The following is a 72,089-nucleotide window of genomic DNA, read 5'->3' on the forward strand; positions in this document are numbered from 1 at the left end:
AAATCAAAGATCACACACGATAAGACATCCTCTATTATGTTTAATTTCCGTTCAAAATTTTCAACAGATTTCATTTGTTTTCGTGTTAAAAAGATAATTCAAACCGCTTTTTAATATGTTTCGTTTGAAATCTTTCGTTCTTAAAGTAGAAATAGATTTTATGTTCGTTAAAATTTAATTAACAAAGAGAATAGATGTCTAAAGAAATGTAAGAATTTGTTTTAAAATAGTGCATCTACATAAGGATTTTTTTATTACTTACCGTGCGTCACTTCCGTATTGTCTGTATTTTTTTTAATGTAGTTTTAACGCAATACGTAAAACTGGTTCTTCAGTTAATTTAGAGCACAATTATTTTTCTACAATAACATATTCTTGCAACTGGCTAACATGCTACAAAGCTACAAATGAGAACACAGAACGTAATTATTTGATAAACATATAGATACAAAAATAAACAATTCCACATTCGAAGAGATCTGGCACAGACTAAACAGAGGTTTTAGATTTAGAGAATTTATCTGAATTTCGCCGCGCATCTTATAAAATGTCCGAAACGTTTCTTTGAACAATTCAAACAGACTTCTCTATAGTGAAATATTTCACAGCTGTTGATAGATAGGATGGGCGCGAAGTAATCCTGGCATACCTCAATTCGTTATTGTGCCACCGGGAACTGTTGTTCTGAAAAATTGCTTCGTTAGATTAAAAGATAATAAATTCTCTCTCACTTATAAATTATACAGTGACTTTCTTTTCTATTTTAAACGCAGACGATTTTAAACGTTTTTTTTCTTATTTTAGCAGATATTGCATTATTTAACAGAAATACTGGATGTTGATATAAATTGTTAGTTTCCAACAACAGCAAACGGACTAAAATAATGGTTAAAACATACTTGACATAGCAAAATCCAAGCGTTCAATTTTTGAGTGACGTGGCCCTTTGTTATTTCTAGATTTGTGGTGCCTAAACTGCACAATTTACAATAAAAGATATGTAAAAAGATCAATTAATTAGTTAATTAATTAATTAGTTAACAATGCGAGGCGCGACGCGACCCCGAACAAAAGTTAAATAATACTCGCCCTGAAGAAGGATCCCCGAAGGATCCGAAACTAGTCGGTGCCGTCACCGGAGGAACAAAGCGTGAGTTGAGCCGTTTTTAATTAATTTTCGCTTGAAGTAATGTCTCACGATAGTTTAAACAATTTAATTAGTTAATAATTAAATAGTTATGAGTGTGGACGTACACTGGTGGAGGTAGACCTAGAAAGAGATGCATGTAGTGCGTGAAAGGTGGCATGATAACGAAGAGAGTGATGACTGAGATGACGGATGACAGAATTATTTGGAGAATGAAAACCTGGTGCCCCGACCGGGAGTAGAATTAGGTAGATGAAACAGAACAACAAATTAAAACAAATAACAGTTGCATATAAAATGCAGTATCTGAAGTTCTTGCAGTTATTGTATACACATATGATATGAACAGTCGTCGATCTCGGAGCAAGTTCTCATAAAGGAGACCTTTTCACTTTGCTGTTGACATACTGTTACTCATCAGCAGCAAAGCGGAAAAAGACAGTTTTATGAAGAACTTTCGCTTCATTTTCATTCTTCTTTTCTTGAAGCTGCACTGGCGAATTCATAGTGCTAAAAAGGCGCTGAGGCATTCTTTTCTGTAGAGTAAGTCATAATCTCACTCTAAATGCAGCTAAATTTTTATAAAACCATAGACTAAAATTTTCGCTAAATGCGATAATTCGAAGCAAAATTGAAGCTTTTAAATAATTTTATAGTTTATATTAACAGTTAAATTCATAATATCAAAACATGCCCTCGTTTTCAATTATATTGTTACAAGTTTGATATTTTGTGTAGTGCAGAAGTAGCGGAATTTCATGCGCCCCGGTATGTTATACAGAAATAACGTAAACAACATTTTCTGTTTATGTAAATATTCTCGCGATCTGCTGAACGTGAAGGACGTTATGTTAGTTTTACACGAGGGCTGAACATTCAGGACAGTACTACTATTTGAATACCAATAAACCTTTACACACGTCTTTAGTTGTACGTGGTAGTAGTATTAGACAACTTATTTAATTGATACTGTCGCTTTTAACTCAGAGCAATACTTCTCGTCAAGACTTAGGATGCGCGCCAAATCTATCCATACTTCTAGTGACATTGACAGCTGTCAGCTAGGGACGTGACGTTTATGCCGATAATCTAGAGTTGCGCCAATTCTATAGCACGGTACTAATTTTATTCCTAACAGTAGATATCATGCATGTAACCGTTACTCGCAGGTCCGGTTACGGTAGGCTTCGAGTATCTCGGTGCGAATGTATAATGAGTTTTTAGACACGTGCCTCATTATTCCTCCCTCGTGTGAAACTAGATTACGAATACTAACGAGTTAGCATATATGCGATCCACATGTCTGGGTTCGATACCCGAACGCTCTTTGTAAGTATTTTTAAACAAGTCTTGCGTGTGTGGTGTAAGATATTTTTCTAAGACTTTTTTAACGGAGGGGAATTTTATGTGTAGAAGAACAGCTTCCCGAACATTTTTAGAATTGAAAATGCTAATCCAGTTACTATGTACCAGTTTAATTTAGATGTAAAGAGTAAATAAATAACGTTTACGATTCACTTTCAGAATGGTTTTAATTTATGTAAATATACAAAGTTTTATACGACTTATTAAGAATGCTTCTTAATTACTTTATTTTAACCACATCTTTGATACGTTTACCAGAATCTATTTTTTGCTATCAAATATGCAACCTCTTTACGTAGTTGTCCATGGGCAATATTCACTTGGCTTGAAGGTTCGGTAACCAGGCAATAAAATCTTCATAATTTGGCTATTTATGCAGAATCAGATGGTCGCTTGCTTCTTGCCATCTACTACAAAATAAATATAATAAACAAAAGACGAAACTTCAAGAGTTTTAACTATTCGGAATTCAGGTCCAATGCGTTTGCGTCACTAACTAAAAGTAAATTTCCACTGACCGCGAAATTCGCGTAAACTTGAGACATTATCAGGAAATCTTTGGCATACATTTTTATGCGTTCTTTTAATTATATTTTAACAACCACTTTAATTTTTACAGCTTCATTTTCTTTTGTTTTGAATGAAAATAGAACACGTACAAATGTGGTAGAAAATGTTTGAAAAAAAGAACAAAAATGAGTAGCTAATATAACACAATCGAAAAGTCGTAAAAACATTTTTTAAAAATGCAACAGAAAATATATGAACCAACTGTGTGACTTTAATATTTTTAGTTATGTTTTCACCAAATTTTCCTTATAAAATGTCATTTTAACGATTATTACGCCAGATGTTTACTTTCATGTGGTTTTATTACACGAATCATGACAATTTTGCACACAAATAAACTGTAGTAAAATATTAGATAAAACAAAGCATTTTTATCACCTGCATCTATCGACACGGAGACACTTTTATAGCCCGCCAAAATTATAACCATAGACACGCCGACCGCAGAACGGAAAGAACATAACAAAAGACTTACGTGACATTTACGATAGATTTAAAATAATTTATAAGTTGTGTCGTGATCTGTAACAAAACAAAACACTGTTAATTATTTTAAATTCATATAATTAAACAAACATTAAAAATTCCATTTCTTGTGTCTACGTTTGACATCTATATAAAAGCAATGCCGCTATTCAAATATTTTTTTATTCAGTTTAGGTAGAATTCTCAAGTTATCTCAAGTTTAGTTTATTTTTTACGTTTAAAATTGAATTTACGTAGAATTGAAATGAAATTAACCTTGTTTTATATTTTAGTAGTTATTGGTAGTTACCGCGATGACGTAGATTGCGTGCGGTGGGCGGTAAGCGGCTGATTCACTCGGGTACCGCAACACCGCAGACGCGATGGATTCTGCCAACACTCCGCCAAAAAGATATTTTCGATGGCATAATTCAATGAAACAGATGAAACAAAGTTGCATGATATTTAAAGATTTCTGTATCCATGATTCTATTTTAATTCAAATGAATATTAATGGATACAATTTACGCGGTTACATTTTGACCATTAATATTGTGTTGCCATTCGATTCGTTTTCCCTAGAGTATTTCATTAGTGTTAGTTAACTATTTATTAAGACATTTTTATAAATAATTACATAGTTATGCTCATTTAATTAGATATTTAATAAGACTATTCATAAGCCTACATTTGAAGGTTAGGTTTGAACTCGGGCCTAGAATTATCGGGTCCTGTCTAAATTTACCGAATGTTATCAAACTGGACTCGGTCCAAAAGCACCTCGATTACACAGGTGCTGGAATGCTCCTACACGATTCTTTTATTCGTTTTCGAATCGATTTAGTATTGCATTTATGTTCCCGATGGCAGGGGTAACGCAAGGTCAGTCTTCAAATAGCTGTGGGATTCGTTTGTAAGTGTAGGTTTTGTACTGACACATTTATATCCAAGATTCTTATGAAATAACAATTTCTAAACAAAAGACAACAGAAACGATTGACCTATACAATGGATATGGTCAGAAAATTTAATATATAAGGTAACAACATGTAGATTTTTCAACATACAACAAGAATCAAAGAAACAGAAATTCATAACAATAATTATTACAAAAATTAGAAATGCCGCCATTTTGAGTAATCTAACAGTTCAATGACCTTTATCCAGGAGACAAATATTCCAACAATAATATCAACAAGGAATGCAGTTTCCACTCTGCCTGACGTCAATGTCCATCATAATAAAATGCCCACCGACAACGAGACATGTTAAATATAACAAGTCTATTCTTTCCCTGTTACTCATTTTACGTTTATTTTGTCGGTCTCGTAAAATAATCTGGTTTAACGGATTATTACAGGAGACGTGATTTATTACGTTAATAATGTAACTTACGCACTGCACTGTCAAACTTTATTGTTTGGATATACAATAATTTTAGCTTCTGTTGGCGCTTTATAATATTGAATTATTCAGGCTAAAAACACAAAATTAACCTAACTAAAACTTATCCTATATCCTTATCCTTATCTTATAAAAGGGGCTAAAACTAGGACTCAGATCCACTCATCAGACGAAACGCGGAATTGCTCCCACTTCACGCCTGTCTTCTGTGTGTGGTATTACACAGGGCGAACCGGCCTATTCATTCTAAGATGTTAAAGCGGGCTCTACTACTGTTAAGTTGCGTCTTTACCTATGCATTGACAACTTAGCCTATAAAAACTATCATATTACTCGACAGTTGTATTCAGAAAACAAAGTTCGTCGTACTGAATAACGTTAACAATAACATATTTATGTGTTAGACTATTTTGGTAAAGACGTCGAGAGTAAATATAAAATACTAGTTAGAACCGCCTTTTGTTCGTCATTCTGAGATATACGCACGTCAATTTGCGTCAGTAATCTCTACCCACGGTACTTACAAAACAAAGTGATTGGCGACTAAAGTATCAACTAATTAGCTAGGGTGATATTCATAAAACATTCCGCGCGAATCTTTTCGTCTACCATAAAGTTCTCTATCAGATGTCATATCTGAATTCGTTTCCTTCTTACGATTAACCACATTCACATCATCCACTCATAGTTTCTCCGGCTCCTTTGTTGCTTTCCACGTTTAATCTCATTTTTATGTAATACTAGCTTTCGCCCGCAACTCTGTCCGCGTGCAATTAAAAAACAAAAGTGAATAGTCTATGTGTTCTTCCAGACTAACCTCTACATCTGTACCGAATTTCAACGAAATCCGTTCAGCCGTTTAGGCTACAAATTCTAACAAACATCTATCAATGCATCCATCTTAACTTTCCCATTTATAATATTAGTTAGATCTATTCTCTAGAAATATACTGGCATGGCTTGTTAATTTTTTATAGACTTCAGTGTAAGATACGATTTACGTACTCGTAGTGAAGAAGCGTAAAGCGCGGAAATAGTGTCATTTTGAACTTTTTCATTGTTTTCTATAAGTTCATAAATAATGTTCATAAGTAATCGTTTCAGAACTTTTAGGTTTTTAAAAATATTTATCACTAGTTGTTGCCTGCGACTTTGCCCGCGTGAAATTAAAAACATGGTCTGTTACTCATTGATAATGTAGTAAATGATTTTAATCGTGATTTTTCTAAATCGGCCAACTAGTTTTTGAGTTATTTCGATACGTACAAAAATACAAATATTTCCCCTTTTTAATATTAGTAATATTTATCGTGATATGAAATGCTTAAAGGTAAGTAAAATAAACTCATTGCTTTGCTCGAATAAAGACATGTGCTTTTTGTTTCAGAACTTCATCTACCAGTGATAACCTGGCAGAGTATCCAATTTAAACATTTCTTACGACACGTATCTGGGAAAACTATGTCAGTAACTGTAGTTGGGTAATCGTACCTCGTAATTAGATGTAAAAAGAATGAGGTTTTTGTCCGATGTGTCATAGTTAGATGAATGTGGCGCACGCGTAGGCCTAACGACTTTCAATAGTCTATCCGTCAAGAGTCGATCAGTCAAGAGTCCACGAAAATAGCTTGTATATTTTAACGTAAAGAAAAAAGTAAACTATTATTAATGTAGTCATTTTTTCGAAATTACAGTTTTAATGGAGAGTTTTAAAAGCTAGTCAGTTCAATCTAGAAATCGTTGAAATAAGAATATGAACACAATTTTCACATACGTATCGTCATCTATATCTATATTATCTATATCTATACTATTATATAAATAATAAAGCGTAAACACACACTTTTTTGTTGCCTAAGATGTCAGCAAGTACAGCATATTTTTGAATAATTCTTTTTGTAATAAAAAGCCCTACACTTACATCACGCTTTAGACTATATATTTTCACACCATTAAACTTAGTGGGTAAATATTTTGGATAAAATCCCTAATGTGGGAAAGAGACCATAAGTTGCTGCCAACATCAAGGAAACAAGATTGTCAAGGTTTGTCATGTCATATCAATTTGACATTTGCTATTGATAATTTGACAAATGTAAACAATAAAATAAAATTTTCACAATTATATGCGGATGAAGTCGCACGGGAACAGCTAGTTTGATATAAAGTTGAATCCAAAAACGTATTATTAATAAGTAATTAATTAAAATGTAAGCTAAAAGATTAGTTTACTGTAAAATACAGTCTTCTCGTATCAAAGAAATCAGTGGTATACTTGTCAATCTTTGCACAACACTCCGTTTGAAGTAAATTGTCTGTTCACTCAGACGACTATTTCCTGTAGTGGCTCATTAAACTTCTCACTTCTCTTTGTTACCTGTGGAACGATACTAGCGCCACAAACACCTAAATATGCAAATAGAATCCACATATAATTGGCAGTGGTTGCACAAACGTGCGTCATTAATACTTCCGTTGCAGTTTAAACAGTGCCAAGGCGGAAGCTACGATAATTTACACCATAAACTACGTATTAATAAATTTACTTTTTTCAATGTATCACCACTAGTAAAATCTTTTGTCTTGTATGTTATTTAGTTATGTGGTGTGATGGATTCGAAAACAGTTTTATAGTTGAATGGAAATTTTTTAATTAAATTTAGACATCTCACTGGCTGATAATGACATTTATTGTCTATGGGTTTTTTATTATTTTTAGGTTAGATTCTAAAAAGCCTGTAATTACAGCCTTATAAAAGTAAAATCGAACTTCGGTGGCTCAGGTTAAAGCACTTGACTTGTAATTTACAAGTCTTGGGTTCGAATTCCGCCATCCCAATGCGATTTTCGGTTTTCGAATTTTATATGTACATAATTTACTCGACGTTCTTACAGTGATGGAAAACATCATGATGCCTGCACATATCGGCAACGAAATTTAAAGATAAGTGTGAAGTCAACCAACCCGCATTTAGCCGGCGTGGTTGACTACGGCCTAATCACCGCTTAGGGTAGGCAAACCCTCAGTGGGGATATAAAATGAGCTGGTGATGATGGAAGGTTTGTGATAATTTCTCCTTTCTGATAAATTAGTGTATACAATAAAATTATTAAGCCTACCAGATCAGACATTTTTGTCGGTCTATAAGCTATATGTACCAATCGTGATTCCATAGAGAAATTAAAATTAGTGGTAGCTAATCCATTAAATTAGATCACGCTATACTCTATCTGTTAATGATATCCATAAACTAAATGTTGTAGGAATGAGACGTTATCATGGGCAATAAATCACAGAGTACCTATTGCTCGAGTGTTCAGTTAATCAAGTATTGGCAATCGGCCTTCGAACCTATTTGTCTGGCGTTAGTCTGGACCAGGCGTTAGTCTTTTGTTGCATGGTTTACAAAGATGTTTTAGTAATACAATTTAATACATCAGTCTTATGAATAAAGTAGAACAAACATTTGCATATAAACATATTTGAAGGTAATGCGCTGATTTTGAAAATAATTTTTTTGCAGATAATTCTTGCCTTTAAAATGTTCGAAACAATAAAATAACAGTTTTTATCTTGATAAAATTTATAACGCTTGCGTTATAAAATAATTTTGCTTGCGAATAGCACAGTGCAAGCAAAATCAACTAGTGTTATATAAATACGAAAGAATAGTTTGATAGTAGTTAATTTTTATCAACAGTTAAAAAAAAGTCTAATATAGGGCCATTGATTTTAGAAAAAAAATATATCCGACAAGTGTGAAGTCTTTTCATAATCACCTGTCCACATTAAAACGAATGGAGACACCGTTCCGGCGATATTGTCTATTAACGTCACATTTAAGACAAAATAAAAAAAAAACTAACTCTGTGGTATGCTGGATTTATTGCTTTCGTAACCGCGTGTTGACATGTATACTACTTTTAAATGTAACATTTTTATATCAGATATTAAATAATAGTAAAAGGAAAGTTATTGTAATATAATATGTTAAAATTGATTCGTGTTTGTGTGTTTGTTGTATTGTTCAACTTACACCCGGGACTTCTTCCACATGGCGTTGAAAAAAAAAACAAAAGCAAGTAGTCTGTGTTCTTCCAGACTACATTCTACATCTATGCCAAATTTCGTCGAGAATCGTTCATCATTTAAGTTGAAAACTCTAAAAAATATCCATTTAACTAACTAGTAGTTATAACCTAGTTTTTTTTAATTGTTTATTAAACGTATGAGATTATACCACCAACGAATATAACACATTGACGGATAAAAACCGGCTTAGGACGAGTTGTATAGAGATTTACAAGCACAGAAGTAGATTCATCGGATAGAAATGTTTATATCCACGGTCGGTGTTCCACTTTACTAAAATATACCTAAAGTATACATACATCTTGAGATCCGTCTGAAAAATGGGCTGCTGAAATTCGGTCTGCAACATGCCTGATGTTTCGATATAAATATGTACAATATTACATTTTAGGCTCGACGTTATGACCTAGTTTTTATCACTAACTGAATCAAATAGAAACATCGATATTCTATTTTAGATTGGACTTTGTACTAAAGTGATAAATTGCGTTTAAGTTGGATTGATTATTATCAATTATTTAGAACATTTTACATGTCTTTAGCCGTATATCTCAAACGCAGAATTACAGTTTTTTATTCAAGATTAGTGTCGGCGTAATTTCTACGTAAATTCTTTTATGAAACCCAGCGTATACATTGCCTTACAAGTAGACAAGATTTTCGTAGAAAAATGCTACAAAAAGCATCTACACTGTATTCATTACTACGCGTGGAGGTCGCTACGCGTCTACGAGAGTTGTGTTGTAGCACATACTAGTTATCTATAGACTTATAAGATTAACATTATTGTTAACTAGCTGTTGCTCGTGACTTTGCACGCGTGAAATTAAAAAATATAGCCTATGTTACTCACTGATAACGTAGCTATTTAAAGGTGAACTTTTTTTTTAACCGGTCCAGTAGTTTTTAAGTTATTTGAATACATACAACAATACAAACCTTATCTCTTTATAACATTAGTGTAGATATTACCAAAATTATTACAAATAAAATGTAGGTAATACCTTCTATTAGTAGTTCTTTTTAATTTTCTTGACTGGTCGTAAAATTAATCTGTAACTAAACAAGAAAAAGAACATAACAGAATCGTTAAAGTGTCCACCACACGAAGCTTTGACGCGATTCCTTTTGGTGTTCATGCGCTCTAACTAACTAGGTTTACTGTCGCTCTGTCTGTTTATTGGGTATTTATTACGCGATTTAGAAATGTTCCTTTGTTAGATGCAAATTACCGGAACTCAACAAAATGGCAGTCTGTACATAACAGTGGTAAAACTCACTCTAACATCTTCGGTACCATGTGCGTCTCGTTCTCTGATCAAGGGTAGGCAACACATCTCCAATTGCGAATGTCTGTGGGCAGCAGTCGCTTTGTCGTTTTGGCAAATTTTTGCGACAGCTTGCTTGATTACCACCTTTTGATATAAAAAAACAAATTGTTGGTATGTTCTAATATTTGTTGTAATGAACAAAATCAAAGTAACACCTTTAAACGTTATCTATCGATTATAGGATTTTACTTAAAGCATACTCTTTGGTTTTGTCAAAGAATATGGAATAAGTAAATTAACCATAAACAATTTTTCACTCTTTTAACAAAGCTCATTATAATGTTCATTTTTTTATTTCGTCTTTGAAAGTGTAACACAGATATAACTGGCACGTTTAATTTTACGTCAGTAAACGTAAAGGAATAATAAACATTGCATTTACGGCACATAAAAGGGTTGACTTTAAAGATAATTTTATCGTATGCACTATTTTACGTTCTTTAACGACGGAATCGTGTCTCATAATTATTACCTTAGAAATGTAAAGAATGTTTATCAAATGAAGTATTACTACAACTGTTATAATATACTTGTGTGAAAGGAATTTTTATGATCTAAATATATACGTTTATAAATGTGCTGTGTTCGCTAATCTTTAGATGTTATTTAAAAACTAAGAGCGGGAATATCTTTGACTGAACTATCGCACAACTGTTGTCGATTGTTTCGCAGCCAATTAAACTGTTGAACAAATTAAAATCGAGTTAGCATGCGCACCTTCATATAACCTTAAAGGAATTAAAGCGTGACTAAACAGTTGTGCGATAGTTATTAGACAGAGTTATTCGTGTGACTTAAAAAACAAATGGATAACGCCTTAAGTATATTAATAGTTTGAAATTCATATGTGTGTGTACATATTTATAAAATAGTCAAAATAAGACCCTAAAACTTTATATTGCTTCCCTAGTGCACATCTAAGTTAATTGCCTATATCTTTAGTTGGCATCACCATTTACTAGTAATACAGTATAATTATATTGGTATTTTACGATAGCACTTTGTGAAATTACTTCCCGGCAATAATCAAGCTATTTTCGCACTGTTGCTTAACATCAAAGTGCGTTTGGCGTCTGATATACGAACGTTTAAAACTAAGTAAAGACAAATTTAGGTTAGAAAGTAAATGCGTCGGGATAAAATAAATTCACTCGTACTCCGTCCGCGTGGAATTAAAAAAAAAACAAAAGTGAGTAATACCAGACTATCACCCAGATCTATACTTATCATCGAGATCCGTTTATTCGTTTAGGCAATAAACTCTAGGAAACATCCATCCATCCATCTAAACTTTCGTATCATATTAGTAAGATAATTTATGTTTACTTGTAAAGCAAAAATGATTAGCCTTCATAGTCAGATGTTTGTCGCACTAAGATATAAATTAGACACACGATTTTGCTTTTATTATACCTGACAAAGGTTATTGGCCGACGTATGAATGAACTCATTCTAATTCCAGAGACAAATATAGTCCTATAGTCCTTACATTTTGATTTGCAAACAAAACCAACATAGACCATGATTAAATGAAGACGCAAATTTTAAATGCTTCAATTCAAATTATAACCTAAAAAAATAAAATTAAAACTTTAATTCGCATACTTTTTTCTTATATCTTAAAAACGAAATGTTTTAACGCAAAATTTGAATATTTCTTTATTTACTAATAGTTTTAACTCCATTCATTATATTCAAGAAAAATAGTAAAAAAAGTTGTCTTCGTAAATAATTATCGTTTCGTTACAATTTAATTTTCTCTAACAAAACCGTTGTATTGGTATGTAATTCAGTATAGAAACAAGCTTAATCTAAATATCCGAGTGGTATTTAGTGAGATCATATCATCGTAAAAAGTTTATGGTTTGGCGTGCCCGGTGCGTCGGTATACAAAAATATCCACCCAACTTTATTCGCGTAAAGTGCTCTACAACCAATAAATCTTCTGAACTGAAACTTATTCTTAAATCTTACTAATATTATAAATGCAAAAGTTTAGATCGATGGATGTTTGTTTGTAAGCCTAAACTACTGAAAGGATTTCAATGAAAGACAGATGTAGATGATAGTCTGGAAGAACACATAGGCTACTTTGTATTTGTACAATACTGGATAATTGTTCAACGTGCACAAAGATAAATCAAAGAATTTGAGCCAATAGAAATCTATGCTAGATACAATTATCATATTTAAGATTTTCCAATAGTGATTTCCAAATGGTCAAGGAACCCCAGAGGTCTACAAAATAACAGATGGAGAAGAAACAGAAAACAAAGTTGAAGGTCATAAAAAAATATTAGCAATATTAGGCAAACCAGTAAAATCCTAAAAGTAAACAATAGGAATTGTGTGAATCTATGATTTACGTGATTTGATTCCAAAATTAAATCTCCCTAATATTATAAGAGCGAAAGTTTAAAGGCATGGATGTTTTTTAGAGTTTCTAGCCTAAACTGCTAAACGGATCTCCATTAAATTTAGCATAGCTGTAGAGTATAGTCTTGAAGAACATATAGGCTACTCACTTTTGTTTAAATACCACGCGGGGTCGCGGTCGAAAGCTAGTAAGTTATAATTTTTACATTCAGGTTTAGATTGAAAATGTTTATTCTTTACACGACAATAAAAATACATTACACGTTATGTTAAATCACGATTCTTGTAATAAATTGTATGTTTGATGACATGAAACTCGAACAAATGTTTCGCGTACGATAAATGCATGTTTAGACGTATCTCGTTGAAAACCAGATATGTTGTAACAAAAGATATGTGATGACAACTTTCGTAAACATTGTTTATTTGTATACGCGAATGTATTCCTTGAAAGTTTTCTTTTCCTACTAACATGTCATCGGTTTATCTTTGAACGTTGGAACTGTTTAGACAGCCCTTTATAGCTTTACTAAAATAAGAGTTAATATTGGTTTTAATTGTTATTAATGAATTTAAAAAAAATACAACACTCGTACTCGTATTTGTATTAAAACTAAATCATGTCAACTTCTATGTTCCCACTGCCTAAAAACATTTTCAAAAACATGCAGCGTGGTTTTTTTTAAATCTCTTAAAACATTTGCGCATAAAAGCTTTTATGAAATTGTATTCAATTTTACAATAGATTTACAAGTTTCAAAAGAGCGTATTTTAAAGGAAATTTTAAAACTGTAATTATTGTTGATGTTGATTTTATGCATCAAAATAAATTACAACAGATTCTTACTTTTTATCCCAAGAGAGATTATTATTATTTTATATTACTTTGATGTCCATATTAAAAAAAAGGTACATTTATAATTGAGTAAAAGGTACTTTAGCTTTTAATTGACATCAATTTGTGAAAAAATTGTCTCATGATTGATTACTATGTACAAATATCTAAAAACATACATGTAAAATTATAAAAAAACAATACTTACATTAAATTCAGGCTGAAATTCTCCGTGAAACGGGAGCGACGGCGGGCGGAACTCGTGCGCACGCAACACAAGCCGGCCATTATAATTTTATATAAAAATATCTAGTCCCGTATCGAATCATAAAAATATAAATATTTTAGGATCGACCGCTCGCGATCTAAGCACGCCCCGTCTACCCATTGACGTATTCGTTTCAAACTAATTTCGGTGCAGCGACTATTCCGCGATTCTGTAAACACCGGCAGCGGCGAAGACGATGTCCGGCCAAACCTGAGCCGCAACGCGCCTCCAACTTCTTCCTTCTCGTCTTCGAAACGTCAGGAAGGGGGCAGCGGGGCGGCTCAGCTTATACTAGAACATTAGCGCTGTTGCAAACTTAACTCTGCTGCCATTATATCACTTACTACTTTGTTTTAAAGACTATTTTTGCGTGTATAAATGCGAAATAAAAAAGTTTGTACGCAATAAGTTCTGTTTTGGGCACGCCGTGAGTCAGCCGCGATGAGGAAATGCGTGCAAGTTATAATTTCGGAGCAGCCGACATTGTTTTATGCTTTTATAAATCTAATCCGCCACAGCTTCCTTTTAAACGCCGATGCAGGAAATGTTTCCCATTTAATTGACGCTAAGGGAAATTACAAATATTACAATTTTAAGGAAACTTGTGTTTTCAGTATGTTTTCGGTTTATCCCTATTTAAAAAATATCTTTATAGATGTTATCAGAGATACTTTAAATGAACGCTATTACTGTGATTAACTTAAGATTTTAGTTAGTTTTTTATTTAGGTCGATTTTAAGAAGTTAGTCTACACATTTGAAATCATATTCTGAACGAGCTGTTCTCGTGTAGCTTCATCCGCATGGAATTTAAAAAAAAAGCCTTATTTTAATGTTTGTATTTTCCAAATTTTCTACACAAAATTTCTAAATTAAAATGCACAAAGGACTATGATGGCTTTTGCCATTGGATAACAATTACCGTTACCATAGCAACCTTGCTTCTTTGTTGCTAAGGTAATCTTATAGTTTTTGTCCCTTTTCCGGATGACCCTTTTTTCTAAATTATTTAGTCCCTAAGTTTAATAGCATGGAAATGTATAGCCTAAAGCGTGTCGTAAGTGTAGGGCATTTTATTAAAGAAAGAATTATTCAAAAATATACTGCGATTGCTGACATCTTACGCTACAAAGTGCGTTTACGCTTTATTATATTAAGTAAAAATAGATAGGGTTTAGGATAACGTAAAAAAACACGTAATATACTTAAAAGTTAATTATATTTATAAATTTAATAACTAGAGAAGTTCATCTACCAACGCTGTGCAAGTCTAGACTTGTGCAGTCTGCAGCGCCTAGGTAAATGTCATTTAGCGTTCTTCAGAGCTTCGCACGCTTCAACCAACTTCAACCCTTCCATGATGTAGAGGAGATTCTCCACCGACGCGTCTTCATCGTCATCGAACCACAATTGCAACATATTCTTCGCCCTGGCTTCGTCCGTCGCGTTTTCCGTCTCAAAGTACTGTATTTCATCAGATTTGTAGCCTAGTTTTGCGGCTAGTTTCTTCCAATCGGATAATTTAGCGGAAACAGCGTTTAATTCTATTGGTGATATCATTGTTACACGAGAACGTGTGGTTTTCTCGTCATCGCCGCCTTCAGTTGAATCGGGAACCTATAAGATTTATGCTTTAAAGTATACAATATTGGATTTATATAGGCAACGCTATACTGACATCGCTATTCTGTCGAATAATGGTAAAATAGAACAGTAGAAATTTGCTTCAAACTGTAAGTGGGTTTTTTTCTTTTTTAAGTACATTTAATTTAAAAAAAAAACAATCTGAGCTGTCTATGGTTCAAGTTAAAGGAAAGAAATATAAATCAAACTAAAGTGAACATAAAAAATGTACAATTTGTTTAATTATGGTTGATTTAAGAAATCACGTAAATAAGTATCTAATAAAATTTGTATGAAGATAAATGCTGTACTTAATAGACGAGTATCAATGAGACGGAACATACGCGAACCGAACTATGAACTATCGACATTCGGTTTAATCAGAGATTAAACTATTATTATTATTTACTTAATAAATAGCTGTTCTCGTGCGGCTTCATCCGCATGAAATTAGAAAAACTTTATTTCATTGTTTACATTTGTCAATTGCAAAATGTCAAAATGACATTACATGATGACAACCTTGCTTCCTTGATGTTGGCAGCAACTTATGGTCTCTTTCTCACATTAGGCTTTTTATCCAAAATATTTACCCCCTAAGTTTAATGGCGTTAAAATATATAGCCTAAAACGTGAAAACGTAGGGCTTTTTCTTAAAAAAAGAATTATTTAAAAATATGCTGTAATTGCTGACATCTTAGGCAACAAAGAAGTGTGTGTTTACGCTTTATTATAATAGTAGATTACATTAAGGGTTAGTTGTAGTAGATAATATAGTGATAGTGATGACAATAATATTAATGAATTAAATTATTGCCCTGACTACTGGTTGCTTGAGTCATCGGATTCCGCAGCCGGTGGTGCTCTATTTTTTATATAACATATTTTATTTTATTTTCATATCAAATCTTGTAAAATGTATTATATAGGAAATAAGGAATAAAGATATATGGAGATATATTAATAAATTAAATTATAAAACCGTATTAGTAATAAATATCAATTAAGTATATTTTTTTTATTTGTTCTGTTACTCTCATTATTGATTTGATTTTGAGTAAAGCAGTTTTTAATTTCCACCAATTAATCTCTATTAATCTATTGATTCCAATTTCTATGACAGCAAATATCGACTATCGATATAATGATACCACCCATCCCTAATAAATTGTCAAACTAATAGTCTAGTTCAGGTAATAGTATCATAATATTTACCTGTTCAATGTCGTTAGAATCTGCTCCCTTGATGAGGTCCGCTTCCATTTGCTCCTCGGTTATATCTTCTTCTACAGCCTCCTAAAGCCACAATTAAATTCAGTTTAACACTAAATAATTTAGGACTTGTTTTTATAAATAACTAGTAAGCATGAAATTATAAAAAAAAAAACATTTTATTGTTTATATTTGTCAAATTCTGAATTGCAAATATGAAACTTAAAATGCACAAATTACAACCGAGGCCCTTGATATTAGATAATGACAGTTACCATGGAAAAGTTGCTGTTTTAATTGATAGCTTGTAGTTTATTGTCCCTTTCCCACATGAAGGTTTTTTTTTTAATTTACTTACCCACTAAATTTAATAGCGTGAACATATTTAGCCTAAAGCGTGTCATAAGTGTAGGGCTTCTTATTAAAAAAAGTATTATTCAAAAATATGATGTGATTGCTGACATCCTAAGCCACTTATGCTTTATAATATTAGTATAGATATAAATAAGATACCTGTTTGACAGCTTTGTCGCTGTGAGCGGTGTGCGTGTCCCCGTTGGCGCTGGCGGCGGCGGCGGCGGCGCAGTCCCGCGCCACGCGCTTCACCTGCAATAAACCATTACTAAATCACCAAATACTTAAAAATACTAACATATGTCGCTTCTATCACCTTTTTATTACATCACTCTGTGATGTACGCAAAAGAATTACTTCCACATTTTCCGGCAATATGGTCAGTTTTTATAATTCTTATCAAAGTGTAATTATCTCATGAATTATTCACTTTACATTTCATCAATTATGTGTTACACAGAACTAAAATGTTATAATTTAGAATTAACATATAACATAATGTCATCATTCTAATACTATAAATGCGAAAGTTTGGACGGTTTTTTTTAATATACAATAAGTCAGAAAGGTGTTAAGCGAGCAAGTGACCACCTGAATTCGGCGTTGCATTTTCGTTGCCTACCCTTATTCGACGGAAGAGGAGACGCACATAAACATATTTCCTGTTTAATTTTGATATTTCTACGTTTCGTTTCCCGATTATATTTACGCTTTATTTTATTATATTAATAGAACATCTCACCATATCCTCGAGGTAATCAGGCAGTCTTCCGATGGGGTTGTTAGTGTGCACAAAGAAGTGCGGGGAGCGGCGCGCCAGCAGCCGCAGCGCGCGCCACCCCCAGCCCCCGCTGGCCGTGCGCCGCGCACCCCCAGCACCCCCCACACCACCCTCAGACAACATGTACGACTCTACACAGTAAATACAAGGATTATTCCCAACCGTCACCCCTGTCTGTCCCCACATGTGACTAAAAAATTTTATCCGTCCTACTTTTTGACGAGGGGACGGTTTTAATTTCTTTAGCTTGCAAGTTACATAATTTTTTCTTCACAGTAAGTTGGGTTAATATACATTTGTAAATCAAAAGTTTGGTGAATTGGGATTCGAACTTGGTCCGTCCATTTCAATTAAGCACTGATCTAGATCCCCAATTAACAGAAATGGGAGTGATGTTTTCTTGAATTTTTGTTAATTATCTGCTTATTTATACTTTATATCAGTTTTGAATGATTTAAAATAAAAAGTCATGTTATTTATATTAAATCCACTTACCTAATGATGGCATAAAATCTCTTTCCTTAGTCCTACATGCAACTAAATTATCCGGACACAGATTCCACAATTTTGTGAGTTCATTACTGAAAAAGTATAATTTATTTTTAAAGTGCAAAGTAAAAATTAAAAAAACAATGCAAAAATAATAAAAAATAGCATAACTACATACTTGCCCATGTAGAATTTATCTTGATTTCTATATTCATTAATTATATCACCCACTGGTCTTCTTCTCTTTCTAGTTTTTTTTACTTCATCTGTGTCAACCGACACTGGAGCCTTAGGCTTTTGGAATTCTAGAAAAACAAACAATTACACAAATATCAAAATTTAAGATTAATCTGAACAATAAATAGCAGAAATCTGACAGCCAAATACTGAAACAATGTTTGAATTTCGCATCAAACTCAAAATTCCATTAAAATATTGTTATCTCAGAATGTAAGTGGCACTTTCAAGCCAAATAATCATGTTTCTAATCAGTTTTGACAATGTAAATAAATTATTACACTATTTTATGTTAAACAGAATTTTACTGGTATTTATATTTAACTGGTATATTATATAAAATCTAAGTATTTTTACCTGGACATCCATCATTTTTCCAACTATTCCAATATTCTTCTCTATGTAATATACATTTGACACATTCAGCAAACTTTTTCCCATCCGGTGGAGTCTCTCCGAGCAAACGATAGATCAATGCCGAAGTCTCTTTAATCCAATCTACTTGTACCGATTTTAATTCTTGAGTCTCCCTGTAAATTAATACAGAGACATGATAAGGAAAGTATTAACACCAAGGAGTAAGCTAGCTAGATATTTATATCCTGTATAATTTAGTACAGCACTTGTAAAAAATAAACTTCATAGAAATAGAATCTGCTCTAACTTAAGAAAATAAGCACTAAGAATTAAAGTAAACCAAGAATTATAAAATAATAAAAAATATAATTAATTAACTATTATAAAGAGGAAAGATTTGTATTTTAGTTTGCAATGAAATAAATCAAAAACTACTGGTTCGATTTTAGACTCTTTCACCATTAGGAAGGTAATTAATTTAACTAAATAGTTAGTCATTAATATATTCCACAATCAATACAACAGAAAGAAAATCTAAAATTGTATAACAAAGATCAAAAAAACCACTCACATTTTAAATTTCACAGCAGATGTTAGATATTGAAACAAAATCAAAAATTGTATAAGTACACATCTTCTGAAATTAGAATCGGACAATTGTAACTCAAGGAGTTTCTGATTGGTTAAGAACTTTGCAAAATAGTGTTGTTCTTTATTTGATTCTTGCATATCAACATCCGTGTTCACAGCCTTAAGTCTGTTTAATTTGGATTTTTGTAATTCCACTGCCTCTAGTTTGTATGATGAGAATGCTGCCAACACACTCCCGGAATGCTGAAAATAATAGTAATACAAGATTTTAGATAGTTTGTAGTAATTTGTTGGTAAAACACCTTGCAGATGAAGACTAAAACTAATCCAAGAATTAGGTACAGATATTTGCCTACTAATCTGCGGCTTACTTCATTTCTAAAAGAAATGAAGGTTGGATAGTTCAGAAACCATAATTTGTAACATAGTTATCTAGGGTAGATGTTAATTAGAGTTAAATGTAGAGAAAAATCAAATATAGAACTTACAGCAACAAAAGTCTTCCATTGAATCTTATTGTAACATGTATTAGGGTTTCTGAAGAAATCTTGTAGACTCCAGAAGCGACAATACAAGCTATAATCTATGGTTAGTTTGGAATTATCTTCATCAATTATCATTTCTTCATCCAAAGTATCTTTCAATGTACTTGAATTGTCACCTCCAAACTCTGTGACATTCTCCAAGTTAAATTCCGATACTATATTTAGACCTGACCTCTCGGAAAATGGAAAGAATTTTGCTAAAAACAATAATATTCTTCCACAAAACACGGTGTTTTGAGAACGGGATAAACGTCGCAATAAGTCGTTGCACATTCTGAGTAGATTGTTTTTACAAGCAACGAAAAACAATTCTTCTTTCCATATGTTAACTCCTTTCTCCACGTACTCAAACAACTTCTCACATTTATTTAAAGTGAGAGCATCGAAAATATCGCCTAAAAGGACTACTGGCATGGTGGGAGTTACCATATGCCTTCTGCAGGATTCTATGCAAAAGGAAACGTAGTTTTCCAAGGTGTCTGGATTCTCAATTAGAAGTTCTAAAAGTTTATCCCGAAATGCTTGATCCATAGCCGCTTTTCTATCCACTTCATTTGTATTTCTAGAGAAGGAATCTAAAAGATCGATGTTGTTTGTTGAAAATGCTTTGGACAATATATCCTGAAAAATAAAAGCAAATAATCAAACTACAAGAATGCAAATGGTAACAATATATTTGCGGAGGTTAGAAATTTACCTTGTATTTTAACCGAAGTTCCTCAAAGCCTAACTTATCAGACATGATTAAATATTGCTGCGTTTTATGTATTTCATTAATAAGACACTTTTTTGTGATCTATTTGATTTCTAATTATTGTTTGTTTTTTATTTTCAAACCGATTTTTGAGGTCTTGCTCTTGTCTATTACAGAAAGATTATAAAAGGAAAGGTACTGACAGTATATACATGTATTATCTATGGGTATTGGGTATAGATTACAATACATTTTCAATGTTTCATTCAGTTGAGGAAACATTCAGAAATTTATATGTACATGATTCTTTTGGCACCCGGCAATAAGAGGTGACATTTAATTTAATGTCAGGGTAATAGTGACATAGCTTGTCAGTTCACTTCGCGTCATTACTCTAAGCATTTTGTGTGGCTTTTTAATGTTATTCCATGAAATTAAGTATTGAAAGTAGTGCAAGACAGTTTTTTTTAAGTGGGAGATATTTTTATCGCTGAGAAGAAGAAGGGGGTCCAGTAATTACATTTGAAAACGTGAATCATCTTGTGTCCGTTGCAATCAGAATTTGTTACCATTTGTTAATCAAGAAATTCCCTAACTTTCAAGGCGACGCATATTTTTAGATTTGTAATTAAAAAAAAAAGTTATACACTAATTGACTTAATATTTTGCTGACAGTTGTTTTATTTCCTATTTCTTAGTACTTCCTTTACAATTTTTCGTTTTCGTTTTCAAAAGGAAAGAATTTCCTTTTAATGCGGACATAATAACCTTACTGGTAACCCTAAATGCTCAGAGGCGCCATCCTGTCAATGTCAAAAAGGTGCCACAATATTCAAATAGGCGATTGTTTGGAAATAATAGATTTTGATTCATTGATGTTAATGACAGTTGAGTCTATCACTATTTTTTGTTTAAAAACTCATCAACCAACCGCAATCATTAGCTCCAAAATAGGGTGATTGAAAAGACATATTGAAAAGTATCACAGTTTACAGCCTGTCCATTTGTAGAGATCAGTGTTCAGATCACATTTGTTGATTATGATGTTTCAATTTTATTTAAACAGCGTTTTGGTGATGCTTGTATTAAACGATTTACCTATATGAGATTAATTAAAAAAATTCATGCCTTTGAGTTATGCTGGTAAGAATATTCAAAAAGATGCACTTGTACGTTTTGATTCGTTTTTTTTTTACTTGCAACCTAATGATGTTTCTTCGTCTACATTTACATTATATATTTCTAAAGGTACCATTGGCTACTTTCAATGACGAGATGGCAAGAAACTCTAACAAACACCAGCCATTGGTTTATTTTCGAAACGCATTTTCTAACAACCAACAGAAAAAGCGCGCGGAAAGGCAGCTGTGCCATTGTTGACATATACATATAACAAAATAATTATATGATGTTGTCGTGTCTACTGTGTAGCGTCCCGTCTATTTATCTTTCTTTATAAAAACTAGTTTTAGGACAAATCCTTTTAGATATAAGTGTAGATTGCGTGCTATTTGTAGTTAATATAAAATAATTAAAGTACAAGGTTAAAAGGTAGCAGAAGTGTTTTTAAATTCTAACATGGATAGAAATATGAGGTAAGGTTTATTGTCCTTTCGCTTACCATGTCACACTTTCACATCTAATACTGATTGTGAAAATAAACAGAAAGCAATTGCTTTGTTTTATATTATGTTACGTGTCAGCAATTACTGCCCCAAAAATCCTTGATAGTTTTTTATTAAATTTACGGACACGTTATCAAGCATCATTGTAATCAGTTTTGTCCACTTTGCAAATATTGTGCGTGCATTTATTATTATTATTCCGTACTGTGTAACTTCCTTGTTCGATATGAATAGTTTATAATAACTGATTTTTCGCTTTTGAGGTTTGTTTTATCTGTACTTTTATCATCCGCGCACATTTATGCCAAAACAAAATAGTGCACAGCTTCCGCATTGCGTGTTACGATTCGATGTGCATAGGAATTACGCGGGATAAATCTAAGTATTATTTTAAATGCATACATAAACAAATATTTAATCTTAATTGTATATTGATGCATGTACATAAAGTAGTCTTTGTTTTACATATTTTTTTTACTTAGTAATTGTTTACTTAGCTTTCATTTTTCATGTTTTACACTAATTTTATCTCTTAATAGTTTTTCTTGACACATTGTTTTCATTTTCTTAATTTAGATTCTGCAATTTAATTAATGAGGTTAATATCTATGTGATATCTTTTAATGTATTGTAATTTTCTAATACTTCAACTGTAAATTTCCAGATCAAGTTATGTGAACAGCGGGCCAAGATCTTTGCCGCACATGGGCGGGGGAAAGCGACACAATGCCAATGGTCACAACGGAGCACGCCTCAGTCCCCCAGCACAGATGCCTCCCGGACTACACAATAACAATAACCATAACAATAACAACAACAACAACCATCATGATGATCTCATTAATTATATCTATGATTCTTGGAATAAGGTATGGTACACATTGTTTAACTTGTTACCGACAGCGCGGCAGCCAAAACTACAAAACACTTTTTATTCTAACACATCTTTATTGAAAACTTATTTACACAAAAAATATACAAAAACTTAAAACTCCAAACTATGTCGATCACATTCTTGACTTCTTATTTTATATATTTTCTTTTACAAACGATTATTGCCTTGGTGGCCAGTATGCAACCTCTTTGGCTGTATACATACTGCTTGTCAGCCAAAAAAAGAGGTTGTATTTTGCACTCAACACACATCATTCATTGTTTAATGTGATGGGACCAAAAAAAGATATTTACTGATTGAACATTCCTGTGTTATATTGTATCTACAATAGAATTAGTGTTTTTTTGCACTTTTTCACCCATTGTTGTATCTCCCATCAACCCATTGTGAACATCACCCATTTGTATTTCACCTAGGCAAATTTTACACTTGCAATGACATGTTATGTTTTATATATTCGGACTTGGTTTCTCTATCTTTAATATTACATGATTACTCGCTATGCCCGCGACTTCGGCCACACAACATTAAGATAAAAAAGTAGCCTATAATATGCCTGTCTACGTCAGCTACCCTTCAGTGAAAGTCCAGTTGGAATCGGCCCAGCCGTTTTGGAGGTTACCTGGAACAAATATGGCTTTTGGGCAGACAGACAAACATTTTTTACATGTGATTTTCTTTATCAGGAATGCAAATACATCATCTTACCCAAATCAGCAATTTTTCTTTTGATATTACAAAAAAACACTCCAATTTTATTTCATGTATAAATTAGAAAAAGGTTACTGTGGTAGGAATATATTATTTTATTTTATTTGTGGGTTACTTAGGTAATAATAAAGGTAGTATGGATGAAATGTGTGAAAGAAGATAAGTGTATGAAGGGAGATTTGTATGATGGCATATGGAGATGTATGGTAGAGTACAGTCAGCTGCACAAATATGTACATAGTTATAAAGCTTCAGAAACTAATATACCTTTGCTTTCAAAAATATCTTTGTATTTCTTCGTATGCTTCCAACTATAAATGTATGCTGATGATGAACTTATGTGTGTGTGTGTGTTTTTTTTTATAACCAATATGCAGTTGACTGTACTAGTAGAGAAAAGATTAAGCATGTTTTGTAACATGTTTCACAACGATTTCAGGTGACACGTGAACTAGAGAGAGGCAATGAGGATGCTAAATACTACCAGGAGGTGATAACTCCTCGACAGCTGGCTAACTTCAGACCGTTCAATTTGGAGGAGTGGTGGGGCCGGCGAGTGGTTCAGACAATAAACCGCAATAAACACCGCTCTTAGTTACAGCAATCTTATGAGATATTATCTCATTGCAACATTATCTAACTTATGAGAAATGTAAGAACTCAAGATTAACAGCGTAAGTAAGAATTAACGATATGCATTTTTAATTATAAACAAATTTAACAGAATAGTAAAAAAAAAATTTTTTTTCATAGCAGCAAATTCTTTTTGAGCAGTATTTTTGATTTAAATAATAAGACTATGCATTACAAAGAAATTGGCGGTGATTTTTGTAATTGGTAAGCCATTTTGGAGGAGATTTTACGAAAAACTAGACATGTAACTTGATAAAAAAAGTGCCTAGAATCTGTTCCCGATGGCTTTTAATGCTGTAAATCTTGAGAAAAAACTGTTACATGTACAACATTAATTTACTAATGTTAAAATGTGTACTCATTAAAATTTAAGTAGACTTAAAGAATATTTATCAAGATTTTGTCTAAAATTAGAATGATAGTTCACAGTAAGATGTTGACAAGAAATGTGTCAATTAATATCACATCTTAAAAATTTAAAAATATGTACCAAAACTTTAATACATAGATAAGATAAATATAGATGTTGCAATGAGATACTGCCATACTCAAGTTGTTTAATGGTCATTTAGCTTTCTTTTAGTGTAGACTTAAAACACTAAACACTCAATCGCACGGGTCTTTTATAACGTAGCGTTGACGGTTTTTTAACGCTCTGTCATATAAACATTTTTAAAATCTATTATTACGCAAAATGCAATGCTCCTTGATACAAAATGTCATGTTTTAAAAGTGTTGCTATATAAAATACAACAAACCCCTCTATAACGCGGTTGAAGGTGGCGCATTAAAGGAATTTGCGTTATTAGAATATTCCCGTTTTACACGTTTTTAACTGGGCAGAGACAAATCTCGTTGTAGAGGGGTTCTTTTAGTAAATTGTTGGGAATATTCGCGTTATATGTATGAATTAAGCGTTTTATGGGAGCGCATTAAGCAGACTTTACTGTACATGAATATGCACTACTATTTTAACGCTTTTTTAACGCGCGTTATAAAAACACCCGTGCGGAAGGGGCTAAGGGACTTATTTAATGACAATTAGAGTACTTTAAGTGTGGCAGATAGTGTGATAATTTTATGACAACTTTGAACAATGCTCCCATTTTTATCTATAGAGTGGTACAAACAAGAAAGACATTACAAATTTATTGATAGATTGATGTCGTAATAAGTGGCATTTAAAAATAATGTTGAAAGAAATAAAAGCAATAAGAATAAATTTTAACTTTTAATATTTTTGAATATGTAAGGAAATGTAGTTTTTCATTGTAACTCGATAGTTTATAATTCTGTAAAAAAACGCAAAAAAGTGATCTTTTTTTAGTAGAAAATAGTTTCAGACATAGATTTTACTAAGTAGGTGTATAAAGTTAGTCTGGATTTCTATTATATTAAGAAGTTAACGAGTAGTATCAGCTAGTTTTGCGTATAATCATGACTCGATGTTATATTTATCGTAAGTAGAGATGTTCATGTTACAGTTATCGATAGATTTATTTTCATACATAAATCAATGATTCAATTATAATAACGTTTAATCCATTTTTATTAGAGAAAATACATTCAGTATAGAATAATGCGTTAAGATGGCATTTAACATGTTTGAAGATAAATAATCGATATTTTATTTTTGACGTAACAATAGTATTGATATATGTAGATGTAAAATATTAATTAATCACAGTGAATTCTTAATGTAAGTTTTAATAGATTTTCGGATAAAAAATGTAAAATTCAGTTTCTAATATCGATGTTTTTTCGATCATTGAACATCTCTAAAATGTTTAGATCGCATTTTAAACGTGTGGTCTCCGTTCAATCTGTAAAAAATATAACCATTTTTATTCACTGCCGTAAAAGTATAGTAACATATTTTCGTCCCTTTCATTTACATTAAGCGGAAAAGAGATAGCAATATGTTTTTGTTTTGTGTTTCGGCAGTGAAAACTGATGGTAAGACATTCCATATCCGAACAGCTCGTACTTAGCATTTGGAACGAATGTACATTGAAAGACGCAGCTCGTGTTGGCGTAGTCTACGATTTTAATAATATATTTTACAACAATAATTATTTCTTTAAAGTAAATACATATTTAAGATTTCTTCTTTTGTTTTTTTCCAAACCCCTAACAAGCATAAGGAAATGTTTGGTCATTTCATACAAATCTATACAAATAGGCTCCATCCTATAGAAATTGGGCCTCATACATCTTTAAATATCTCAGAAGGGATAATCACGATATTCGTGAAAACACTTGCAGAACCCCTACCAGGTGATAAGTGCACAAAGAAATGTCACTTTGTTAATCACGTTCCGAATACGTCTTCGTAACTGATATGTAAATATTCGTGATAGACCCTCAGATATGCCCAGGTTATTAATACAAAAAAAGATGCCACACATATTAAGTGAACTTTTTTACTCTTCACTGACGAAAATAACAGACTACAAAAGTCTAAGGAAGAAGGGAAATAATTTTTAGCGTCTGGCAGAATCTTAATTCAGTTAATAAAAAAAAAAGACTACAATTAGCATATTCATAGAATTAAAGTAGTCTCGTGTGTTTCAAGTAGACGTTTTATTTAGGAACACTTGGTATACAAAACGTGCATCTCAAAGCGTGTTTGTGTCCGCCCCAAGCGACGGGCAAGTCGCCTCTAATGAGTTTGAGAACTTCTCATTTCAACAGATTTAGACACTTTGTTTTCACATGCTGTTGGCTATATATACAGATTTACACATATAGATTACATATATAGATACATATTTTGTTTAATCTTATGTTGAAAAAAAGGACATTTACTAAGTAAAATCTTTATTTCGGAACAGGTTTCAGAATTTAGTTATGTTTGCGATACTTCCAGGTCACCAAAAAGAAGCTAGTAAATACCGCTAGTAATGAAATAATAATAAATTATATTGTCGCCGCGTATATTCATTTTATATTAATTACATTAAGGATAAATGTTTAATTTATATTGTCACTGTGTACATAATTCAAGAAAAAATAGTTCCGTTTTACGTACATTCAACGAACAGTGGCAACTTTGCTTATTTCGATCTAAGCTTAGTCCCTTGTAATATTTTTATCCCTATGTTTTGCGCCTAAAGACCAACTGCATCCAATCCTGTTTACAAACATTTTTTTTTTGTTGTCCTAGTTGTAATATGAGTATATACAACTGTTACTCGCCTGACCCGTATTCAGTGGAACATAGATTATAAAAAAGTAATTTCCCTTCCCACTATAAAATTGTGTTCAATTGTTTTTGCAGCGCGTAATGAGAAACGCGTAGTCCCGAGCGCAATATGTGGCCAGGGTAGAGAAATGAGGGGGAAAGTTCGCGAGAGAGGAAATTGAACGGAAGCCTCTTTGTTTAATTCTTCCCTGTAGGGACATTTAGGGCTGTGGCAATGCCTTGGCGTTTATATTAACAGTATTAAAACTCCAGGCAAATTTATTGTACAAAAAACTGTATTAAATTATCTTACCACGCAAGGATTCTTTAATAGTCTAGATTTTAAAGTAATACTAAATTACCTAATCATTTTGTTCTTCATCTTATTAATATTATAAACGTGAATGTTTGTTTGTATGTTTAGTAGAGATTGTAGACTAAAAGGTTTTACGAATCTATTTCAAATTTGTCAGATATGTAAAGTATAGTCTGGACAAACATATAGGAGACTTATTTTTTTAATTCCACGCCGATGGAGTCACGGGCGAAAGCTAGTAAATAATAAACAACAAACAACTACAACTATATTAATATGAATAAAGTAATACATTGTCAAGTGCTAACATATTTACGTACGTGGTTTAATTTCACAGCTTCCAGTTTGATACTTTGTTGACGGCTCGAGGCTTGAGGCGAACGAGACCGAGCGACTCTAATGAGCCGACATCTTGTTTGTCTTACTTCAACATAAGCGCTAAAATCTATTTCTAAATAACTTCTCAACTCTGGTAACTATTGCAAAGTTCGTAGATACAGATTCAGATACAGATTCAGACAGAACATCAATCTTCATTAAATGATATTGTAAATTATGATATACTACCTTTTGCCCGCGACTCGTATGCCTGGAATAAAGAAATACAAAATTAAGTATGCGTATGTGTTCTTCCAGATTCCAGATACTCTTTGTCTATTCCATATTTCATCGAGATCCGTTCAGATGTTTAAGCGACAAACTAACTAACATACATCTCTTTCTATCCATCTAAACATTCTCGTTTATTATATTAGTAAGATTTGATGAAACGCCTGTATTATGTAAGCTGATCAATAATATTCCATCTAGTCATTACGTTATTTCATTATTCTCATAAAATAATTATTTTCTACAAACTATAAAATAAAATTAAGTGATATTGAATCTAGTATTTGATAGTTACGTGAGAAAAATAATTTTATCGTGATACTTTTGTACTTACGAGTATTAGTGTAAATAATGTGATAAAAATAAGGCTTTGGATTATTACAAGATGTTGGAAACTGTTAATAAAACAAGTAAAAAATCTTTGAAATACCAAATAAAGCATTGATTCGAATATTGTCGCTTTATCTAACTGTCAGAAAATGTACATAACGTAGGTTGGTTTCCGAACGTCGGGCTTGTCACCCGGCATACATTAATGGACTTTCGCGCCATTTCCTGTTACGTCCATTTTGCATTCTTCCTTTCACAATATTTGACGTACGCTTTCACAAACGTAAAGTTACTTCATAAAGCTGTGTTTCCCATTTAAGTCCTTAACCTATATGAGTAGTTAAACGTTTGTTAATTTGATGTGTGAAAAAGTCATGTATTTTAGACAAACAATTGCTATTTGAATTCTAAAGGCATCTTATATTAGTTAGTACAAAATATTAATTAGTACAAAATTGTCTGTCTTTGTATGCTTAATTTTTTTTCTGGAGCATTTGATATTGACGAATTTCTAACACAGAGTAATTGTAACCACCAAATAAACATAAAAATGCCACAGACGTGAAAGACGAGATAAAACAAAAAGATAATCTTCATAAACTCGATGTTGGAACTTTATGAAGATTAAGTTTTTGTTTTACAATTTGCTATATTCTGAGCTTACTGCGTCAAATGACAAATAATAATGGGCGCAAATCCCTTGTTAGAAAGCAATTTAAATGCTTTATTCATGATAACTTTAATTAAAAAAAAGGGTTAAAAACCACGCACTAAGCCATGTCAAAAAAAAACCTGATGACATCTACCCATTCGTTAAATGTTTTTATATCCAATTTGTCTGAAATGTCGAAATATGAAATCGAATTTCAAGTTGAAATCTTAGAATTGCAGTAGAAAATTTAGAAGAAATCCTTGGATATTCTTACAGTCATTAGAAAGGCTCTCAGTTGGCGCGGTGGTGTGGGGCGCAAGTCAGGCTGCAAATAAAACAAAAAGCGCCTGCAATTTTCTTTCTCAAGACGATACAAAGTGGATTTAAAGTGCAATGGGATTTTAATTTAGTTGGAACTGCTTTAACACATATCAGTGTACATGCAGGGAACATTCCCTCCCATTGCTATATGTACTCTGCAATCTAGGGAATGTACTGTAAATTTATTTTTTGTACATTCGTTTTGGGTTTTTATTTTAACTCTAGCTGTTGCTCGCAGCCACGTTCTCGTAGAATTAAAAAAATACAAAAACACATAGCCTATGTTACTCACTGATAACGTAGCTTTTGAATGGTGAAAGATTTTTTTAAATCGGCCCCGTACTTTATGATTTATTTTAATACAGACAAAAATACAAATCTTTCCTCTTTATAATATTATTATAAATAAAGGTTGTATCAATTTGGAGATCAACACATTTACTTGGGTTTTTTTTTATCGATTTTTGATTGAACCGACTACGAGAAGATTTGTAATTCGTTGCAGTTCCAAAATCTTGTAGTTCAAACCTCAGCTGAAAAAAGCAAAATTTGAAACGTAATAGCATTGTCAAATTGCGAGGAGACTTTAAAAATCAATAGGCGGAGGATTGGTGCTGACGTCGAAGCAATATTTCCTGTCATTTCTGCAAAATAAAATATTGTGGTTGCGAACTCGCGGTTTCCGTTTAACTCGGCGCGGTCGGAGCGTCAGCGGGGGAAATTAAAAATTATCGGACCTATCAACGCATGTAAACCTATTTTTTTCAAATTCTTGCTGGAAACTTATTATTCTCTGACAAATGTAACTTGTTAATTATCTTACGATTACATTTTCAAGATTTCTTCCTTGTTGAAGTTGATAATATTTTTTCGCGGCAATGAGCCGTATATATAGAAGATAAAATTTCATAAAAATTAATTTGATTGTGGATATCACTTTAAAAAACATTTGTATCGACAAACTACTAAACATAAATCTATCTTTTATCTCTATCTCTGATCTCCTAAAATAACACGTTCACTGCGGTAAGTACAATCAAAATTCTTCATATAATGCGGCTCCAATGATTTTTCCGCCAGTGCATGGCAGGTCTTTCCAGACCCACCAGCACTAGGACAGATTAAATTGCTATAAATTTGTGTAAACATGATGTATACATTTTATGTAATGTAATGTATACACCTCAGATAATCGTTTCGCTCTAGCGAGAAGGACATAGTTTTCTTCGTACGCACCAGCTTAAATACCACGTCAGGCCGATATCGACCTGTTACGCAGTGAGCGTTTTAATAAACTTAATATTGATTAATATGTAAGGTATGTACATTATTATTGCAACCGAATCTTCAATGATCAAATGCCATGCTGACTATACCCAAAATATTTCCATTAGTTAGCAACATTCTATGAGCAAATAACTGACTCGTTGCTAAAGTTAATATAGGTCTTAGGTAACGAGTTCCGGTCAAAGTAAATCGGACGGAAAGGAATCCTCTGACGTCGGTAAACATTACGCTCGGTCCTTTGATGGAAATGAGGCATAATGAAAAAGGTTACAAACGAGCGCGGCTTTCGCAAGCGTCTTAATATTATAACGTGGCTAATTAAAAATGTTGCTGATTTCTTTGTGAGATGAAAAAGTAAGTATCTTTATTTTGTAAGGATTTTTATCACAAAATCTTACTAACATTATAAATCCGAATTAGATTGATGGATGTTTGTGAACGTTTAGAGCCTAAACGTTAGAACGGATCTCGATGAAACTTGCAATAAATGTAGAGCATAATCTGGATAAACACAAAGGTTACTTGCTTTTGTTTTGTTTAATACCACGCGTACCATTTGATGAAAGCTAATATTTTATAATTATACTAGCTGTTGCTCGTGACTTTGCCCGCGTGAAATTAAAAATGTAGCCTATTTTACTATTTTACCTTTTTACCTATTTTACCTTTCGCCCAGTGAAAGAATTTTAAAATTGGCCTTGTAGTTTTTGAGTTATGTCAATACATGCAAAAATACAAATCTTTCCTCTTTATAATATTAGTAAAAATTAAGATTTTTAGTATAACTACACACTTGAAATTAAGTAATGTTAATTCAATTTTGTTTTATTTCTCTCCCTTTTTTAAATACGTACCTTGTTCTCTGGAGCTCGTTTTGTAACTAAAATGTCCAATATTTCAGTCAAAATATAAAATAACGAAGACGCTGGAGTGTCGTATGAAATTAGGTCGTAAAGCTGGCGACGGTATCTTGCTACGTTTTATGGATATTTCAACTTTAATTATTACTCAAAAGATTTTTATTTCAAAATTCTTATTTCCTTTTCGTATAAAGCTCGTAGAAATATTAACTCAAAAACAAATGAATTTCAGTTGTTTTGTAATTCAATGCAAAATTTTACATTGAATTCGGACACTTTTAATTTCTCATCTCATAAAGTAACATTAAGATAGAAATATTAAGCATTGACGTGAATTAAATCCGATCTAGATAAGATTGGTTTTATGTAGTGACATAATCAAAATAGGGGACCTAGGTGTTGCTCAGCAGCAGCAGACTACAAGAGCAGTTTGAAGCTTTAATGTCAAGAAATTATTATGAGACCTATTTTTCTCTTTTTGGTCTGTAGCAAAATTAAATTAATGAAATTGTATTGAAAAGCTTTGGGCATTTTAAAGGTATTTATGCATACAATATTTTGCGACCTTATTAACTTGCTTTGGGATTGATAGTACCTACTTGTTGTTTTGGAAAAAGTTTATCGTTGTTTTAATAATAATCGTTCATAATTTAGTGTAATGTGTGTGTTGGTAAAAGATATGATTGATGTAAATTAATTTAAATAAAATAAATTAAACAAAATGTAAAAGTGAAACACTTTATTTGATCAAAAATTATTCAATTTGCCGTAGTCGTTGGGATCAGTCCGTTAATTATTTTTTGGATTTTTTTTCGTACTTCATGTAATCTTGTACATTTTAACATCAACATTAACGCATTTGACATTGTATAGCAATTAATTTTAATATTAATTATTGGTACATCGGAATCCATCAAACATGCTTTGGTCGTTTATTTGCCAGATGCAATCTAGATGAGAGAAAAATATTAAACAACTTATCAACTATCAGTGCTATAAGTATTAATATTCCTCTCGAAATAGAATAATTTACAGTACAAAATTATTGCATACAAGAAATTAGTAGATTGAAATTATAAATAGAGATAAGCATAGATATTTGTAGGTTATGTACAAGCAGCGGTTCGATTGCATCGTGCGATGTGTTCAGGCCTCGGCGTGCGGCGTGCTGGACTGCGTGGTCGTGACGCTGTTGCTGTTGGAAACGGAATCCGGATCCTGTTCGCGGACTCCGAGCCAGGGCAGGCGCTTCTGCAGCTCAGCCCTGGAGATACACATTGTATTAGAGAGCGCGCACTCGCTTTGATATATGGCGATGCGCACACTAGATTTTTAGTTACGCAAATAAACAGTTGAAGGCTGCGACAATCGACAATCGCACAACAGTTGTGCGATAGTTTAGCCGAAGGTGTACGCACGCTTTCAGACTTCAGTCTAGTCATACTTTAATATAACATTTCCTACAGATGACGTAAAATCTAAAAAAAAACGTCAGCTTACCAAGACTATTTAATTATCTTAATTTACAATATGGAAGTTTTCTTTAGAAAAAGATATGGTTACAACTGCACTTTAAATATTTTGAAGCTCTTAAAATTGATACCAACAGACAAAATACTGTTCACGTACTGACCTGTATCTTGGGTGGTTGATGGCGTATACCCATGGATCTATGCAGGATACAATCTTGCAGCAGACGGCCGGAATCATCGTAGCAACAGGCGTCAACAGGTTCCTAACATAAATATCATACTTAACATGCAGTATGAAATTAGAAAATCGAAAATCACATTGGTACAGCAGGATTCGAACCCAAGACCTGTAGTTTACAACTCAAGTGCTTAAACGCCTGAGCCATCGTAATGTAAATCGATATGATGTTTACTAATTAATCTACAGTTAAAAAACGAACAGTTTGTTCTGGATAACATTTATCAAGAGAAATTCTTTCAGTTATATTACTCCAAGTACTTTAAAATTTAGATGTCGTGCTGTTTGAGTATGGTCTATTAATATTGATTTTAATAAAACAATTGTACCTGTCTCCATAAGCTCCGGTCATGGTGACGAAGGCGTAGGGAGTCCAGCCGCAGACGAACATGAAGAAGATGGTGAAGGCTACCTTCGCGATCCTGATCTCAACGCTCTTGCTCGCGTCTTCCTTGTTGCTGGCCAAAGATTTTACGTTCATCTTCTTAGCCTGCTCTTGTAGCATCCTCTCGTGAAGTCGGACCTGGTGGAAATAATCAGTTTCGTCTGGTTAAAGGAGATGCTGATGAATGAGGAGTGTATTACATTTCAGAAAACTAAGAGGGGCAATAGAAAATGCTCCACTAGCAAGAAACAGTGCTAATATGATATTGTTCTAATAGATTTAATATCTCCTTTCCTGAAACATATTAAATTAAATCAAGCGTAACGGGTACAGGCAGCAGAATAAATCCTTCAACCCATATGGTCACCCAAATGTAAGTGAAAACATGTGAAGGTAAACATTTATTTATATATTAAAAGTACGGTCGATCAATGAGGTTCCTGAATATGTAATAAGGAAATTATTCAATAGAAAAATCCAACGGGACCAAGAAATCGAGCTGAATATTTATTGGGTGCGTCGCGTCCGATTCGTTTTAATATACGATTTAAGAAAAGGTTTGGGCACAGAATGAATAAAACGGATTTTATAGAATTGATTTTCTAGTGAAAGTAAAAATACGGTAAGTAGCTGAATTTCACGTAAACTAGATAATATGTTAATATCTAAAAAGTACTTGGAAAACAAAGCAAAATGTTGAAGTTTATTTACGCGAAAATATATTAACTTATCATTCTTTCATACTAATATTATAAATACGAAAGCTTAGATGGTCTAATGGATGTTTGTTAGAGTTTGTAGACTAAATGGTTGAACGGATTTCAATGAAATTTGGCATAGAAGTTGAGGATAGTCCGGAAGAACACACAGGCTAATCACTTTGTTTTTTTAATTCCGCGCGAAAGGTGTCGCGGGCTTAAGCTAGTATTTGAATAGATTTAAGTAACAGTTAAATACTTACAGCACCAAAGAGTTGAGAGTAGAAATAGCAGATAAGGGTCATGGGGATAGCGTAACTCCAAACAAAGATACAGGCGACAAACACTTTGGTATCATTGTCGTCGGTGAAGTAGTCGAATGAACAAGTCGTCAGGAAGCCCTCTGTAAACACAAGACCATATCAGTTGAAAACCTTAATAAAAATAACTACTAAAGTAAAGAATTTCTTATTGAATCTTTCATAACTACATCCTAGTATTGTAATGTAATGTAATACTTACCAGGAACAAATCGTCCCCAAACCTTCATGGCTGGTAGGATGGTGAAAGGCATTGACCAGAACCATGTGAATGCGATAAGTAGAGAAGCTTGTACTTTGTTGATTCTTCCGTCCAGCGGGCATGAGATGGTCCTGTTGAATTTTAAATGGAGTTAGATTATTATCATACTCTTAAGAAGTTCTATTACAGATCTTAAGAATGTTGACCCTAAGATTGAATACCATGACCACGTCTGCGTGGAATTAAAAAACAAAAGTGGGTAGCCTCTTTATTCTTCCAGACTATCCCCTAAGTCTAAGGCAATTTTCATCGAAATCCGTTTAGCTGTTTAGGCTACAAATTCTAACAAACATCCATCCATCTAAACTTTCGCATTTATAATATTAGTAAGATTAAAACCTAGAAAACACTGTGTTCATTACTCACTTGTATCTATCGAAAGCAATAACAGCGTTGGTGATGGCTCCCCCAATGCCGGATATGGAGCCGAGGATAGCGTACACGTCACAACCGAGCTGGTACCCGACTGGATATTGATAGAATGAGTTGACGATCAACAGTGGCATCTCTATCATCATCATCAAGTCGAACACCGCGAGGTTGATTACGAACATGTTGCTTGCACTGCGCAACGACTTCGATCTGAAATACAATAAGGTTAAATTGAATTCTCGGATTATTCCTAACCGTCAACCCGCTCTGTCCCCACGTGAGATTTTTTCATCCGTCCCACCTTATAGTCCCACTATCACCAATAAAGTGACAGATGGAACCGTTATGAAATAAAATGAGTTCCAACCGTACGTGGGACAGATGAAACTTTATATTCTCATCTGCCACCACGTGGGACAGAACGGGGTGACGGTTGGGAATAAACCGAATTCTCAATAAAAAGTATCCTTTTTGTCCAAGCATGTACATATTTTATGGGTTTCTATTCCTTAAGTAGTTGGAGATATTTATCTTAGAAATGCATTGCGTTGTGTTTCATGCGTTGCGTTTATTTTCACGAAGTACAAAATACCACAGTGGTAGTGCCCGCTTTAACATCTTAGCACGAATGGGCCGGCACGCCCGGTGTAATACCACGACCACACAGAAGACAGGCGTGAAATGGAAGCAATTCCGTGTTTCGTCTGATGAGTGTGGTGCCGGAGGCCTAATTTAAGTCCCTTTCTCTTTACCACCCTTTTCTTATAAGAAGAGGTTGGGAAGAGGAAGTGGATTTGACGGCGGAGGAGATGCATAGGAAGGGGAAATATCCTCTTTATGTGCATCTCCTCCTCCGTCGCATAAGGGTAGGCAACGCATCTGCAATTGCGGATGTCTATGGGCAGCGGTCGCTTCGCCATTTTGGCGGCTTCAGGTGGCCGCTTGCTCGTTTGCCACCTTATGTTATAAAAAAAAAATAAACATTATTTGATTTAATAACTGCTTATTTAATGTTTGCTTATAATCTTATTATCAAAACATATCAAAGAAAAAGAGATGATATTTAATTATGAAAATACTCTTGAGTTCGCAAGCCCAATTTGTTTCACATGTGAGATGTGAGTAACATGTGCGATAAACAATTTATTATGTCAAATGACGTGTGACAACATGGCGTATATTTTTGCTTTTAATTAAGTGCAAAATTGTTTTATTACGTTTATTTATTACTGTACTGACATTTGTATTTTTAGTATATAAAAAAACAAGTTTAATACTTATGTCGGCATTTGTTATATTAGTCAAGTACGGTTTGTCTTTTGTTTAGGTTAAATTTTTTTTAATGTTATGTTATACGATAGTAAGCCCTTATAATAAGATTTACTTCGTAGATCCGATCCTATCTTGAAGTTTTTTATCTTAGAAGTAATGAAATTTCACGTGTCAAGATAACAGTTTCCAGGAATTTCAATAGTTGCAACTTTGCCAATTACTACAAGCTTACTGTTCAAAGACGTTCGAAGCTAGTCTCGGAGTAAAAAAGAAAGAATAAGAGATTTTAACTAATTCTTAGATAGACTAAACAATATACACCAAAATAGTAATTTATTTTCCTTTTCGTTCTGTTATAAATAAATCCATAACACATTCAATTTAAGCATGGTTTAACAAAGTACGATATGCGTGAAAATAAAAAAAAATCTTAAACGGTTATTGGATATGGCATCAAGTGTATCAAATGACGTCACAGTATCGAGTCCCCATGACACAGATACTGGAAAGAGCGAGATAAATGGGAATTGAAACTATGACTTTTAAGAGACAGGACCCAAACGCCAGCATTCTCCTTTATAGAATTAAAACGAACAACGGCATCTAAACATGCTTGCTCATTTACTTGTCTTTAATGTGTATATTTTATGCCAATAAAATGCTTCTATTCCACTTAAATATTAGCATACTACGCACATGTAATATTTTATGAAGTACAATTGCAAACATTGCCTAGTCCGTACCTTTATAGTCGAGGATAACGAATAAAATTGTACCGAAGGGAAGAGTCGGAATCGTTCCGAATGCGAACCGCTTGAAACTTTGTTGGTGACACTCGTTGGAAAACTCTCGGATGTTGAAAAATTCTTTTTAATACGGTATTTAATTGTTAATCTACACATAGTTAAAAACAAATGTTCTTACGTTTTGTATAATGTTCATTATGTTAAAGTTGTAATCACTTTGATATTAATAAAACCAATTTACATTAGTAAAATTATTAGTATTGACAAAAGATACCGCAGGATATGTAGTAATATAAATGTTACGATTAAAAATGTATATTAAAGTTATATTTTTTGAAGAAAATATTTGGAAATAAAAGTGTAAAAGTAAAGCTAGTGCTACGAGACATCGTAGTAGGTTCGTAGCGTCAATCAAGTTAGCTCGAGTCGAAAGTTAATGAAATCCCCACTGAGCTACGCGGTTGAATCAGTGACGCGGTCAACAACACTCGGTGCCCACAAATTGTTTCGATTTTATTAAATTTGACGCCATTTTTTGCCCAATATCGAACTTCGAATTCACATAGATTTATAGATGTATGGATTTTAATGCAATACGCAATTATTAACCATTTATTTCTTAACTACTGAAAATCGGATTTATATTTGAAAATAGTTTTTAAGAAATATAAACGATATCGAAGAACGGTGCAAATGGAATTCCGGGATCTTTTTTTCAAGTCAACAGATTTCTGCGAGTGCTTTTATTTCTGCTGAATAAACATTTAGGTATAAGGTTCGAGAAGGAATGCTTCAAATACAATAAACATTATTAGTTTAAGGGACGAATGATTACACAAAACTCAAATATTATGTAAAAAAATTGCCTTACGCATTGTTGGATTTATTTAAGGTGTTACAAAGTATTTTATTTATACAAGTTTTTATTATAATATAACAAAGGAGTATGTATAGTTAGCAGAACATGTACGAGATATAACGTGATATAATAAATGTAGACTAAGCTATGAGTTTCGGAAATGCTAACAATAGCCGGGGGCGGTTTCTATGAGAGAGATTGTCCCGGACGCGGCCACCTTTGTCAAGATTACATTTGTTTGTTTGGATTACAACTCTAATATCGCTGGATTATAAGTTATTAGTTTAGCAAAAGGTCCTAATTAAGTGCATTTTATGAAAGTTACTTAAAAATGTCTAAACTAAAATATTTGGTTAAAAACATATTGGCAATACTGCGTTTACTATCGTGGTGGCTTTGTTTGGCTCTTTTGTCTATATTTGACATTTTTGATGCATTGTTTGATAGAATATTAAACACTTAAGAGTATATGGACACATGAAACTAAATTATCGCCCTACTGTTTAGTCTTGCTTTGTGATATACTCGATTTTTATTTATGCAACTAAACATTAGAATGGGCTGCGAAACAATCGACAATCGATAGTTTAGCGCCCACTCTAAGTTACCGTAAACTTGTATTTAGAGTAATGATTAATAAAAACTTACGTGCTGAATATCCAAATGACGATGCCGTTCCCGATAAGCGACGTGACCATAAGCATTGTGTAGATGAGGGCAAGTATGAAATGGTAGTACTTGCTGACGGAGGGGAAGCTGCGCCAGTGCGCGTGAACCATCGCCTGGTGCTCCTCCGGGATGTTCCAGCCCATCATGTGCTCAACCATTTCCGATGACACCCTGACATCATAAAGGATTAAACAAACACATTTCTGACTGTTGGTTGCAACTAAAAGCGTTATTGTGAAACGTTGGGTCCGCTCTCAAAAGATGGTAAGTCGTCACCCTTAGAGTAGATTCCGTGTACGGAATCTACTCTAGGACTACACTAAGAGGCCCCCTCATGTCTAAGGGAATCTGATATAAAAAATATTTGCACACATTATATCATGAGCCATCATGTAGGGTCATAATAAAATGAATGACGAAAATATTAAACAAAGTATGTTACGGTAAAAATAACAAAAATAATAAAATAAAAACAGTACTTACAGTTTCATGGGGTAGGCCATAGGGCCGATATCGTCTGAATAATTTGCAGCCATTTTGTGCAGCGTCTGTTTTAATGTAAAATAATAATATTCTACTCGACGAGCACTCAGCAGTAAGAGGTTTGTAACATTGGTTGGTTAATTCTAGAGTTGACTACGGTTTTGACGAAGTGAGTAGTCCGACAACGGCTGTCGCTTCTCACTTGTGCTCTGCCTCAAGCGGTGCTACCTTTTATATCGGCCGAACTGTGCGTGCCTGTTAATTCCTTAATTCAATAAAACAACTAAAGCCTCTTGCTTATTTCGTCAAGCGTGAATCGGACGAATGACGGGTGTTCTCAATCTGTGGTGAATATTTTAATTTCTATGTTTGATACCCCGTTAATTAATTTCTTAGATTCTTGTAAGTACGCGAGAACATCTTTGAGTAAACTATCCCTCAACTCTTTAGTCACGCTTTGATTCCTATGAAGTTATATGCGCACACTACTCGATTCTTAATCGACAATCCCAAGACAATTTTGCGATAGTTTAGTCAAAAGTGTGCGCTCGCTTATAACGTAACAGTAGATGTAGGTACCTGGTGCTACTAAGTTTGCTGATGATCCCTTCTCTTCCCTCATCCTGCCACGTACTGCGCTCATCTATCGACAACCAAAAGTACAGAAGACTAAGAAACCATTCATTAATAAAACCCTCTTAAAACCACAAAGAAAAGCTTAAAGAAAATGTCCAAACAAAATGTCGGAACGTCCTAAAATGAAGCGGACATAACTCAAAGGACTTCATTACGAAGACAACAAGATTGCGGACAATCCCTAGTTTTTGAGGCGTCGCTGGGATCTTCACATCATAGGCCCGCAACGTGCTCGGAATTTAGCCCCTAACATTTGCTTTTCAAACGAATGTTTGTTCGAATATCACATCTTGGAATAAATATTGGTGAAATTACTAACTATATCTTACTATCATTATGCCTTACTAATAATGTAAATGTGACAATTGAGATATTGGGACAGAGGACGGATATCGATGAATTTTGGTGATGTAGAAAATAGCCTGTAAGGACACTTTTTTTTTCTACTACGCAGACGACGTCGCGGGTGAAATCAAGTTTTAAATTGATTATCTTAACAACGTGGAGAAAAAGTATTTATCAGTTATATTAGATATCTTTAAAATCTCACAAATTTATTTTATAAAATCTCAATAAACACGGAATCTAATCAAGCTGTTTGATTGCTCAATTAACTTAATGTATTTTCAACTTAGTAAACGTAATGTATGAAACACTATCGAGTGAGTACTCCTGTTAGGGGCTGGTACTGAGAAAGGCGACCTGCAGACGCCTTGCTGTGGTCATAAATTCAGCCTGAAGTGATGACCGCGTAAATAGGTCGCTGATAATATTTGTTATTGGGTGTATTCAATTCTGGAATATTTATGACTCTTCCACTTTATGTCGTGGTAAAATATGTTGAAATACTTCTTTTACAAGAACTAGTAGATATAATAGGTTGAGATTGCGGGAGTATACTGGATGCGGACTGATCATCGTGGATATCTTTGCGTCTTAATATTAGTATTAAATGAAAGTCAACTTTAAACAATCTGGGGGAGGCCTATGCCCAGCAGTGGGCGTCATATGGCTGAGCAGTAGTAGTAGGTATTCCCTTTATGTCAAAGTGAAGTGAAAAGCTGACTTTTCAGAACCTTCTAGATATTCGTAGAAAGAATTTTTTTGATCGAAGGCATTAGTCGAAAAGAAAACAAGATCGAAATTGCATTAAACAGTTTTATGCAACAGTATCTTGTTACGTTTGATACGAATAGTCACGATATCACTTACATGGCTTTTTTATTAGTACAGCAACTCGCGTACTGGACGGCTGTTTTTTTATTTTTTACTGATTTATTTTAAAAATAAGGAATTTAAAGTATTTAGTTTCTTTAATTGTAAGACACTAGACTTTCCTCCTAACATCTGAAAGTATTCCAGGCGTTTTTTTCTATTTTTTTCGTGTTTCGGAAATGATTTTTTTTAAATACAGCAAACACGACGAATGGTAATCTGGATATTGAGTTTCAGCCAATATTGTTACATATAAACAGTTTTTTTTATTTTCTACAAAAATAATTAATCAACGTATAAAGAGAATTGAGTTATCACGAAGTTCTAATGTTAATTATGAGAGAGTAATTTGATAGAAGTTTACTCAGCGTTAATAATATTTGCATAACTGGAACAAACTATGAATGTATAACTTAGTTTGCGAGTTCCGAGATAGTAATAACATGAAATAAATACATAAATTCTTTCAATGCGTTAAATCAAACTAAATTCACATGTAAGTAATTTAACTAACTGACACTTAAAAGAGTTATTTTTGATTAATCATTTCACATGAAAAATTAGATTTATAGGTTATAATAAAATGTAAGTTCACACATTGACCAAAAATCGTAATTGTTTATTTTCACATATAATCTAAAAACATATCCCTTATTTGGATTTAATTAATCTTTGTGGTTTTATCAATTAGGTATTTGATGCGGTTCGTGTATGCATTCTCTGCTCTACGTTATGGCGTCATTGCCACAGACCATAAAACCGCCAGCCCATGTGTTTACACTTAATGCCAGCTAGCAGTGTCCAAAACCAATTATGTACACCGCTTGCCGCACGATATATTACCGACATGAATTTATGAATCCTTCCATATTATATTATTCCTTGTATCCGAATAGAATCGTATTGTATTGTATACTATGTATATATCTATACTCGGAGCTATGTATTTATATAGAAATAATAAAGTAATTCAATATATTGAGTTACTGTGTTCGCGACGTCTGAGTTCTCCTTGTATTAAAAAAAAAACAAAGTGCTTTTACCACAATCGCAATCATTCGTTGTTTAGTTACATCTAGAGTTTCAAATATTTGAAAATCCATACTTTTTCCGTTTTAATATTAGTAATAAATTAAAGTAAACTTTTAACCATCGTTACAAAATGAAAGAATCTTAACTTTGTTATTTTTCCAATAATTGCGAAGTAACGCAAAAAATCTGAAAGTAAAAGAACAACGAACGATCACATAAAACCTCTGCAGGAAAGACTTTCCTTAAATTGTTTCCGGAATTCAACTTGGAGCCGGCCTTCCATCGGTTGCCACTTAAAGGGCGGGTCGCACTTTTTAACAATACAAGCTGAATTGGGCCACCTTATTCGGCTATCTAACGAAATTGGTATTGCTTTAAATGTCGGTTTTTTCTTCTCGGAAATAATAAAATTTGTCAATCGATCTGTAACTTTAAGTTCGATTTAAGTTTTGGGGCGTTTCTAAGCATGGCTTATTCTGTTCGTCTTATTGGTTTTATAGATTTACTAGCTGTTTCCTTGCGATTTCATTTGCATAGAATTATAAATATTTCATTTTGTTGTTTCAATTGTCAAATTATCAATTGCAAATGTCAAAATGATATGACATGATGTCAAACCATGTTTCTTACCTATCTTTCCCACATTACAGTTTTTATCCAAAATATTTACCCCTAAGTATAACGACGTGAAAATATATAGCCTAAAGCGTTACGTAAGTATTAAGTTTTTTTTTATTAAAAAAAGATTTATTCGAAAACATGTTGTGATTACTGACATCTTAGGCAAGAAAGAAGTGTGTGTTTACGCTTTATTATAATAGTATAGATGAATAAACTATCGCACAACTGTTTAGTCGCACTTTGATTCCAATAAGCTTATATGGAGGTGCGCACACTCCTCTATTTTCAGTTGTGTAGCTAAACAGTGGAATTGACGAAACAATCGACAATCGCACAACTGTTATGCCATAGTTACTCAAAGGTGGGCACCCGCTCTTAGTACGCAGTACAAGACGCATACAAGTTCACGTTAAGAAGGTATAACTGAATAAATCAATATCATAATTTGATAATGACTTATCCGAATCGCTGTGTTAAATACGAAAGAGATAAAAACGAGATAACTATCAATTATTTTAAAAATACACTCAGTAATTTCCACAAACATCAAAATGAAAACGAGTCCGTTTCCCGTTTAACATGAATCACATTTTAAGAACAATGTGAAGGAGTGGCTAATGAAAAAAATCCCTGGGAATTGTGGCATTCGTAAAATAATGGCCTCTTTGTAAAATATTCCCCTATTCATTACAATGGATGTAGGGAACACAATGACGACTACAATTTCTTACGCCACCGTACACCCTTATTCGTCATTTAGCACTTTTAAAAGTTGTATTTTTAATTATTTAATTCAATCCTTTTTAACACAGTTTTAAAACCAGAAGGTCTATCATGAATATTGCCATGAATTGCTATAACGTATTCGTAACATCGGTTGTATTAGATTGGTTGGTGTACTATACAACCGGCACAGTCGAACAAATATAACATTTTGTCGAAAATGTTACGTATTCGTAATTTTCCAGACCATTCGTGATAGGCCCTCAGAAGTAAATATAGCGCGAACAAAATATATAAATCTTAGTCGGAATATTTTTCGAAATGTTAAAACGCTTCTCTTTTATAAATGCACAATTTTTTTATTCATCAACTTGATAGAGAATTAATAGCCGTCTCTACCTAATTAGAATAATATTATAACATGATGTTACATTTCGTATCAATTTTTGATCTTAACGCATTAAACATATGTCGCTTGTTTTAATTAAAAATTACAATACATTTATAATTAGCTGCAGTATTAAGTAACGGCGTCTTTTGTTAAGTGTCCATAAAGCTTAGAGAGAGGTTTACAAAATCCAAAGACGGCAATTCGGGTCATTACACACGACCATTATCTTGAACTATGTTCCAGTCCGACCGCTTTACTTTAACTCGCTTAATACTGTTGACAAGTATTTTTGCACATAACAATAACTTTGCTGTACGTTTTAGTTATTTTTCTATGTTAATAACATGATTCTATCCATATCATTACATAGTTTAATTTTAAAATTAAACAAAGGAATCATAATTAGAGTTTTATTTTTCGGCGGTTGCGATTTGAGTTTCCGAAGTTCCACGTCACCGTATGAAGGGTGATCGTCCATGAAGCCGAGATCCATTTACAAATTGCACAGAGCATCGCTCGGCGTTGCGAAGGCGGGAAGTTCCCCGTTGTATAAATTTGAATAAACAGTTGTTAGCGGCCGTCGCCGGTTTCCTAAGAGGTACCTGAGGGCTTTCATCTATCCCCTTTCTCGTATGTATATCGAGAAAAACTCCTTTGTGTCTGAAAAGGTATTTTTAAAACCTTTTTACTTTACTCTTTGACGCCTGTTTTTTTGGGAGCTGCGGTTACGATTTTCTCGTAGGTGTAGAGCTAATGTAACTCGCCTTGCGAGATAATAAACGCTTTTAGAATCTCTTTATAACAGGTATCAGTACTTCATCAAAGAACATGAAGTTTAGCCCGCTACAAACGATCAGTACTAACTGACAGTCTTTACTTAACAATGAAACTGTTCAGTAAAAATGTGGGTGTGTAGATAACATTAAATGTCAGTTGAAGTGTTCAGTTAAAAGTGTAAAAATTGGATGTCTGTAGCGGGCTAAAAGTTAGGAACATGAAGATTTTCCCAACGCAACGCACATTAACTTTAACAAAACACTATCAATATATCCAACTTAACTAATACAAGAGTGTCAATAAAACTTGTAATATAATGTTTGATGTCAGACCAAATAATATTAAGTGTCGGTCCATTGCAAATGGCCTCCGGCGCGAATCCCGCGCGTTCCACTTAAACTTATAATGACATTTTGATATTCTTGTCATCAGAGGGAGACATCGGCGGTAGCTGGGAGTGAGGGGAGTGCGGGGAGTTAGAACACGAGGAAATTATCATCGAATATTTCTGGATATCGAAGCATTCGACGTGTAATTTGGTGGCCCTGTCGATGTTATTGTCTGACGAATTAATATTATTAAGATTCTCGATTCTTTCCTATTGAATAAAACGCCATTAGGCAGAATATTATTACAATATTCAGTGTATACAGTATAAACGATATTTAATCTGCTAGAATGTTAGATTTAAAGTGTTGCTTCAAATTAAACAAAAGAACGCGTTAAAGAAACTAAAGCATAAAAGTACAAGATTTACAACATACAAAAATGTCAAAAAGTAAATAGCATTAGTAGACGGAATAATTAATAACATTTTAGTATTAACAAGTAAACATTATGACACTCCTTAAAAGCTTCCCTTGTGAGTTCACCGTTGACACTGGCGTATCCTGTTTTGTCCTGACTATAGCTACGACACCTCACCTAATGTACCCTTCGATATACTGCGCACACCCCAAAGCCCACTCCCACCTATGGAGGTGAGTCATAGAGATGGGTCGTTGACGGTTTTATCGTTATCGAAATGTTAACTCGCTATCTTCAAATACGGGGGTTACTATCATGGTGAGATATAAATACTGATGGTGAAAAAATCAATTTACAAGTCTCTCCAACAAACATACATTTTGTACCTACGTGACACGTATATATTGTAATTAGATAATCATAAAGTGATATAATCTTCCTACTCCTTAAAGTTGATTAAACTAAAATTGAATTGGATTAGTTGATAAAACGGTGAACGGTTTAAAAAATAGCTATTAATAGTAACAACACTAGTTGAATGCCCATCACTAGTCCACATGGTTGCGGGACATTGTTAATGCACTTCATCCCTATGAATTTACAATAATGGAGTTCCATTACCGTAGAGAAGCTTTTATTAACGCTATATTGTGCTCTGTTTCTATAATTATAATTCAGTGTAACTTATAATTAATGACGTTCGCAGGCTTAATAAAATATACCATGTGGAATGCTTTAATCAACTTTTAGTTGTATTAAGTTTAAAAATATCATTAATATTTTTGTTTACCTATAGGTTTATGCGTTGTGGTCTTTTGTAGTTTTAATAGCAGTTGGCAAACGAGCAAGCGGCCACCTGAATCCGCCAAAATGGCGAAGCGACCGCTGCTTATAGACATTCCCAATAGCGAATGCGTTAGCTACCTTTAATCGACTGCGGAGGAGACACATAAAGAAGATATTTCCCTTTCCCATGCATCTCCTCTATCGTCAAATCCACGTTCCCTTCCATCCTATTCTTATGAGAAAAAGAGGGGAAGGAAAAGAGACCACAGTATGGCCTCTGGCTTCTTCTTGTTAGCATAACATTAAAATATGTTATACTCGTAGAAATAATAATTGTATTGTTATTATAAATTTATTTTTGTTGAACTTAATTGAAGACTTTAAGATTGTGTATTCTATATTAATTTATGTTTTTTTTATCTCAACGTTGATCTATTACTTAGTTTAGATTTTTTAGAATCTAATTATACTAAAAGCTCAAAGTATTCCTTTTTAGGTTAACTTTAAGGTAAAAATATTCAGATATAAAATCAAATGTTTCGTAGTGAAACCTACGTAACGAGTTCTAGCCATCTTATGTACCTTAAGTACTATTAATCCCAGAATTGTTTCTTGTAACAGTCTATATCTAAATGGGCCGTCAGACTTAAGTACTAAACGTAAGCACAAGTTATCGGAAAACGTTTCAGCTCGGAACGTGTGAGAGATTTTTATTACATTCATTTTAAATCACTGAAGTAACGTTATTTTTCAGTATCTTAGACTTTTTAGTGACTTGTTCAAACAATTCCTTTTTTTATAACAGTCGGACGAAATTATGCAACATTGAAATACTGCCTTTTGGGCAAATAATTAGTGTAGGTACAGATATTGTTATAAACAATCTTTCTCACTATATATTTTCTTTAACCAGTTCTATTTGTCTACTAGCTTTTGCCCTTGATACGTCGGCGTGGAATTGAAAAACCAAAAGTAGATTATGTGTTCTTCCAGACTATTCTCTACATCTATGCCAGATCCGTACAACAGTTTAGGCTACAAACTCTAACAAACATCCATCAAACTTTCGCCTCGTATATTTAGTAAAATGATCTGAGATGTATTTTATTTTTAACTAGGTGTTCCCATGCGACTTCATCCGCATAGAATTATGAACATTTTATTTTATTGTTTACATGTCAAATGTCAAAATGATTAGACAAACCTTGACAATCTTGCTTCCTTGATGTTGGCAGCAATTTATGGTCTCTTTCTCACATTAGGATTTTATCCAAAATATTTACCCTCTAAGTTTAATGGCGTCAAAAATATATAGCCTATAGCGTGTCGTAAGTGTAAGGCTTTTTATTAAATAAGAATTATTCAAAAATATGCTGTAACTGCTGACATCTTAGGCAACAAAGAAGTGTGTGTTTACGCTTTATTATAATAGTAGAGATACACGTGAATTTTTAGAATATTGGTCAGATGTATCTATTATAGGAATGTTCGGTTACACCGCGCTGGAGAATGTATCGACACATGGCGACCATTACAGTTGTATGAATCAGTTCCGGACCGCGAGGACATCTGAACGAATTCACAACGTGTTTCCAATAACAGCTGCCATTTAGCGAGATATTTGAGTACCAATGATATTTGAATGTAAAATTTTAAAGTTATAAATAGAAATATGTTGCCTTTCTAACTTGGAAGTTCTGAATAAACAGATTTTGAAATTTAATATGTTTTGGGCCGTAGTACACTTATACCTACATTTTTATTTCGTTTATAAAAGAAAAGTTCTCTTGCTTAGCCATAGATTAAGTTTGATTTTAAAACTATTAAGAGCGTGCCCACGTGTTGACTTAACTATCGCCCAACTGTTTAGTCTTGCTTTGGTTCATATGAGCTTATATGGAGGTGCGCATGTTACTCGACTTTTAATTGTGCATCTAAACAGTTGAATTGGAACGGAAATAATCGACAATCGCACAACAGTTGTGCGATAGTTTCATCAACATTTCATCTTACATTTTTATTTTTAAAAAATGCTATAATGAAACCATAAATATGTTCAAGGCTGAAAATATTTTATTTTCCAGTTGACATCGGGAACGGGCGCACCAGGAAAAATGCTTTCTCATTTTAAAACCTAAATAATTAGCGATTTTTTTTAGTAGATTCGTTACTGGGAACCTCAGTATAATAACTCTAGGCTTTAATAAGCCTAGACTTCGAAAAAAATAGTTATTATGGATATCAAAATTTAATTAAATCTCCTTCAGCATTGGAATATTTTTTTTCTTAAATATTGTTATGTTAAGTCTGTACTGATATTACAAAAAGGAAAGATTAGTATTTGTTATACGTAAAAATACTGGGCCGATTTTAAAAATTCCTTCACCATCAGAAACATAACTTATCAGTGAGTAACATAGGCTATGTTTTTTTTTTAATTTGATGCGGACAAAGTAGTGAGCAATAGCTAACATGATTATTTATATTAATTAAACCGTTGTTAGTATAATCAGAATATCTTTACCTGTCGCAGTGGGTTACGGTTTTAATTTGATAAAATGCGTTATCGTTAATTAACGTTAGCGAGGGTCTTCTATAAATTTGTATCAATAGCCTTTGTGTTAAATGGTTTACCAACTAATTGGTATCTGGATTAGTGAAAGCGTCGCGGCAAAAACCTCGGCTTATGAGATTAACTTGCCAAGTGCTGTACACAGGAAACTGACCGTTTTATCGGTTTGCAATCGAACTCGGCTCGATCGACAGACCCTCATTCCATCAAATGGTTTCATCGTTGCAACATGTTTGGTAATTTTTTTTTCGTATTTTAATCTTGCTTCATAAACAGTAATAACATTTATTTTTTTTCAATAATATACACTTTAAATGTTGCGAATAAATATGTGTAAAAGTTACCTAAATTAAAAATCTTTTTATTTTAATCTGTCGTCTCATTAAAAAAAATGTCGGCTGTCAACGACATCGTTTTATAAGCTGTCTTAAGCTTTTTTTTCTGGTTACTCGGTCGATGTTGAACATAATTAACAGTTTTTTGTTTTTGTTTTGTATTCCTTAGGCGGTTTGCTTTTGATCAGACTCTTATTTGAATATTGGCAGGATAACGCGTTTTTAACAACATAAGATACATGTGTTATTGTTTTTTACTTTTTATGTCTTACTAGATTATTAAAAGAAACTTAGTAAATAGCTTAGTAAGTATGTGTTCTTCCAGACTACGTTCTACAAATAGCAAGGTTCGCCATTGACGGATATGTAACGGATGCCATCATCATTATCTACATCTGTACCTTTTAAAAACAAACATCCAAGTATCCATCTAACTTTCGCATTTACAATATTAGTTAACAGATATATTAATATAAAGTTAATTATAATTTTACTAATATTATAAATGAGAAAGTTTAGATGGATAGATGTTTGTTAGAGTTTGTAGCCTAAAAGGCTGAACGGATCTCAATGAAATTTAACATAAACGTAGAGAATAACCTGGAAGAACACATAGGCACACATAACACTTTTGTTTATAAATCCACGCAGACGAAGTAGCGAGCTAGTAATAGAATATGCCCGAATATGTATAAAGAATAAAATTTAGCTCTATCAGGCGTAGCGAAATATGTAGGACGCAGGATGTTACGTAAGAATATTTTTGAGTTCGCTCCGTGCTCGCTCAGCTAACTGAGGCTTAGCACAGACGGACAAATAGAGCGTGAGATTGAGATAAGAGTCCTCGGCCCAGAATCGAGAAATTTCTTTCCATTTGCGCCACAATTTCACTTTAATAATGTAACAGTTAATTTTTTTTTAAAATAGTTTACGGCAATTATCAAAACTATGTCACCAAACAGTACAAAATCTTGATACAACCCGTAACTCACTAGATCGATCATCTTCGACTAAATTATCGCACAATTGTTTAGTCCCGCTTTGATTCCTGATCATATATGGAGGTACGCACACTTCTTGATTTTTGGATGAGCAATTAAACTATTGCATTGGTTGCGAAACAATCTCCAATCGCAAAACTGTTCTGCGATAGTTTAGTCAAAGCTGTGCCGCCCACTCTAAAACAAGTGAACATTTCTTTTAAAAACCAATCAAAACATTAATTTACTTTGCTTCACCTTCAGGAAAAGCCGATCGAGTGATGAATATATGCATTGAAGTTAATTGAAACGGAACTACGTATTATACGTCGTTGTTTGCGGGAACTGGAGAGCAGTAGCTGGCAATATTGGCGGGAAAGGGGCATCGAATGCAATTATAAGGCAGTGCGTGTCCCCGAGAGATGTCGGGATAGCGCTCTCTATATATGTTCAATAAGGGTCGCATCATCGCTGCCGTCGCTGTCTTTATTAAATTTTTAGTTCACTATCATTTATTTTTTATTAGATTCACTAGCTGATGCTCGCGACTTCGCCCGTGTGATATTAAAATGTATAGCTTATGTTAATCCTCCAAATTACCTTTCTAACGGTGAAAGAATTTTTAAAATTGGCCCAGTAGTTTTTGAGTAACTTCAATTCTACTTCAATCATAATATTTGTATAGACATAGATAAGTTATGATAGTGTTTTAAAAGATTTTATTACAATATTTTGTAAATTTTCAGTTATGTTAGTAGATTTAACCAAATACTAGTGGGTATACTAACTAGGTCATCCGTACAATTTTCGCGTAACACTATACTTAATGCATACTCATACTGACTGCATGAATGCTCACCGTGTAATATACAACAGTACTTACATTTGTAATTAGATCAAAAATCATAACTTGTATTTCTTTTTATGAAATCTAAGAAGCAAAATCTTACTAATATTATAAATGCGAAAGTTCAGATGGATGGATGGATGTTTGTTAGAGATTGTAGCCTAAACAGCTGAACAGATCTCGATGAAATTTGGTGTAGATGTAGAGGATAGTCTGGAAGAACACATAGGCTTTTGTTTTTTTATTCCACTCGGACGGAGCATGGGCGAAAGCTAGTAAGATATAATACTTTATTTAAATCTAGCACGTGGTCTTGTTCATTCAAATGTAACTTAGAATTCTAAATGTAAAGACATGGTTATGAGATAGCTTACACTGCGGCCCAGTTAAGAATTCCGTTCGCAAGGAATTCAAAAGAACGAGTGTTCACAGATCCGAATAGATTTCATACGAAGAGGTTATAAACGGGTAGAGGTAGGCATAGAAAAGCCGTTTTGCGAAAGGTAACCGTGATCAAGAAGGAAGTGAAGAGATGACAGATAGATTAATTTGGACGATCTTGGTGTGCTATCCTTAAGTGGGAGAAGGACAGGGAGTCGATAATGATAACTATCATTGGCTTATTATACGGTAAAACAGTACAGAGTACTTACTCATAGTGACGGATACACAAACATTGGTCGACACCGATGTCAAATTAAAACTTCTACTATAATGCCTTTACCTACTATAATACTTTGACAGTGGTAGTGCCCGCTTTAACATCTTAGGACGGCAGGGCCGGCACGCCCGGTGTAATACCACGACTACACAGAAGACAGGCGTGAAATGGAAGCAATTCCGTGTTTCGTCTGATGCGTGTGGTGCCGGAGCCCTAATTTAAGTCCTTTTTCTTTTCCATCCTTTTCTTAAGAGGAAAGGATGGGAAGGAAAAGTGGATATGACGGTGGAGGAGACGCATAGGAAGGGGAAATGTACTCTTTATGTGCGTCTCCTCCTCCGTCAACTAAGGGTAGGCAACGCATCTGCCATTGCGGATGTTTATGGGCAGCGGTCGCTTTCCATTTCGGTGGATTCAGATGGCCGCTTGCTCGTTTGCCACCTTATATTATAAAAAAAAAATACTACAATGCCACACCTAGAATTTAAGTTAATTTTACAAAAAATTATTTAAATCTTACAAAGATACTTGTATGTACAAAGTTTTACGCATAGTTTTTCTATATTTAACGTAAGTATTTATAGAAGTAAACAGAATATATTGGCAGTTATCTGGCCTGTAAGGTAGTTACCTATTTGGATGTATTTCCCAAGGGCATACTATAAACACAATAGGCTATACCAACAGCAGGGGAAAGTAGAATGCATTACAAGTGATGTGCGTGTTGGGGGCCAAACTTTTAGACTGCAGCGCTGTTTGTTTTGGTTATGTACCGAAAAATATCCATCGTGTAAAGAAAAATACTCTGTGACATGAATTCTTATGTTGATAGAAAAGAAATACCTAATATAAATAGTTACTTTTTTTAAGTAAATATGACGCTTAGAAGTATTTTTGATACCTGATAAAACAAGTTTTTCCAAAGTTTGCCAATTAATATTAGTTGTAAAAAGTAAAGCATTTACTTAATATTTATTTTATTAAATCGTAATTCATTTTACAGTTCTATTAATAGAATTAAACATGTAAAAGTTTTATGTATTTGAGATTAGGAATTGTAGAATTCTTAGCCCGCTACATTCGAAAGCTTCGACTTAAGGCAAACTGCCACAGTCTAGTCACAAGAGCCAAATTCATGCAGTAGCTTCATGGGGGCATAGAGGCCGATGACTTAAAAAATACATTATTGTCTATCCTCTTTACTCAAGCATCTATACTCTTCCGTAAATCGAAATCAAAGCTCGTCGGGTTCTAAACGCAGTGAAGTTCGAGAATATCTCGCAACTACGTGAAGTAAAGCGCAGGTCTGGGTACGTTCAGAAGACTAATTCAAAACATAGCTGAATGAGTTCTACAAGTATTTTTGTTATTAAAAATTATCACTCTTTTTAAGACAATTGCACATACACTTTAAGAATTGATAGTGGTGTTTTCAGCATTTTTACATTGTTAGTAGTACTGAAATATTCAAAAGAAAATTGTTTTTTTATCTGTGGAGATGACAGATTCTGCGTCGCGTTTCGAACAAGAAACATGAAAACTTTGATATTTTGTATGTACCGAACGTACCTGCATATGGCGGACGCTCAGTTTGTGTTTATGTCAATAAGGAACTGATTTACGTTTGCGCGGGTGTGGATTTATAAAATATATAAATAACTATGTGTTAGTGGAACCTGTGAATTGTGTGATTTTTTTGTGATAATGTTGTATGCCTTTGGACTTGCCAGAAATTTGGAATCTTCGCGGGACTTATAAAGGTATATATTCTTCAGTGTTTAAAAGGCAAAAGAAGTTATAATATACTTTATAATGTTTTTAATATATTGTAAAACGTCGCTGCACGATGTATTAAAAAATGTTCTTAAAAACACAACTGCATAACTTTTCTCTATAGATATAATTTACGATAACCTATTGCCAGATGATTACTTTTTACATGTTTATAACATTTACTTATACGAATATCCGTAATTATCTATATCGTTTATTATTGAAATAATAAATAATGTCATTTTTTTTAAATACAACATCTGATTGACCATAAATCTAAGTGATAAAGTTATTCCCTAATTGTTAAGTTGTTTAACGATCCTTATTACTCTATTAGTATATGCAGTAAACTAGTTTCACAAAAATGTAATGGTTATACAAATGTTTTGTCAAAAATTAGTAATTGTTAGTGTAATTTTTAACTTCAAAATTACAGAACAAAATGTTCAGTTATGATCAATTCTATTAATTACTATTAAAATTAAACCTTTAAATAATGAAAAGTATGAAAAGACTGGCAGCTAAACAAAAACAGCTGTTAAACTTCTTTACCCATAAGTTATATGATAAAAACTAAACATTCACAGTTAACTAAAAACAAACAAAGTCGGTTATAACATTGGTACCATCCTGGGAACAATGTTTGGACATATGTGTAAACCCCACTAAGGACATGTGTTCAGATGTATGACTTCATCTCTTCTATTTAGGATTCTTAATTGTATGTTAATAGTGTTCTGAGGAAATATTAAGAGTCCTTAACAAGATTTCTTTATAATTAGTTTTTTTTTCTGTTATGCTTTTAACTAATAGGCACTTACATCTGGTGGCCATTTGTAGATAAAAGTATGTTAACTCCATGATCTTGTAAATAATGTTCTGTTTGATAAATTGTACTTTTCATTTATTTATACATATGTATTTTGTATATTTTATACCACTAAAGTATTTGGAATAATGTTGGTGTTTGTAAACACTGACATTATACAATTGCTCTACTATGTTTTAATCATTCTTAATACTAATATTATAAATGCGAAAGTTTAAATGAATGGATGTTTGTTAGAGTGTAGCCTAAACTGCTGAACGCTTTTGGGTGAACTTTGGTATAAAAGTAGAAGATAGTCTGGAAGAACACATAGGCTATTCACTTTTTTATTTCTAAAGCTAGTAAGAATATACTTTGATTAACTAAGTTAAATATTTTTTTGACAGATAATTTTTCTACTGCTGCGAAGCTTGTTGAAGCGAAAACCAATATTATATTAAATAGTTTAATCTCTGTATTAAATACATTTCAAGGTTTTTTCTATTATTGTAATAAACATTTTTTCATTTATTTATTGGAAAACAAGATACTGTTTGTTGAGTTATTAGATTTTTATTAGGGTCACATATAGGAGTTTTTGACGAACATTACAATTGGACAATGCCCATACAGAATTATTATGCTATGAAAACTTTTAAGGTTTAAAAACATTTTAATGGAATTAATTTGCAACATTCTGTTATTGAATTTAAGAAGTTTCTTGTTATTTATCTATACTAATATTATAAAGAAGAAAGATTTTTATTTTTGCAATACTGTATGTATTGAAATAACATTAAAAAGCTACATTATCATTGAGTAACATAGGCCATATTTTTTAAATTACACGTGGGCGAAGTCACGAGCAACAGCTAGTTGCATATTGCAATAGAGTAAATGTTTAAGTCCATTTGATTTTATTAAAACTTTATATTGTATACCTCCAGTCTGTCCATTGGCACATGTTATGTCTCTTGTATGTTAAATATTATCACAAAACTTCCATTGTGTTGTGTCTGACTATAGTGTCGGAACACAATGCTTTATAACCCAATTACCCAGAAATTATGAAGCTTTCATTCGCTCACCATTGTCTGTGAACCTTGGTCTGAGGCATGTAAATTTAACAATATTTAAATTATATACTTTAGGAAAACAAGACCAGATACTGACTGGCTAACTAAATCTTAAAACAGACACTGGAGCAGTCACTGAGTGCAAATACATAGTAGATCGCCATTAGCAGTTTGCTTTAGTGATCATTCTACTCTGAGTGTGACAAAATATGTGACAAATTACTCTTCTTAAAGTCAAGTTACTATTGTTACGCTTGAACAGTGTACAAAAAAGGGCCAAGTGTGTAGTAAATTAGGAATAAGTAAACACTACCTACATCTAGATTTTCTGATACTTATTACTTTGGTGACTTGTCCCTTTATCTTGTAATTTTGTTACTCCTTATAGATAATTAAATATGCTCTGGACTGAGGTCAATGAACCCATTTAGTAATAATGTCTTTGGCATAGTTTGGTTGTACAAAATTACGCAACAGTCTTTTAAGGTTAGTTTTTTTTTCTTTACTTTAAATATTGATAGTACAAAAAATATCTCGCAATTATACATTTAATTAAAAAAAATTACGCCGTTAAATAGATTATATAAACAGATTGATTTAGCAATCTGCAAAATGATCGCGTATTCGCTGCGGTAATACAGTAGATAAAATTATATCAATTTTAGTATAGGTTAGAAGCTCTTTTCTTTAGTCCTTACCTTTCTCAGACACCAGTACCATGTTTCCAGTTTCAGTTGTGTTGAGGATTTTCACAGGTTCACACACGCACTTAATATTAAGCTACCCGCAACTAGGTTGACCATCGTCATCTAAAAAAACATTCGAAAGGTGTTTGAGTATGCTTTAATTTCCTATCGGTTAATGACACACAATTAAGCTTTCAACCTATTCCAGTACTAACTACCTCGAAACATTTTAAAAGCTCGCTCCAAAGTTGCTCTTGGAAAAAAGTTAATCCTGTATAAGAAGTTTTGCAACAAAGTTTAATGCCATTTCTGTGAGCATTTTCTCTTCCAATTTAAATTCGTATCGATGTAGACCGAAAATCGTACATTTTGCTCGGAATATACAAATTAGAATAACTTTATGATTATCCAGATACGTTAAATGTTGCTATATGTGACTTTAAATTACAAAAATCAATACATATTTTTCAAAAATTCTTTGCCAGTGGATTTTGAAGGTAGAAGTAATACAGACACAAAAAGTCATCTAAGTGAAACATAAATATCGCATTCCCTGCCTACTCCATTCTATATCCCTAAGTTTACATTAACTTGTAAATTATTTTGTAAATTGCCTATGTTCGCTTTCGAGACGACCATAAAACATTAACACGGGAATGCATAACTCCAAATGTCTTTTATGGAGTTATGGTCTGATGCGCGACGACAAAATTTTAGTGGTGTGTACGAAGTTTTTCATTATTGCAACCCATTTATATACAATAGTAAGTATACCGTATTTACCTAAAGCAGACTGAGATTAAATTATATATTTTTCTTTGAAGTAAATGTTGGATAAAGGTTTTAATTTAAAAATCCCCTCAATGTCCGTAATTGTTCCTGCCTTCAATGTTTGATCACGACAATGGGTCGTGTTGGTCTAATGGGTGATTTGATTCCGACACTGTTGGGTTTACTCGGCCAAATTACACTACCTGACTCGATCAATTATTATATCTCTTTTAGGATAACAAGCTTAATGTTTATAGTACCTTTTCCATATATTCTTTTAAAGGGAAAAAAAACATATTAAGGCCAGATATTCGTAAGATAAAAAAAATGCAGATTTTGTTTTCGTAGCTGGTCACATCTCAGGGCTTACAGATAAACTAAACCCATGTGATATGATGTAGAAAGTTCATTGTATGACCGATAACGAATGATATCTCTATGAAGATTTGATAACATAAGATGCAAGGTTTTATTACTCATTATTATGTATAATTTTACAAACATAAAATATAACACATAGGGTTACTGGAATTACAAAACCGTGTACTATTTTATTTGTCTTTATATATTGCACCATTCCGTTTATTGCCAGTAGTTAAAAAAAATTATGTTTAGTTATGTTTTGTTGCATACCGTTTTTTGCCTTGATAATGTCTTTTTAAGTCTAAGAATAGATTTACCGTAAAGGGAAATAAGCAAGCGGCTAGTTAGTGCTCGAAGGCCGACAAAAACATAATATAGGAGAGAGCTAGTCGCCTTTCTGGGCTGTGAGGGTCAGGTCGCTCGGGTTATCTTGTGATTCCTTTTATAAGTACGTGTATACGTTAAGTAACACAGCATTTTTTTGCAAAATAGATATAAGATTAGGTTGCAGTGAACTTTATAAAATCTAGTCGTGGGTTTTCACCGACACTCAACCCTTTCATTGCTTTAAAAGAGATTACAATGTTTTATACAAGTGTTAATTAATGGAAACCCATCTTTAGGATCAATCCAGCGTCTATATTGTGACAGAAATATTCACAAATGTGTTAACTGTCATACGTGACGACTCTAAATATGCCCTATTAAGTTATTTCAAAATCATAAGCATATTTTTTTCATATCATAGATAAATCAGTTTTATGTTCAGACCTTTTTATTGCGCCAGTTATTGACTATTAAATAATTTATTGTGTGATAAATGAATGGTGTATATTCCGGACAGTTTGTGTTAAAAATTGCAAGTACATCCTAGAATACTTTTCTAAAAATGTGCAAAACTTTGTCTAAAGGATGTTAACATTTATGTATAGTGTTTTTCACTTGACCCCTTTAGCTAGTAAAATGATTTCATGACCTTACGACACGAAGAGCAACGATCTCTGATTGATCTAGTTAATTATTACCATTATAATAGTGGCAAAAAAAAGTTCTGACACATTTAAAGAACCCCATCTCTATGAATGCATTTAGATACCATGTGCTACTATTTTAGAATCGTTATTACAAATGTTTGCGTTTTAAATTAGACTGTTTAATCTACTTAAATATAGTTTCCTTTCAAAAATAATAACTGTTTCATTTTCGTAACGTGTCAGAAAAATCTCGTGAGCCAGAGATTTGCGTGAAATCGTTTTCAGATTTGCCTATGGTCGTTATCCCACTTTTTCCTACATCAGTGCTGAAGCTAGAGCCAATCATAACTCGTATTGCACTACATAAGATGCTTTAAAAATGCAATGCAATGCAATTAATTTTAAAGTGGAATAATGTTTATTTGTTTTTTAAGTATGACGTCACAATCATTAGATTCTTTGATACGTTCATATTTTATTTCTTCGAAGAGCTACTACTTCACTTTGTTATTTTAGCAATTTATTGTAATGGAACCATGTATCTCGGCTGTGTCAAAAAATGTGGACCATATTCAGATCGACTTCTTTTCTATTTTTATCTGTTCATAATAGATTTTTCATTTATTTATCACTTCAAATAATACTGATTTGGTAAAAATTGTTTTAAAATCCGCTTTGCTCGTAACTTTATTTATAAAACCCTTGAGTGGAAACGCAGTCTGTTATTTACAAACTTCGCATCTGGCAACTTTTGCCTACGATATAAATAAGTACTAATTTAAAATATTTATGATATTGCTGCTTTTTTATTTCCAAACTGTGTTACGTATCTCGATTTAGATTTATTGATTTATTGTTTCTTGTATTTGTTTATATTCTGCTCAAAGTTGAACTTTGTAACATATTTAAATTAAAACAATCTTTTACTTCTTTTTTCACATTTTGTCGTAAATTTAATAATAATACATGTAGCTATTTTATGCTTAAAAATATTAAAAGACCAGTTCCTTCACGTGATTTTTTATTAATCTTTACAAATGTTATAAAGAGGAAAGATTTGTATTTTTGTATGTATTGAAATAACTCAAAAACTACTGGACCGATTTCGAAAATTCTTTTACCATTAAAAAGTTAGGTTATCAATGATCAACCTGTACATTTTATCATTTTTTAAATTTCACGCGGGCGAAGTCGCAAGCAACAGCTAGTAAACGATATGATACGATTAAATATTATTGTAAAAGGTTAAACGCATAGTAACAATTTAAATAACAGCTTAATATACTTAATTTAACTACTATTGTTAAAGGTTTCATGTATGTATGTTACTTTAAGTAATAGTATTTAAATTTACTACTTTAGTTACAGTCAGGTCGTAAGGCAGACGAGAGAACCCGACTATTTTAAATTGTATTTCGTGGTAACTATTAATGGTTTAAAACACTACCATTAAATTAGTCTGTCATGAATAAAAACATTTCGTTACTCAATGAGGAAGTCTGTGGACCAAACATCAACCTCATTTCGATTTTGTACACGAGTCAAATTAAAAAGACCTCAATGTACAGCGGTGTAAAGGTCATTTTGAAATAACCGCAACGTAGACAATGGTAACGACGGTTCCCATTTAACAATACGGAGTCAAAGATTTCCTAATAACAATGTCTCCTTACATCCGGGCGAAGCAGCCGTGTTCCCGGCATAATCTGCGACAGCCATACATATTTATCACGTGCCCTGGATGTTTACATCGGGAAAGCCAGCCCCCTCGGGCAAATTTCCCGGAATGCAGTGATAGATGTGAGAATAAAGTTCCACAGAGACACAAGGAAATGTTTAGAGGTTTAAACATCTGAAACGGTTTTGTTTATTTCAATTTGGACATATTAGTAGTGTTTATATTTTTTATTAGAACGTAAATGAGAATTGAGTAGAGTCTATATTGCCGTTAACAATGTCGATTAGGCATTCGAGCGAACATGAGAGGCGATGTTGAGCATGTTTCTGGGCCGTCGGTTCCACACAATAATATGTCACGTGCAGATATACGGTATAACGATTTGTCGAATCATTTATATTTTGTAATTATTAGAAAAGTACACAAATAAATGAAAGTTAGAAACTTAGAAGTATATTCTATAAATGTTTGTGCATTTTACTGTTGCGAGGTTCATTTGTGGTGCTAATTTTATAGCCTTGTTAAAGCACTTGGATCTAACTCAGAGTGAGGCATCGTATAAAATGCATGCATCCGCTTATCCGATAGATTATAAGGTCGTTTACCTTTTATCGCATGTTCAAAGCTTCATTAGGCTTCAAAATGGTGTACACGACTTTCTCAATAGTGTTAGTTATCAAGCATTTGTGGGGCAAAAAAATTACGAATTAATATTTCAATCGTTTTTTTTTTCAGGATATGGTTCGTAAATAATGAATTGATTTTTCGAAATAAATGTCATTTTGTGTCTATGTTGTTCTATGTGCCTTTATTGTCTTGTTCTAGACGTTTTGTTTGATCTGAGAATTAATACATCCTAAGGATTAAGTGTCGCAAAGGTGTAATAGGATAAGTAGCAAGGATAACGAACACTTCGTCACGTTGCCTCGAGGTTTCAAAGGTTCCCGACCTACTATGATAACTAGAAAGTCATTATACGACTATTATTCGAGAAAGTCGAATACAGCGCCTTTTTGTTGCTTGCAACTTAGAAAAATAGCTTTTTAAAAATTTCTCAAACGCATTAAGGAATGCAATTTCACGCCTTCTATTGTGAAAGTTAGTGCATCGTTTTGCTTGAAAGTATAAATAAGATGGAAAGTGTTTTTGTTTGGGTTGGTGATTGTGTTAATGTAAAAGTGCTTTAACGTGGCACTAAAAAAAGGAGAAAACGCAACATAAGTTGGTAGGTATACCATAAGATGGTATTTTTGGCACATTTAAATTTTCCTCAAATTCTATCATAGAAAAAAAAATCAGGTGAAAAAGGTGTCTAATTTAGAAGGTTTAAGAACTTTAAAAATAATATAAAAGTAGTAAAATGAGATTGTAAAAGTAGAACAGCGTGACACTGCATAAGATATTTTGTCAACCCAAAAAACTTTTTTAAATTATGACCAAAATGGAACAGGCCGCAGTCCTATGACACTGGCTGTAAACAAAGGCGGGTGCACACTAGTCGAGCGCATACTTTATGTAATAAGGAAGAGGTTACATTAGTCATTTACGATATCGAATTGATTTTCTGCATGTGTACCCTTTTAAGAGCAGAACAATCTAGAATTTAAAGTACGAGAGGGAAGACAATATGTATTTATATAATTGTTTCTACTGCAAACCCACACACCACCAGCTCACTATACGTCCCCACCGAGGGGCTCGGAGCCTACCCTAAAGTTATGGTGACTAGGCCATAGTCAACCCACAGATACTCTGTAATCGTTTAGTTAAATGTGCTCCAGTGTGAACTTACTATGAGAGCCGTATGCCGGAGCTATATGACTTCCAGTACTGACCTAATATCACAACCACTACAATAGTTTGGACGTTATGCTGAATAAACAAAGAGCGTAGTCCGTTTAAGATATAAATTACAGTAAAACAAATTACAAATAAGTTGAATATGTATTTTTGCAACAATCCGATGATCAATCATGGTTTGTGTTGGAGTGTGACATTTTTGACAATAAATATTTATGTTATAGTGTTATTTAAATCCCAACCTCGTTCTATTTGTCTCTTTTATATGAATAAACTAGCTTTTGCCTCCGCAGCTCCGTTCTCCACAGTTAAAAGTATATTATAGCCTATGTGTTCATTCAGTCTTTGTTTTAAATTTCCTACTGATCCTGACCCTTTGAACTGTTTTATAGATATGCAGAAACAAACATGTGCTCATCTGTTTACACTTTTGCATGTTTAAGATTTTCATGTAGTATCTGAGGTCAGATTGACTTTTTTAAAGTAGAGCTTAACTCTCATATTTCGGCTTCTTACTGAAGCTATTCATGAGTTTTAACGTAAAACATTTATAAAAGCTAGTGTCGCTTTAGTTCCCTAACATTTTGTGCACTACGGCCTCAGGTTCCTTTGTACCAAAGATTGTCATTGAGATAACTCGACTTCACCACCTTATTGCCATTTGCGGCATTCATTAAAAATACATCGTTAACGTTGACTTCTATTGAAATATTTCTTATATGGCAAACTATTTAAAAAAACAACTACATTTTTATTTATGATTTTTTTTTATTTATAGCACGCAAGAAACTTTGAGCCCTCGGTTACAACTAGCAGCTACATCTTATAAACACATTTCCTCGTCTCTGGTGAACCGTGCTCCAGATTTGCAACAGAGAATAAGATTAAAAGTTCCCTCCGGAACGGCATGGCAAGGAACATGCAAACTATGCCCCGAGAGCGCTCCTACATATCTGGGGCACTTTTCACTTTGCCACTATGCTTCTAGAGAACTTGCTTTAAGTGTCTTGTAAAATTACTTTATACTATACTTAGTAAACTCCAACAATTATTTTGAAATTAAAAAGAAATTAACTAATTTAGTAATTCACAAACTTTACTATACCAGACGAAAACTTTACGTTTTGTTATATTTGTAATGTCGCTAACATAAAACGTTTACGTTAAAATAAGACAATGTTTCATTTAAATATTGGTTAATTAACGTTAAATGATGCTCGTTACCCCAATACGATGAAATAAACAAAAACATTACTGGAAATAAATCCGAGAACGGAATCCTAATCTGAGTCTTACATCGACTTAATGGCTCTCTAATGAGAGACTTAAATCTCTGCAGGCTTGAGGCGACAAACGATACAGCTATTGTGTTAGATAAATTATACAATGAACATAATACATTGATAGTATATACTATTGTTACAAAACAGTGACGTAATCTGAAGCAGTCGGTATTCATAATTGTCTATTCCCATCGAAAAGTTTGCTATCATTTTAAAGTAAATTTAGACAGTAATATTTTTTTCATTTAACAAAATTGTGGTCTATTTTGAATGCAATTATTCATTAATTTAGATTTCCTCCAATCTCAAATTATCCACTGACATTTATTGCACTTTGACCTTTGCTTAGAATTTCAGATTCTTTTGTATTAAAGATAACCTTTGAGATGAAAATGACTGCGCTTCTTTCAAAGCAGATATTATTGGTTTCATTTGAAAAATGAATCGGGAAGAACCATTTCCATAAATGAATTATATAACTAGGGAAATTGGACCGAGTGTTTTACACAAATTTGTGCTACTAACCCAAGTGTTGTGTATTCCTCATACATGCTCATTTTATTAGCGACTAGCTAGTGCTCGCGACTTCGCCAGCGAAAAATTAAGGAATTGTAAAAACAAAGCCTGTGTTACTCACAGATTAATCATCACTCTAACGGCGAAAGTATTTTTAAAATCGGCCTAGTATTTTGTGAGCCTATTCATTACAATCAAGCAAAGTTTTCCTATTTATGATACTAGTATAGATAATAAAGTTTTGTTGCTGAAACGAAGGCTGTTTTTGGTTATGTACTGATGAAATTATGAATTTAATCGTCCCTAATCGTTTTCGCGCCTTGCAATTGCCATGAAGTATTTGATCTCATAAAACCGAGCGTCTGAAAAGGGATATTGGAAGCGCCATTAACACGAACCGTCGATCGTCGAATCGAGCCGACTTCGAAATTTAATTGAAATGCTCCAAGACGGGTCTGGCAAATGTACTCTGAGTTTAAATCTGCAACTGACAGACTGGATTCATTGCCTAATTGTCAGGCTATTTGACTCGTTTCTGTAAGATTTGACTTGCTGATTACTTCTTTGGAAGCTTAACCAGTTTTATCTAAGATTTCGATTTACAGTTTTTTTTTAATATTGTAAGGTGATTGTAAGGTATACACATTCGTCAAATACACTCCCTTCCTAAAATACTTCTAAATCAAGTGAATTTTTAACATGCACATGGCATTGTTTGCTTAACTAGCATTCATTGCCAAATGTAATAGGGCGCATAATCTTTTATTAGGCAACTATCATTAGCTCGCGACTACGTCCGCTTAAAATTAAAAAAATAAATGTGAGTAGTCTATGAGTTCTTCCAGACTATCCTCTACGTCTGTACCAAATTTTATCGAGGTCTGTTCAGCCGTTTAGGCTACAAACTCTAACAAACATCCATCCATCTAAACTTTAGCATTTATAATATTAGTAAGATATTAGTAAGATGAGATAAAATGAATCTTCATACAGTTTTATTCAATGTCGTGTTTAATTATCATATTAATGATAAAATAAGGGGAGAGTTTGACATTGTTATTAGTGAATTTACACTATAAATACGATGTATTTAGATCTATCTGAGTAAAGCTAAACTATCAAAAAAAACATTTTTTTATATATAGCAAAGAGATGTACATTTACAAACACAAAGCTATCACACTTTACTATAGGGAGCGGGTGCTTTAAAATCCGAGTCGAAACAAAGAATAAAAATCGAGGCGTGTTTTAAAAACACGGTGCAGTCGAAATACAACCGGGAGTGTCGGCTGATTTCCATGTTCGGTATTCAGTTATACGACCATTAGTTTAATTATAAAGTACGTCGAATTTTATGATACAGTAAATTGCGTAGAATAAAAATAACTTCTCGTATTACGTTCGCACCAACCTTGGCCTAGGTCAAAAGTATTAGCTTTTTTCTGCACCGATCCGTTATACTTATTTAGATTTCTGTCGTAACAGTGATGTAAGTTAAAAGTAGACATGATTTTTTTATAATTGAATGCTCTTTGTGCACGTGTACATTCGTAGAAATTAAAGCTATGCTTAGCAGAATTACAGAAGTAAGAATGCCAGATAAAAATTGCCTCGAATGCTAATCGACTGTAGAATTTACCGCGTCAATTTTGAAAAGAGTTTGTTCTGCAATTTATGTTTGTAAACTATCTTCTGAACTATATCTCAAGTATCCTATGATTAGCTTGTTTTACTTCATGATAGGTTACCTTAGAAAGAAAGAGAAGGGGAAGATGATTACTGTAAGGGTGACGACCCAAGCTTTTAAACGCCCTCGTCCTCATAAAGTCGATTTTGATGGCACCCAAGGGAGACAGGGTGGTAGATTCTCTTACATTTTAATGTATCATTCACCTTATTATAAACGTTGCATATCTAGTTATGTGTACATCTAGACAAATATGATTTGTACATCATACTCATATTATGTTATAAATGCGAAAGTTTATATGGATGGATATTTGTGAGAGTTTGTAAACTAAACTGCTGATCGGAACCCGATGAAATTTGACATCGATGCAGAGGATAGTCTGGAAGAACACACAGGCTACTTATTTATTTACACGAGGACGGAGTCGCGGGTGAAACCTAGTCTTTTTACAATATTGTAAGCTTTTATATAGCTTAATACAAAGACGGTTCAATTCGATTTTAGATATTTGTAGTGGCATTCAAATCTTTAGTTCTTCAAAATAAATTGGTAAAATTTAAATTATATCGATTTTCTTAAAAGTATTTCACTGTTTTTAGCTTTAAATTTTAATAACATAACGCTGATTTTTTAGATCGTTATTATTAAGTCTTATTTACTCACTTTTTCTATCGAGCTAAAGCGGACAAATGCGATGAATACGTTCTACTCCAACGTAAAGAGTTGGAAATTCTATTGTTCACATAAGATGGTTTTCTTTGCAAGACATTAGTCATTTCTCAGTTGCGACGTGTGCTATCACAGTATAGCATGGCCACTCAGCCGGGGGCATGGGACGAGACAGATTCACCGGCTAATCGAAAATTCTTACTCGTTGCACGAACGTTCTCTGATTTAACGAATTAAATCTGCGAATGTCGTAACGGTTCGATTATTTGCGGTATATTCGACCTTTTCTGGTTAAGGATTTATCTAAGCTTTTTAGATAGTTATCTGTGATTTTATTTTAGTTGGTACTGGCGTGTCAATCTTACTATCTTACTTCTTACTAATATTATAAATCCGAAAGTTTAGATGGATAGATGTTTTTTTGAGTTTGTACCCTAAGCGGATGGGTCTGCATGAAATTTGGCGTAGATTTAGAGCATAGCCTGGAAGAACACACAGACTACTTACTTTTGTTTTTTTTTAACTCCACGCGGACGGAGTCGCGGGCGAAAGCTTGTTGTTATAATAAAGTTTCGAGACAACATTTAATCAGATCACAGAATACAAATACCTAGTTTTGACTTGTAGAGTGATATGAGGGTAGAGAGATGATTGTCAAACACGACAACATTTTTATAAAATACCCTCCGTTTTATTCATCGTTTAAATAAAATCTTGTAAGTTTTATAAAAACATTTTGACCACAAAAACACTGATTTAGCATGGTTCTACATTGAGCCTTATCTGCTGTCTGTGATCGCTCGGTTACGAGCTGTGATCACGATCAAAGTGTTCTCCCCAGACATTTCATTACGTCTAGTATTACAGCTTTTAGTGATGTACCTTTGAGTTTTTTAAGTTTTTTAAGTCGTGGAAATTGAAGCAAAACTGATTATTTTTTTAACGTTGTGATGAAATTTTAAATATGATTTATTATTAGAACCTTGAAAAAAATAAAGAAAAATTATATGTAATAGTATAATAAAAATAAGAAAATAAATAAATAAAAAAGCCTTTTATTCCATGCCATAGTTTACAAAATAAATTGAATGGTTTTGTTATTGTTATTTATAGATTACATATAGATATATTAAATTAGAAAAAATTATTCGGTCATATATTATTGTTAAAGCTATTTCAATAAATAATCAAAAATGTCCTAAATACTTTTTTTTATCAATTATCAATTTTTTATTTTTATTTTATTTATTATATGTAGTACTTATTAAAATAATAATGATTTGGCATTTAAAAATTAGAGGAAGTTTGAGATTAACACCAGTGGTTGAGAAATTAAGGAGTAAAAGGTTAACATGGTATGGGCATGTTATGGAGGGATGAATCGTATGTAAAAAGAAGGACGTTATGAATGTGGAGTGGTACATCGGTAGAGGTAGACTTCTCTCTTTTTAAGAGATTGCGTGAAAGGTGACAAGATCAAGAAGGGAGTGATGATTGAGATGACGGATGATAGAGTTATTTGAACGACGATCACCACGCCACTACGGGAGAAGGATACGGTAGAGATGATTTCAAAATTGTGTGTATGGTTGCGTGATAAATATATTAGTTTTTGTCTTATTAATGATAAGGTTTGTCATTTTGTCACAATAAAATATTTCTATACGAATTTTGTTAGTTCATTTGCAACGTCTGCCTAATTAGCTATACATTGTGTGCTAAAATTAACTGGAAGCGACAAATATGAATGCAACTCCCATTATATCTATGCCAATTGTAATGTCGCGGTTAATTATTATCATTTTATGTTACTGATATATTTAGGTGTAAGCTTTTACTGTGTTCTACATTTACATTTATGTTTGTTGTTCATTTTATTACATAATAGCTTTCGCCCACTACTCCGTCTGGAATTAAAAAAAAAACAAAAGTAAATACATTTGTGCCAAAATTCATCGAGAGAGAGAAACATGTATCCATAAACGGAATAAATAGTATCCTATGTCCGTCTCCTGGCTCTAAACTACCTCCTCAACAAATTCAGCCATATCTGTTAAGCCGTTCTTGAGTTATAAATAGTGTAACTAACACGACTTTCTTTTATATATATAAATATCAGACCATCACAAGAATATATGTAAGTTCAAATACTGCTGTTCTAATCGATGATTTTGCTATCTTTTCTTTCTTAAATATGTATAGGGAATTAGGAGGCTGGAGTGGAAATGTTATTTTGTATGAATTTTTAATTTAAGCATTGGAAGTCAATGGAGATGAAACGTGAAAGCAAAATACACAACGGGTTATTTTTCAACTTCAGTAAATTTAAAATGGATAAAGCGTCCGCGCGGAGACAGGAGTGAGAGCAGAGGAATGTAAAGTACACGCTCTTCAAAGAAAGCTGAAAGCATTCCCTTGTTACCTCTGTGCCTCAAATCGACAATCAAATAAAAGTCTTTATATTTTCGATTAAAATGTTGCCTTTTATTTAGAGCACGTATTTTATTATGAAAATAATGTTTCTAGACTTTTTTCTTTTATTATATTTCACGCCCGTAACCGAGAGTGGTTATCAGAGACCACTGTCCTCCATTAGGCACGGTTATGACATACTACTCTTGCTTCTACATTCATATTTGCTTATAAGTTTTATCAAAATCATTATAAATTTTTACTCGAAACTTCTGGTTTCTCCAAGCTGTCCTTTTTTTTCATAGCATGAATTTCAGATAGTTAGTAAGGAATAAATGATATTAAAGGAACGTTAAATTTGTTACGTTTACCATAATTTGCTGTCTGATAAAATGATTTGTGAAAACATTCTTCAGAAACATCTGCAGTCTGATTTCAATTTAATTACAGTTTTAAAAGCTTTTTGTTCGTTTATGGTCTATTACATAATAATACGTATACTACTTTAGAATGTTTGTAAACATGTTAAATTTATGTGACTAAAATGGTACTAATCAGTTTACACTGCTGAAACATTAGTTGAAAAATATTATTTACTGTTTCGTCAATGAGATATGAAGACAAATATGTTTTGGATTCATTTAGATAACATGTTATAATGTATGATTAATTCCTCCAAACGATTTCAGCAAATAATTAAGCGTATAGGTTATCGAACAGGATTATAAGCGTTAAAGGTCATATTGCTCCGGTTTTACCTACGCTATTTCAGGTAATTATATTATGATGCACACTTAAGTTTTGTAACCGTAGAATTCCACTGGCGGAATTTGAATTTTGAATAACTTTTACCTAATGGTATCCTATTAATAATTTTACGATAGATAAACTTGATAAAAAAAAGACTCATGTCCACTACTCACTACACATTACACATTACACATTATGCATTGCACACCAACACCTAACATATAGCTCTAACTTTTTCATTTTTACTAAGTACTGCATGTCTGTTTGTTTTTAAGTTTGTTTGTAAGATTCACTTTGTCTGTGGGGCGGGGGCCTGGTGATCCATTACACAGGGACCACTCTAGTTTGGACACCAGTCCCCTGCCCAAGGAAAAATTAATAAACTATTTTTATTTTTATTTTTTTTATTAATTGCAAAAGTATTTAGAATCTCATTCGCGGTTGTATAGCATTTTTATCGCAAGGTCATTTAGCTGGGAAAGCAAAAATACGAGGTCGATAAAGGTTTTCCAATGTCGAATACGTCTATTAAGCAAAAGACGTCCAATTTAAATCGTTTGCAGAATTAATGTAACTGCCGAAATAAGTCCCTTCGAAGAGCTTAGAATAAAGTTTGAATTAGAGTTTGCAGACGTTCGGTTCGATGCTCCTTTCTTAAGGCGATGCGTGTCTAGGTATCCTTAAGTCAATTTCTAATGTGATGACTCATTTTGCGGACGTTTTTTTCGACTATCGCAATTTATTTGCGAAGTCATTCGTATAATTAACAGATAAATACAACCATTTTACGTATATTCTTTTACGTATTAACAGTGTTTGTTAACGCTATTTTATCCAAATATTTGGTTCTTTATATGCAGGAGAGTAAGGTATAAATTTAGTATTTTATTTTAGGTTTACAACATTCTAGACGTAGCGTCTGTACCTATTTATAGATATTCATGAATATCTTCTACTGAAATCTATTGGCGAGGTCAGTTTACGTTGTGACGTGAAGTTGTTGCAATTCACACTATATTTAAAGTAGTTTAAATAATGAATCATAGTACAGCTAACTGGCGGTAAAAATACGAGAGCGAAGCGAAGAAGAGAACAAAATACACGTACATCAAGCTGAGGTTCTAGGAAAAGTTAGGCTTTACACTTAGGCATATAAGTCGCGTGATGTAAAGCAATAATATTACTTGAATACAAACGCCCAACCAGCTCAGTACAAATAGCTTTAACAGCTGGCATGTTTCGACATGCGCTAGAAACGCGATCGTTGCATTCTTATAACACGGGTAAAATATTTATTTCTTGGTTATATACCGGTTGGTATGGTTACTGATGAAACCCTCACAAATGGAAACGTGGTCAGAGCTTAGCAAGGGCTATTGAGGATTCACTTTTGTGATGTATTGGAAGTGAACTTTTAATTATTGAAAAATCAATTCAATAGATTCAGAGATTGGCTATAATATACAATGCAATTTTCTTTTTAATGTACTATTGATTTGATTGAAAGGCATGGCTTTTGTTATCTTTTTTCTGTCAAAACAAAGTAACGTCGAGTAACAATAACGTTGGTTTGGCCCTCATTCGCACGCGCGTTTTTATAACGCGCGTTGAAAAAACGTTGAAAAATATTATATTAATTTTGCCATTAAATGTCCAAAGGCTGTTGAAGATGATTTGATTTTGAGCCTCGGGCGAACGAAACAGTGATTTTAAAGCTTTTGTATAAACAAGAGCTTGAAAAAAGCGCCCGTGCGAATGAGTGTTTAGTCAAGTGTTAACCTTATTGTGGATTTCTCTTGACAATATACTTGTATAAAATCATAGTCGTCTCTTTTATTCTCTTTGAAAAGACTAAACAACATTATGTTTCAATACTAGTTTGGCAGTGGTGGAATATCACGGTGAGTTTCGAATACGTTTGTATTTTGAAGGTCAAATAATTTATACAGGATGTTTAGTTCATATAAAATTATTGTATTGTTAAGTCATCCGTTTAGATCATTTAATTACACAGATTTAATCAATAAAGTTAAAAACCTGCTGTTAACTTAATTGTAATTATTATTTTAAATTCGCATTCACAGTAAGGCTCTAATGTTTACTCTAGACGTAGGAGTGACCCGTAGCCTGAATGAAAATTTACAGGGTTGTCAATTTCCTTAAAATTTAATTGACAGGGTAAAATATTAATTTAAATTTGCGAAGTCTTTAAATGTTGGTATTGGTAATGGTGCTATTAAATTTGCCTTTTTAGAACTTTTCTTTTGAATAGCATTTATCTATCCTAATATTATAAAGAGGAATGATTTTTTTATTATGATTTTTAGATTTTTATATTATACATTCACGCGAAAACTACTGGGCCAATTTAGAAATTCTTTCACCATTAGAAAGGTGATTTATCTGTGAGTAACATAGGCTATATTTTGTATTTTTTTTTAATTTCACAAGACCGAAGTCGCATGTTACAGCTAGTAATATATTTGTGAAGATACCAAGTACAGATAGAGCTGGATAATAACACAGTAGCGGATGAACTTGCCCAGTCAAGTTAGCCAGCTGTAAGATGTTTAAGCAAATAG

General features: G+C 33.1%; 4 protein-coding genes across 5 annotated transcripts in view; 2 read left to right on the top strand and 2 right to left on the bottom strand.

Annotated features, from left to right (window-relative positions):
• Positions 1-15,053: 15,053 nt before the first annotated feature.
• On the bottom strand, positions 15,054-20,974 carry LOC106104676 (uncharacterized protein P25A2.03). The gene is made up of 10 exons (XM_013284801.1): positions 20,740-20,974; positions 19,986-20,663; positions 19,478-19,740; positions 18,907-19,079; positions 18,491-18,617; positions 18,319-18,404; positions 17,785-17,954; positions 17,202-17,294; positions 16,692-16,772; positions 15,054-15,470 (listed from the first exon to the last, which is right to left on the bottom strand). The coding sequence occupies exons 1-10, from the start codon at positions 20,782-20,784 to the stop codon at positions 15,159-15,161; spliced, it is 2,028 nt and encodes a 675-aa protein (XP_013140255.1). The 5' UTR covers positions 20,785-20,974; the 3' UTR covers positions 15,054-15,158.
• A 1,144-nt stretch (positions 20,975-22,118) lies between these two features.
• LOC106104664 (CAR1 transcription factor) lies at positions 22,119-26,707 on the top strand. The gene is made up of 3 exons (XM_013284786.1): positions 22,119-22,331; positions 23,026-23,230; positions 24,407-26,707. Exons 1-3 carry the CDS (start codon positions 22,315-22,317, stop codon positions 24,560-24,562), a joined length of 378 nt encoding a protein of 125 aa, XP_013140240.1. The 5' UTR covers positions 22,119-22,314; the 3' UTR covers positions 24,563-26,707.
• Positions 26,708-32,932: 6,225 nt separating this feature from the next.
• Positions 32,933-40,124, bottom strand: LOC106104677 (opsin-3). Its single transcript, XM_013284802.1, has 8 exons — positions 39,936-40,124; positions 39,432-39,623; positions 35,901-36,116; positions 35,475-35,605; positions 35,216-35,355; positions 34,199-34,392; positions 33,793-33,894; positions 32,933-33,423 (listed from the first exon to the last, which is right to left on the bottom strand). Exons 1-8 carry the CDS (start codon positions 39,986-39,988, stop codon positions 33,306-33,308), a joined length of 1,146 nt encoding a protein of 381 aa, XP_013140256.1. The 5' UTR covers positions 39,989-40,124; the 3' UTR covers positions 32,933-33,305.
• A 13,693-nt stretch (positions 40,125-53,817) lies between these two features.
• The window catches only part of LOC106104610 (tyrosine-protein phosphatase Lar), a 279,987-nt gene continuing 261,715 nt past the window's right edge, over positions 53,818-72,089 (top strand). For both annotated transcript variants that reach the window (XM_013284703.1, XM_013284704.1), the window contains exon 1: positions 53,818-54,018. The gene's annotated coding sequence lies outside the window, so the exon portion shown is untranslated. The remainder of the gene's footprint in view (positions 54,019-72,089) is intronic.

Source organism: Papilio polytes, unplaced genomic scaffold (assembly GCF_000836215.1).
Source record: "Papilio polytes unplaced genomic scaffold, Ppol_1.0 DF823510.1, whole genome shotgun sequence".
NCBI lineage: Eukaryota > Metazoa > Arthropoda > Insecta > Lepidoptera > Papilionidae > Papilio > Papilio polytes.

Excerpts from the sequence above, each read along its gene's own strand:
- LOC106104676 (XM_013284801.1), bottom strand. The coding sequence starts at position 20,784 with ATGTCTGATAAGTTAGGCTTTGAGGAACTTCGGTTAAAATACAAG. Across the intron at positions 18,618-18,906 it reads GAAAAATGATGGATGTCCAG|AATTCCAAAAGCCTAAGGCT; the intron begins GTAAAAATACTT and ends TTGTTTTTCTAG. Across the intron at positions 15,471-16,691 it reads ATTCTAACGACATTGAACAG|GTTCCCGATTCAACTGAAGG; the intron begins GTAAATATTATG and ends TAAATCTTATAG.
- LOC106104677 (XM_013284802.1), bottom strand. The coding sequence starts at position 39,988 with ATGGCTGCAAATTATTCAGACGATATCGGCCCTATGGCCTACCCCATG. Across the intron at positions 33,895-34,198 it reads ACCGGAGCTTATGGAGACAG|GAACCTGTTGACGCCTGTTG; the intron begins GTACAATTGTTT and ends TATTTATGTTAG. Across the intron at positions 33,424-33,792 it reads ATCAACCACCCAAGATACAG|GGCTGAGCTGCAGAAGCGCC; the intron begins GTCAGTACGTGA and ends GTGTATCTCCAG.
- LOC106104664 (XM_013284786.1), top strand. Across the intron at positions 23,231-24,406 it reads TCTATGATTCTTGGAATAAG|GTGACACGTGAACTAGAGAG; the intron begins GTATGGTACACA and ends CAACGATTTCAG.